General features: G+C 32.6%; 6 protein-coding genes across 6 annotated transcripts; 3 read left to right on the forward strand and 3 right to left on the reverse strand.

Moving 5' to 3' along the window:
• Positions 1–3,478: 3,478 nt before the first annotated feature.
• On the reverse strand, positions 3,479–4,743 carry LOC106779278 (histone-lysine N-methyltransferase SETD1B-like). Its single transcript, XM_022776537.1, has 2 exons — positions 4,587–4,743; positions 3,479–4,478 (listed from the first exon to the last, which is right to left on the reverse strand). The coding sequence occupies exons 1-2, from the start codon at positions 4,741–4,743 to the stop codon at positions 3,694–3,696; spliced, it is 942 nt and encodes a 313-aa protein (XP_022632258.1). The 3' UTR covers positions 3,479–3,693.
• A 12,384-nt stretch (positions 4,744–17,127) lies between these two features.
• On the forward strand, positions 17,128–18,407 carry LOC106779279 (wiskott-Aldrich syndrome protein family member 2-like). Its single transcript, XM_014667359.2, has 2 exons — positions 17,128–17,299; positions 17,408–18,407. The coding sequence occupies exons 1-2, from the start codon at positions 17,143–17,145 to the stop codon at positions 18,190–18,192; spliced, it is 942 nt and encodes a 313-aa protein (XP_014522845.1). The 5' UTR covers positions 17,128–17,142; the 3' UTR covers positions 18,193–18,407.
• Positions 18,408–22,142: 3,735 nt separating this feature from the next.
• On the reverse strand, positions 22,143–23,962 carry LOC111240796 (two-component response regulator ARR5-like). Its single transcript, XM_022776546.1, has 2 exons — positions 23,453–23,962; positions 22,143–22,915 (listed from the first exon to the last, which is right to left on the reverse strand). Exons 1-2 carry the CDS (start codon positions 23,604–23,606, stop codon positions 22,770–22,772), a joined length of 300 nt encoding a protein of 99 aa, XP_022632267.1. The 5' UTR covers positions 23,607–23,962; the 3' UTR covers positions 22,143–22,769.
• A 15,724-nt stretch (positions 23,963–39,686) lies between these two features.
• Positions 39,687–41,563, reverse strand: LOC106779303 (7-deoxyloganetin glucosyltransferase-like). The gene is made up of 2 exons (XM_014667391.1): positions 41,041–41,563; positions 39,687–40,752 (listed from the first exon to the last, which is right to left on the reverse strand). The coding sequence occupies exons 1-2, from the start codon at positions 41,561–41,563 to the stop codon at positions 39,821–39,823; spliced, it is 1,455 nt and encodes a 484-aa protein (XP_014522877.1). The 3' UTR covers positions 39,687–39,820.
• A 3,433-nt stretch (positions 41,564–44,996) lies between these two features.
• On the forward strand, positions 44,997–46,948 carry LOC111240794. Its single transcript, XM_022776538.1, has 8 exons — positions 44,997–45,637; positions 45,735–45,795; positions 45,873–45,962; positions 46,064–46,186; positions 46,281–46,409; positions 46,494–46,597; positions 46,681–46,771; positions 46,847–46,948. The coding sequence occupies exons 1-8, from the start codon at positions 44,997–44,999 to the stop codon at positions 46,946–46,948; spliced, it is 1,341 nt and encodes a 446-aa protein (XP_022632259.1).
• A 3,701-nt stretch (positions 46,949–50,649) lies between these two features.
• Positions 50,650–53,062, forward strand: LOC106779280 (protein FAR1-RELATED SEQUENCE 5-like). The gene is made up of 2 exons (XM_014667360.1): positions 50,650–52,833; positions 52,916–53,062. The coding sequence occupies exons 1-2, from the start codon at positions 50,650–50,652 to the stop codon at positions 53,060–53,062; spliced, it is 2,331 nt and encodes a 776-aa protein (XP_014522846.1).
• Positions 53,063–55,320: the final 2,258 nt, after the last annotated feature.

The raw sequence follows: 55,320 nt of genomic DNA on the forward strand, positions 1-55,320 counted from the left end.
ATAGAATGAACGAACCACATCACACACATCACTTTTATGTTTAAGCAAATATACCCAGGTTACCCGAGTACAATCATCAACAAAACTGATAAACCATTTTTTTCCATCATGTGTAGATTGCGGGGCAGGGCCCCAAACATCTATATGAATTAATGAAAAAGGAAAATCAATTTTGTTATTGCTTAAAGGAAACACAACACGATGATTTTTTGCCAAAACACAAGTTTCACAAAAAAAATCAGAAATATTGCATTTATGAAATAGTGATGGAAATAATTTTTTTAAATAACCAAATGAGGGATGTCCCAACCGTTTATGCCACAACCAAATTTCATTTTTGTTTTTATCTTGTATGTGATCATTCGCAAGACAAGTCAATCCTCTTTTATGGTTTTGTCGTGAGACATTTTCCAAATAATACAGTCCTTCACTCTCTCTACCACTGGCAATCTTCTCCTTGGAATGGATGTTCTGAAAAAGACAATGGGTTGGGCAAAACAAGGCAACACAAGAATGTGATTTGGTTAACTTGCTGACGGAGATAAGATTACAGTTTAATGTAGGAACAAATAAAACATCAGGAAGTGATAAGGAGGGTGAGAGGGATATAGTACCTATACCTTCAATAGGAGATGAGACCCCATTGGCATTAATAATAACACTTTTAGAACAATTAGAGGAAAAACTAGTAAATATATGAGGATCACAAGTCATATGATCAGTAGCACCTNAATCAATTATCCAATCACTACCCTTAGTAACAACAGAAAGATTAAGAGTAGAGTTAGATAGACCTGACTTGGTCACAAATCCGGCAGCAGTAGAAATATAACTCTTGGAAGCAGCGGAAGTTCCATAATTATGTTTCTCCGATTGATTGTCATCGGAAGAAGCCATCAGAAATATTGAATGAAAAAAAGCACTGATTCCTATATTGTAGAGAATATCAGTGTTTGGCTCTGATACCATAATAAAAGGTTTAAAGAATAATTCTGATGTATTATTTCAAAAAGTAGAGTACCATATATATACATATAAGGATCCTATAATTCTTCATCTATTAAAGAAATGACAGGTGCACAAATCTGCACAAATTAAAATAATATATAAATTATAGCTAACACAATATTTGATTGCCTAATATTCTTTAATAGAATATTTAGCATATCTTAACAGAAGGTATTTTTCAACAGAGGAATCGCAACACCGATAGCACAATGATGATCTCCTAACAATGCACCACAAGAATTCCATAAAACTTAACAAGTATTAGACGCCCGAAAAACTTCATAAGTGACATTATACCAAACTTTCTTCATCAAATGCAACCTAAACCCTTGGGTTTTTAACATACAAGACAAATCAAAAACACCAAAAGAAGAAATAGAGAAAATAAAAACAACCAACTTGATATTCGATGATAATTTGAGAAAACAAAGAAAGAATTTGAAGAAGCACATACCCTAGCCGGAGCAGCGCAGAAAACGAGCTTGATGCATTCCAATTCGAACAATATGCGTGCATCCTTAGTCTGTTGGGCAGAATCCTTCTCCTTGGCGGCCATAAAAAAATGGTCGTCAGAATTATCGAACTTGACCAAAATAGCTTTCTTGTCGAGGCGCAAGCAGTAGTTGCGATGGACGGGGATGAGATCGACAATGGCGAGATAGTTGTCATAGACAACGGTGAAGGCGTGCTCACCGGATGAATGGTATCGTTGTAGCTTCGAGACACAAAACAATGAAAACAGATACTTTTAGTTTTATTTTTTTATTAATTTTTAATAATTTATTATAAAAGTTCGTACGTAATATCAGTAGATAATACATTTTTGGATTATATACGAATTTTAAATAGTTATAATCGAATTATATCCTTAAGTAAAGTTTCCGTCTAAATATGTTAACATTACATACGAATTTTATATACAGAAATATCGATAGATAAAATCGTACGTAATACCTTTTTTATGATCCGTATATAAAATCCGTACGCGTAATACATTAATTACATACAAATTAAAATTTATATGTAAATATCGGTAAGTAATTCTCATTTTTCTTGTAATGTGTTTTCCTTTTTTTAATAAAATCTCCATGACAAATGAACTTATTTGGAAAATAAACTAAATATACAAATAAATAAAATCAATAAGTAGGAAATTTTATTTTTTTCTGAATAAATCGATTTTTGTTTCCATCAATATTTCAAAAGTTGATAAATTTTGTGGATACGTAAAAGATATTTTTTCTCTTCTATCACCTTGATATGTATGAAAATCAAATATGTAACTGAAAATTTATTAAATGAAAAAAAAAATAGTATGGAGGATCAATACTTAATTAAAAGTACATTAAATATCATAAATACAAATTAATAAAGAAGACTAGTATGTGATTAAAAATAAATTAAATATGAATAAATGATCAATATTATATATATATATATATATATATATATATATATATATATATATAAACTCAAGACATAGATATAAACTAATAAAGAATGTCAAAACCTAATTGAAAGTAGACTAGAGTATATAGAAATATAGAAAGAATAATTAAATCATAAAGATAATAAAGATATAAAAAGAAAGAAAAGGTTGATGTATTGGTATAATGAATTAAATACTAGAAAAAAATTTAAAGGAAGTAAAACAATGTGTTCAAAATAAGTAAAACATGTTAATAAAACACATAAGTTTATTAACACTAACATAAAAATGTTTGACCTCATGAGTCCTTCCTTACTAATTAATTAGAGCTAAAAGTTTTTTTAAAATGCTACAATTTCCTAAGTCTCACTTGCCTATTCTTTTTCTTATATCCTTCCTCTCTTTATCTTTTCCACCCATATCCAAATAGGTCAAACTTTATTTTATTTTACTTTTTGAAAGTTATAATTACGAAGAGATAACTCTTATCTCTTTTTGTTTTATCTCTCATATAAAAGAGAAAATAGAAAGATTATTTGAATTAAATTTTTTAATAATTAACACATACATAATATGTAACAATTTTTAATAAATTCATTTTTTATATTTTGTAATTTGTTTTTTTGTTATCTTTTATTGTTATTATTATTATATTTTTGAAAACTAGTTAATTTAATTTTTGATACTCAAACTTTATCTAAATAAATTATGAAATATTTATAATTACGAATTTAAACATTAGAGTTAACAAAAAAATATGTGTTAACTCATATATAATTATTTAAAACATGTTACTTTACTCCAATCATTTTAGTAATTTTGTCCTCAAAATTCATTTGTTTGTAAAATGATATGCACATAATTCTAAAGTTGCATATCAGTGTCTTCTCGATGACTATAAAATAGCTATTGCTGGATTTTCTTTTGTAATTATGATTGCAAAGTGTGTTATTTATCCATCGCCTTCTTTAAATTTCACATCATCATCAGAAAATATCACGACTAATAAGGAAAGTAACCAAGTTATGAACAGGTATAGCATCAACTTGTATAAATTCCTTTGACAAGTTAACATTAACTTACATATCTAAAATTTTCAAACACCTTACAACATGTAAGTTAATTTTAACTTAACATTTCAACCTTTCTACTTTTTTCCTAGAAGCTCATTTAAATTGCCCAGTTCTTCGTCAAGTGCTTTATTTAATCAAGGGGATGAAGCAGCATTGGGTAAATTGGCTGTGTGGGCATGGTGGTTAGAGTGTATAGTAGTTGACTGCTGGTGCACTACGTGATGGAGATGGACTTGGAGGTTCTTGCCATGAACTTGGAGATTCTGAAGTTGGAGGTTCTGGCAATGAACTTGGAGGTTCTGAAGTTGGAGGTTCTGGCAATGGACTTGGAGGTTCTGAAGCTGGAGGTTCTGGCAATGGAGTTGGACTTTCGGTAGGTGGTGAAGATGGACTTGGAGATGGAAGTGGAGTTGAAGGTGGTTGCACTGGACTTGGAGTTTGGGGTGGGCTTGGTGGGCTAGGAGGTAGGAATGGGTTTGGAGGTAGAAATGGATTGGGAGGGAGGAATGGGATTGGAGGAAGGAAAGGAATTGGAGGTAGGAATGGGATTGGAGGTAGGAAGGGAATTGGAGGTAGGAATGGGATTGGAGGTAGGAATGGGAGGGGAGGGAAAGCGGTATCTACTGCTGAATTTTCATGTAATGTAGAAGGGTTTGAAACACTTTGTTTTTGGTTGCAAAAGCTTGGTTTTTGAATAGGTTTGAATGAGAAGAAGCCAGCTGAGAAAATGTGTTCTTCTTGCTTTGTTGTAATGAGACTGACTGAAGAAGATGTGGAAACTGAGGGCACATCACAATTTGAGTCACTGCTATTAATGAGTTTGACAGTGCAGCCTTTGATTCTCTGTGCATGCTTCCACACTTTTAATGGTAGCTTCACTTTGAATTCACCATGTTTATCTGTCTCCACTTCTTCCTTGAAACTTGGTACTGAATACCCAAATTTGCATTCTACACCAACTTTGGCACCTGTTCATGACAGAACAAAACTTGAGTCAAAAGATCAAACACCTTAAGGGATATATGATATGGTATGTGAAACTGAAGCATGTTATCAATAAGAGAATCAAAATGAACCTGAAATGAAGGGCGTTTCCGGTGTGAAATCTTGCTGAGAACATGTGTCACAGTATACAGTACCAATTACAGCAGCAGAACGGTCATCTTTGTCTTGAACCTCTGAAACACTACCACATATGAAACTGAGGAACAAAATCCCAAGAAACCAACTCATTGTTCTAAGTTTGGTTTCTTCAGAAATTGTGTTTGTGAATGTAGACCTAATGGTGATGGTATATATAATGAAACTCTCATTCTGTGAAAGATGAAAAGACTATCTTTAGGAAAAAAACTTCTTTTAACAACACTTTTTTAACAACTTTTTTATAACGCATACGTGACAGTTTGTGATTGGTCCGTTTTAAATATTTTTTAAACATAAATTCAAATAGACCAATAAAATAATAACATGTGTCCTATTGCCAAAAAAGTTGTCAAAAAGTGTTGTTAAAATATCATTGAATTAATTTGAAACAACAAAAAGTCAATACTCTCTCCCATTTAAAGAAATAAACTCATTTGCTTTCAAATTTCCTTTCTCTAGAGAAAAGGGAATATATTCTTTTTAACCTTTTCACTAAAATGGTAATTTTGTTCAAGATATCAATCGATTTATAGCTATCATTAATTGTAAATCATAATTACATTAAATGATAAATTAATTAATGGAAATACTTATGAATGCAGCATCTTAAAAACAAATACGTTCTTAACATATTAACATATACAGTAAATAGACTATATTAAGTCATGAATCATATTTAATGTTTAGTAATATATAACATAGATGTACTAATTAACATATATATCATATTTTATATTTGCATGATAATTTAATTAATACAAGTATTTATTATTTATTAATTTCTATAAATTTTAAATATATTTTATACTCGTTTCTAAATCAAAATCATAACTATAGCCTTATAACCTCTAACGTATATTAATTATAGATTTATTAATACATAATAAATATGTTCATTAACCGTATAAAAAATTATAATTAACTCTAAAATTATAGCCATATAAATATATGGGTGGGTTTGTTAACATGCGTATGTCTGTTTTTTAATTCGTACATTTTAACAATGTGTACCGGATTATAGTAGACAAAAATACCCTCATATATCATGGATTCTAAGTGTTAAGGTCAAGGATATTTAAATAATTTTCATTCTCAAAACCTAAAAAAAAGAAGAGAAACCCCCAAACCCTTACTCACCTCCCTCATTCCTCTCAATCCTTTCACTTTCATCTCTCTCACTTCAACATTTTCTCTGTCATCCCTATTGTTGCCCCAATTGAAAAAAAAAATCAGAAATAGGTACATAAGGAAATTAAAGAAATAGGTATAGAAGAGCCCCTAGGAGTACAATTCTTTCAATTCTAGGTTATAATCTTACATCATGTATACCATACCAAAAGAGAAAGGAAAAAAAACACTTTGTGTAAAGGGAAAAGGACAGTAGAGGGAAATATCTTGTTCTTTAAAAATATAATGAAATGTGGTGTAGATGTGTAAATGACGCATGAAAATTTAATTGATTTATGAAGGTTTTATTTACATGATTTAATTTAAAAATGAAATTTAATAATAATAAGAAGGGAAAATATATAACACATCCTCCAAATGAACGAACAGAGCAAACACATTACGATGTTGCGGGTTGTTGTGTGTGACTGAGGAAGATTATGGAGACGAGAGAAACAAATTGGATAAGTGAGGAAGGTGGATTAGGGTTAGGCAAGAGTTTCTGATTTTTTTTTAATTACAGAGAAAATGTTAAGTGAGAGAGATGAAAGAGAAAGGCTTGAGAGGAATGAGGAAGGTGAGTAAGGGTTTGGGACGAGGAAGGTGAGTAAGGGTTTGGGGGGTTTCTTTTTTTTTTTTTTTTTGAGAATGAAAATTATTTAAATATTCTTAACCTTAAAACTTAGAATCCATGATATATGAGGATATTTTTGTCTACTATAATCCGGTACACATTATTAAAACGTACCAACTGAAAAACAGGCGTACGCGTATTAACAAACCCCTATATATATTCTATTAAAAATATAAGTTTGATACATTAATTTATTTATGTATGTGTATAAAAAATATTATTACTTAAAATATTAAAAAAATTTGTTCATACTAACACTAAAAAATATTTTAAATAATAACCAATTTTAAAAATAAAAAATCATTGATCACTATTATGACTGATTTAAATATTAATTTATAAACAAAAAATTATTAGTCTCTAAAATAATTATTATTATGAATAAAAAATATAAGTAATGATTAATTAGATTATGTATATTATTTATTGATCAATTTAGAAACTAATTTTTTTATAAGATAGTAGCCAGTTTAAAGTTTATTGAGTCACTTGTATTCTTAATTAATAATAACTATTTTAGAGACGAATTATTTTTCGTATATATATAACTTATTATAGTAATCAATTATTTTTGGTATTTAAAATTAGTTTTTATTGAAGGATTTTTTTATAAATTATCAAATTGTGTTTTTGGTTAAAAAAAAATTATTAACCTTTTTCACTCCAAATAAATATTTAAGTTGAATAAGGTTTTCCAACTCCAAAATTTCTTCATGTTGAGGTTAATGTTTATATTTTTATCCTAATAATTTAAGAAATATATTCGTTTGGTGTAGATAATGAACCTTTTGTTTTTAAATTAATAATATTTACCCCGACAAAATTATAATGTCAATACTATTAATTCAAAACTAAATTACTATTATCATAATCAATTAGTATTTGTTTTTTTTTTTGGTTAAATTTTAGGATTAAAAAAGACGTTTTTTTTTGTTTTGGAGGAATAATTTCAACAAACGTCAGTTTTGAAACTATGCAAAACTTATTCGATTTCAAAATTTTATTTTTTAAGAAAAAAAATACTATGTAAATTATTTTATTTAAGCATTGAAAGTCAAACGGTTCAATTACAAAAACAAAAGTAAACAAATTTTAAGAACAAAATAAGTTAAAAGTAACTATTAAAAGTAAAAGTCAGTAAAAATTAAAAATAAAAGTCTGATAGTTTCTAAATATACAACATAATGACAATACAGATAAAAAATAAGAAAGAAAAAATCATGGAAGGACTATATCAAAGTCTATGAAGCATAACACAGCCAAATATAAATTAAAAAAAAATTAAATTTTAGTAAACCGAGTCTCAAGAAGAAACCACAAAAAATTCAATTTGAAAGTCAATACCAATATTAGTCAATTTATCTAGACATACGTGTGTAATAATCATAACATATATCTCTCCTATTTGTCTCACAAAATCATTAAAAAAAACACATTATTGACTACAAAATAAAATAAAAAATTATAAAAATTACTTATATTTTATGTAGCGATTCGTCACAATACCCTTCTTTATCCTTATATTCATTTTCATTTTAAATTAATAAAACACCTATATTAGAAAAAAAAAAATCCAATATCTATAATTTAAAAAAAAAAAAAAAACGTAAAACGTGGTCATGCCTTATTTGTAAGATTAAGTATTTGTTCAACAATAAATCATTTAAGATGTAAGTGTTATGCCTATTAGATTATACAATACTATACAGTCTTATTTTACTTGTGATAAACAACGTATTTGTTTAGACAATATGTGTATAGTCTTAAGGTAATTTAGTATTTCACGGAAATTTGTATGCTTATCTTATATCGTTGGGAATGTCCATTTTCTACATGACCAAGATCTAATAAAGCATATGTCATTTCATCAATATCTTAGAAAGTGAGCTAAATTTGTTGTCTCAACAACTTTTGAAAGTGTTTGTTTTGCCAACTCTCAGAATATATCTTATTTATACGACTTTGTTTTTTACATCATGGATCTATGAAGCTTTTCATAAAGGAGTTACAATGACTCGTGCGGTGTCCGTTGAAGGTTGATGGTGGTGCGGTAGGGACTGGAATGTTTCTGGTGAGGTGTAAGGAATCCAATGTTACTACAATGCTAGTAGTGTTTTCGGTGAGTTGTAGGGAGGACCCATGCTGGTTGTGAGTGCTAGGATCATTCTTTGCTAGTAGTAATTATGCATGGGCATTCACTAAAAGTTAATGCAAGATGTGTTGTAATTATACATGGGCATTAATTAGCTTTAATGTATGATGTGTCGTAATTATGCAAAAACATTGGCCAACATGGATATAGGGTTGATGCAAACGTGTAGTGAAAGAAAATTCTTTGAATGTAATTCTAAGTGGTGTAGTCTTTATTGTGGAGAATGATTGTTGATATAGGCAATTGGGATGTGTTTATTTTAACTATGGTGTTGATTGTTGAGTTGATTAAAATAATACATTTTAGAAAGTTTCACATTACCTAAGATAAGCAAGGGAGTGAATGTTATTAACTATATAATGCACTCTAAGTTTACGGTTTTAGTCGTCCCAAGTCAAAGACATTTTAAGCTTATATTTGACTTTTTTTATACTTTTTTAGTAAAGTGTTGTGAGGTTTTGGTTAAATTCTTTCTTTGGAGAGTGTGAATATATTTGGGGGCAAAGGTTATAAGAAAGTTATCTATGTGTTGTAAAAATTTTCACATAATGTCATTCTTTGGTTGTCATTGGACAAAAGTCGTGGTTTTTCTTCGATTATTGGAGTTTATACATTATATTCTTGTGTTGATCTTATTTCTTATTTGGTAGGGTGATTCTCGAGGTAAACAAAAGTGACGTTCTTCATGATGACACGTTTTCCCATCAAAGTGGTATCAATTTATGTCTCGGTAGGATATTCTTAGTATACTCTATGGTTGAAACTTAGTTTGATGTTCCACTCCAGAAAAAAATGATTTTTTTGTTGTTGAAGAATCATCCCTAGTAGCTTAAGTTACAATTTTATTTGCAAGTGTTGACATAGAGAAACTTGATGGAAGGATCATTGTCAACAGAGATGTCGCCATGTTAATGTGGTGAATCTGCAACTAGATTCGTAGAGGTATAGTGAGATGCAAGCATGAAGCTTTCGAGCTTTTAGTAGTAGAGCTTGTAGTGACTTGCATAGTGTTTGGTGATGGTTGACAATGGAGGGATAAGGACTAGTATGTTTCTAGCAAGGCGTAAGGAAGTCTAATGCAACTCTGATGGTTATAGTGTTTTCAGTTATATACAAGAAGGATTAGTGTTGGCTGTGAGTGCTAGGATGAGTCTTTGCTAATAGTAATTATGTACGACTAATATTGATGCAATGTGTGTTATGATTATACACAGGAATTGGTTAACATTGATGCAGGGTATGATAATTATATATGGGCATTGTCTAATATTGATGCATTGTGTGTGGTATTATACATAGGAATTGATTAGCTTTGATGCAGGATGTGTAGTAATTGTGCAAGTGCATTGTGATAACACTGTTGTTGATGAGATCTAATTAAAACTACTAAACTATAGCAACTTCAGTAATGCTAAGATAGTAGTCAACAAAATAGAAAGGGTAAATTCAACCCTAAATCGTCTCCCAACCAACACGAAATTGATTCTTAACAAATTAGTTGCAACAAAAACTATACAAAAGGGTTAGTAAAACAAAAGCAATAAAGAAGATAAAGATCAACAAAAGATTAAAGAAAAAAATAACCAAAAGTTAGAAAGAAATAAAATTATAAAAAGATTTAAAAAGATAAAAATAATGATAAAAAAAACAGGTTGATTTAACTGCTTTTTCAAGATAGCATTCATCATTGGTTATTTAAAGGTTATTGTTCAATTAATTATTATCTTAGATTTTCAAATTAATCAATATAAATTCTCAATTAATTTGTCGGCGTTCTCCCTCTTAACTAGATTACATCTTAATTAAAAACAAGAATTTTGTAGATTAATCATAGTAAATTTAACCAAAGTACATCCTCAATTAAATATTACTATGACTAATCATGTTTATTCTTTTACCTCTTATATCAAGTAAAAAGCCAATTAACCAAAGTACATTCTTGGTTAATTCTTGTTAAAGTTTTTATCATTAATCAAAGTACATTCTTAATTATTGGAAAAAACTCATTTAATAACATGAAAGTTTTTAAATTTAATCAAAGTAAATTCTTAATTAAAATTAAAAATCCTTAGATTCATATGATTGATATGTTATGTAGATTTCGCATCATACTAACTTGCTATAATGTAAAAATCATTATTTTTACATGATTAAGAAGCAAAAGACATAAATAAAAATAAATCACAAGAATTAAAAGGAAAAACAAATTTATTCATCTAACCTCAGAATCCGGTTAAGAAATTATAGTGATGGAGGACCATCCAAACTCAACATAGGACCCTTAACTCGAGCCATGTCCAAAAGAATACAAGAAGAAGAGGGAGTCCTCACAACTTTACTCTTATGGAGTATTACATATTAAAATCCTTTCTTCTTCTTAAAACTAATTACTTCTACTATGTTTTGTAGGTTATTAATAAAGCTTGGCAAGATTAGGCAAACACTTAGATGAATAACAAAGCAAGGAGAAGCAAAGGAGCTTAGGTTGAATACCTTGCTGCTAGCGCTCAGCGGCAAGCTTCTACCGCTCAGCGGTGACGAGAGTCATCTTCTTCCTTGAGCACGTGTTTCAGATGGAGCACCTAGCCAGCTGGACAAGCTTCCTCCGCAAGCTACCTTGGTTTTCCATCACGTGCAATTATGATAGCTTCTACTGCAAGATTGATAGCTCTCCTTCTCCTATAAAAGAGAGCTTCATCTCATTGTAATGGAACTTTGAATTGATAATGAAATGCTGTTGAGATTTCTCCAGATATTTTTTTCAGAGTTCAAACACTTTGTGCCTATTCTGCACATTCTCCTCTAGCTTCCTTCCCTTTTGGAAGGCTTTCGGAGCTTGAGATTCATTGATTCACCTACACACCTTCATTGAGACATCCATCAAACACTTACCGTGCCTCATCTTCATCCATCTATCCTCTGCTTTCTCTGGTTTTGGAAGTGTTCGTGATTGAATTGCAAGGATGCTTCCATCATATAGAAAAATCAATCCTAGAGGATTAATACTCCATGTAATGTGGAAATAACATCAGTCTAATTGCATCATCTAACACTTGATGAATTTTCACAGTATTACAAATTTCCAAAAAGGTGGCTAGATGGGTGTAAGGATTCTCATGTGACAAACCATTAAATTGATTGCTTTGGACAAGATAAATCAAAGTCGGATTCTTTTCCATATTAGTAGCATTCACCACTAGACGGGCTATGCTATTAAAATTCATAGGTGTTGAGAATGAAGCATAGTCCTCCAAGATGCGACGACCTTTATCTTGTCCATCATCCTGATGTCTTGCCATTTCCTTATCCTCACATTCAAAAGAAGAAATAGTGTTCGAGGTAGAACTTAAACTAGCTTCCCTGCTTGTTTTTTTTTCTATTTTCTCTCCTACTTCTACTGTTATTCCTATGGGCTATTCTCTCAATTTCAGAATCAAACAAGTTGTCAGCTTTTGTTCTACTTCTCATGCAGAACAAGCAAGGCTAGACTTAACAACCCGAGGCTAACAAAATCAAAATACAACCTATCTACAAAAATTAAAAGACAATGGATATATACAGATAATGAAACAAAATTGAAATTGGTAATCAATCAAACAATCAAACTAACAATAACAATCAAATTTCCCAGCAATGACGCAAAAAACTCGATAAACTTTTGGCAAGTATACCAAATTGTTTCAAGTTGTAAAAGTAAGTACAAAGTATTGTTCTCCCAAAGAAATTGAGTTACGTAGTCTAATTGGAATTATTTAAAAAAAAATCAATTTAGTAAAGATAGCAATTTGATTCATGTAACTTAAACTGAATGAAATTAACAAGATATTAAAAATTACTATTGAAAGTTTTAAAGAAAGCTTCCTTGCAATTAAGTTCATGACTAACATTTTCTAAACAATATATTTTGCGTTCAAACATTCACATTAATGTATCTTGGTTTAATTCCTTAAAACAAGTTATATATATATATATATATATATATATATATATATTAAATTATTAACTCCTTAATTAATCCAACATGTCCTTTGTATTCAAACCTGATGTTAATAAATGACTAGAAAAATTAAAATTATTCCTAGCATCGTTCCTTTTGGTTGCTTTTCTTACATTCATATTCAAATTTACTTCTCAATACAAATGAATATCTAAATTATATTATACTTCCGTATAATAACAAGTAATTATAGAAATTAATAAATAATAAATGCTTTTGTTAATTAAATTATCATGTAAATATAAAATATGATATATATGTTAATTAATACATCTATCTTATATATTACTAAAGACTAAATATGATTTATAATCACTAACACAAAAATAGATTTTAACGTATGTTATTTTAGGTTTTTGATGTCGGTTAAACGCCCGACGTTATAGCGGGAGATATTAAATTGACGTTTGTTGTCTTTGAACAGACGTCAATTAGCGATTGTTGCATTTATAACAGAAGTTAATCGATGTCTATTGTTCTCACAACAGACATCAATTTATGAGTTGTTTTATAAAAAAAAATCGCCAATATTTTCTTCCACTGAAACTGTGAAAAATCAATATCGAACACAAAAATCAGAATTTTAGAAGTAGTAACAACTAATTAAAAGTGCAACAACCAATGAAAACACAACAACTAATATACATAAAAACCCAAAAATGAAACTAACCATAAAGGTGAGGGAGAAAGCAGGTGCCACTGTGAGGGTAAGGAGAAAAACACACACAATAACGGTTCGAAAATCGTCGTCGCAGTTGTCCTAGAACATGCCTAAGAAATGCACCAAAAGCCAATGAAAATGAATTTTAATCGATGCAAATGAAAGATAATGGTTCCAGACGTAATAAATCAGTGTAAAATGATTTTAAACGTTGCAAAATGGAAGAAAACTTACTTGAACATTAATGGCGAACGAGAGAAAGCAGATGAAGAAGTTGAAAGCAGTGAGAGAGAAAACATGTAACTTATGCTCGCATTCTGGAGTGGGTAAAAATGCAGAGTATTTGACGTCGGCCCCCTTTCCTAGCCGACGTCGAAGTGCTCTAAAACGCCGACTACCCTTCCCAGCCCACGTTTAAATGGTAAAAAAAATTAATTTTGACGCCTAAAATGAGGTAATTTCAAACCTTTTTGACATTTGTGGGGAGGAGGCCAACGTCTATGTGACAAAAAAATTAATATTGGCGCCCATATGAGATATTTTGGGATATTTTTTATGTCTGTGGAGGGGAAGCCGACGTCTAATTACAATTAGACGTCGGGGGACCTGTACCGACGTCTAAAGGTAATAAATATACCATGACTTTTCAATCCTTTATGCAGACCTTTTATGTCTGACCTCGTGAAAGCCGACGTCTATACCTTATTTGACGTCGTGGGCCCATTTAACTGGCTTTTATAATGTCGTTTTATTTACAAAACTGTCATCGATGTTGACTATTCTTTTATTAGACGTTAAATGCGTGACAATTAAATGTTATTTCTATACTAATGAATATAATATAGTGTATATATATATATATATATATATATATATATATATATATATATATATATATATATATATAGGGGTTTGTTAACTTGCGTACGCCTGTTTTTCAGTTGGTATATACCAGCTTTCAGCAGACAAAAATACCCTTATATATCATGATTTCTAAGTTTTAAGGTTAAGGGTATTTTAATAATTTTCATTCTAAAAATTAAAAACATAAAAAAAAACCTCAAACCCTTACCCACCTCTCTCATTCCTCTCAATCCTTTCTCTTTCATCTCTTTCATTCCAACCTTTTCTCTGTCATCCCTACTCTAGCCCCAATTGAAAAAAATCAGAAACACTTGCCTTATTTTAATCATTTTCATTCTCAAAACTAAAAAAAGAAACCTCAAACCCTTACTCACCTCCTTCATTCCTCTCAACCCTTTCTCCTTCATCTCTCTCACTGAAACATTTTCTCTATCATTTCTGCACTAACCCTAACTAGAAAAACACTCATTATTAAACAATTTACTTTTGTAAAGAGCTGAATCATTGACATATTCACCTTCCAAAAAATGTTCATTCAAAATCTCTTTAATTTCATTATCTTCACTAGATATACTACAACCGACCGACACAACTTGCACCAAGACTTATGAGCATCTTTCCTTTACATTCTGAGACTACTACGTAACTTTGCTCCGTAGCCATTTAATTTTTTTTGGTAGAAATTCATTAACTTGTTTTCCTTTACTAAAGAAAAAACAAATCAAAATACAATAAAATTCTCAACAATAAAATCAAACAATAAAAATTCTAAATCTTGAAATTTTATTTAAAATTATATAAAGAAAAAATTAGGTGCTTTAATTTTTTTATTTATCTAAGTATTTTTTTCTCTAACCATTTTATTTAATAATGAGAGTTTTTTTAGTTGGAGCAAGTACAGAGATGACAGAGAAAATGTTTGAGTGAGAGAGATGGAGAAGAAAGGGTTGAGAGGAATGAAGGAGGTGAGTAAGGGTTTGGGGTTTTGTTCTTAGTTTTGAGAATGAAAATTATTAAAATAAGGCAAATGTTTCTGATTTTTTCAATTGGGGCTAGAGTAGGGATGAGAGAGAAAAAGTTGGAGTGAAAGAGATTAAAGAGAAATGGTTGAGAGGAATGGGAGTAAGGGTTTGGGGGGTTTCTTTTGTTTTTTTTTTTTTAATTTTGAGAATGAAAATTATTAAAATACCCTTAATCTTAAACCTTAGAATTCATGATATAAGGGTATTTTTGTCTACTGAAACCCGGTACACATTGCTAAAATGTACCAACTAAAAAATATGCGTACGCAAGTTAGCAAACCCCTAAAAAAATAAAAAAAGAAACCCCAAACCCTTACCCACCTCTCTCATTCCTCTCAATCCTTTCTCTTTCATCTCTCTACTCCAACCTTTTCTCTGTCATCCCTACTCTAGCCCCAATTGAAAAAAATCAGAAACACTTGCCTTATTTTAATAATTTTCATTCTCAAAATTAACAAAAGAAACCCCAAACCCTTACTCACCCCCTGCATTCCTCTCAACCCTTTCTTCTTCATCTCTCTCACTCAAACATTTTCTTTGTCATCTCTGCACTAGCCCCAACTAAAAAAACACTCATTATTAAACAATTTACTTTTGTAAAGAGTTGAGTCATTGACATATTCACCTTCCGAAAAAAGTTCATTCATAATCTCTTTAATTTCATTATTTTCACTATATATATTAGGCACAACTTGCACAAAGACTTATGAGCATCCTTCCTTTACATTCTGAGACTACTACGTAACATTGCTCCGTGGCCATATAATTTTTTTTGGTAGAAATTTATTAATTTGTTTTCCTCTACTAAAGAAATAACAAATCAAAATACAATAAAATTCTCAACGATAAAATCAAACAATAAAAATTCTAAATCTTGAAATTTTATTGAAAATTATATAAAGAAAAAACTAGGTGCTTTAATATTTTTTATTTATGTAAGCAGTTTTTTTCTCTAACCATTTTATTTAATAATAAGTGTTTTTTTAGTTGGGACTAGTGCAGAAATGACAGAGAAGATGTTTGAGTGAGAGAGATGAAGGAGAAAGGGTTGAGAGGAATGAAGGAGTTGAGTAAGGGTTTGAGTTTTTTTTTTAGTTTTGAGAATGAAAATTATTAAAAATAAGGCAAGTGTTTCTGATTTTTTTCAAAGGTTGAGAGGAATGAGAGACGTGAATAAGGGATTGGGATTTTTTTTTTTTTTTAATTTTGAGAATGAAAATTATTAAAATATCCTATACTTTAAAACTTATTAGAATCCATGACATATAAGGGTATTTTTGTCTACTGAAACCCGGTACACATGGTTAAAATGTACCAACTGAAAAATGCAAATTAGGATATATATATATATATATATATATATATATATATATATATATATATATATATATATATATATATATATATATATATATATATATATATATATATTTTATATTATGAACGTATTTAATTTTAAGGCGATATATTAATAAGTATTTCCATTAATTAATTTATCATTTAATGTAATAATGATTTACGATTAATGGCTATAAATTGATTGATATATATCATGAATAAAATTACCGTTTTAGTATAAAAGTTAATTAAAAAGAATATCTTCTATTTTAGAGAAAGAAAAGTTGAAAGTAAATAAGTTTATTACTTTAAATTAGAGAAAGTATTGACTTTTATTTTCAAATTACTTCACATAATTATACTCTTTTGTTTTTATCTTTAATATATAATGAGAGTTTCATTATGAATAAAAATTATTTTGGCACATATTTTAGGAATTTTTTTAACATAATATTTTGATTCATTTTGATACATGTGTCTATTTTTTTACTGGTTAATTTTTATTTGTTATAATTTTGATTGTAAACTTAATAAAAATGAAAGTGTAGTAAAAAAAAAACTGTGTTAACCTATCCATTTTCTTTCATTATATATACCATCACCATTAGGTCTACATTCACAAACACAATTTCTGAAGAAACCAAACTTAGAAAAATGAGTTGGTTTCTTGGGATTTTGTTCCTCAGTTTCATATGTGGTAGTGTTTCAGAGGTTCAAAACAAAGATGACCGTTCTGCTGCTGTAATTGGTACTGTATACTGTGACACATGTTCTCAGCAAGATTTCACACCGGAAACGCCCTTCATTTCAGGTTCATTTTGATTCTCTTATTGATAACATGCTTCAGTTTCACATACCATATCATATATCCCTTAAGGTGTTTGATCTTTTGACTCAAGTTTTGTTCTGTCATGAACAGGTGCCAAAGTTGGTGTAGAATGCAAATTTGGGTATTCAGTACCAAGTTTCAAGGAAGAAGTGGAGACAGATAAACATGGTGAATTCAAAGTGAAGCTACCATTAAAAGTGTGGAAGCATGCACAGAGAATCAAAGGCTGCACTGTCAAACTCATTAATAGCAGTGACTCAAATTGTGATGTGCCCTCAGTTTCCACATCTTCTTCAGTCAGTCTCATTACAACAAAGCAAGAAGAACACATTTTCTCAGCTGGCTTCTTCTCATTCAAACCTATTCAAAAACCAAGCTTTTGCAACCAAAAACAAAGTGTTTCAAACCCTTCTACATTACATGAAAATTCAGCAGTAGATACCGCTTTCCCTCCCCTCCCATTCCTACCTCCAATCCCATTCCTACCTCCAATTCCCTTCCTACCTCCAATCCCATTCCTACCTCCAATTCCTTTCCTTCCTCCAATCCCATTCCTCCCTCCCAATCCATTTCTACCTCCAAACCCATTCCTACCTCCTAGCCCACCAAGCCCACCCCAAACTCCAAGTCCAGTGCAACCACCTTCAACTCCACTTCCATCTCCAAGTCCATCTTCACCACCTACCGAAAGTCCAACTCCATTGCCAGAACCTCCAGCTTCAGAACCTCCAAGTCCATTGCCAGAACCTCCAACTTCAGAACCTCCAAGTTCATTGCCAGAACCTCCAACTTCAGAATCTCCAAGTTCATGGCAAGAACCTCCAAGTCCATCTCCATCACGTAGTGCACCAGCAGTCAACTACTATACACTCTAACCACCATGCCCACACAGCCAATTTACCCAATGCTGCTTCATCCCCTTGATTAAATAAAGCACTTGACGAAGAACTGGGCAATTTAAATGAGCTTCTAGGAAAAAAGTAGAAAGGTTGAAATGTTAAGTTAAAATTAACTTACATGTTGTAAGGTGTTTGAAAATTTTAGATATGTAAGTTAATGTTAACTTGTCAAAGGAATTTATACAAGTTGATGCTATACCTGTTCATAACTTGGTTACTTTCCTTATTAGTCGTGATATTTTCTGATGATGATGTGAAATTTAAAGAAGGCGATGGATAAATAACACACTTTGCAATCATAATTACAAAAGAAAATCCAGCAATAGCTATTTTATAGTCATCGAGAAGACACTGATATGCAACTTTAGAATTATGTGCATATCATTTTACAAACAAATGAATTTTGAGGACAAAATTACTAAAATGATTGGAGTAAAGTAACATGTTTTAAATAATTATATATGAGTTAACACATATTTTTTTGTTAACTCTAATGTTTAAATTCGTAATTATAAATATTTCATATTTTATTTAGATAAAGTTTGAGTATCAAAAATTAAATTAACTAGTTTTCAAAAATATAATAATAATAACAATAAAAGATAACAAAAAAACAAATTACAAAATATAAAAAATGAATTTATTAAAAATTGTTACATATTATGTATCTGTTAATTATTAAAAAATTTAATTCAAATAATCTTTCTATTTTCTCTTTTATATGAGAGATAAAACAAAAAGAGATAAGAGTTATCTCGTCGTTTAATGTATGTAATTATAACTTTCAAAAAATAAAATAAAATAAAGTTTGACCTATTTGGATGTGGGTGGAAAAGATAAAGAGAGGTAGGATATAAGAAAAAGAATTGGCAAGTGAGATTTAGGAATTGTAGCATTTTAAAATTATTTTTAGCTCTAATTAATAAGTAAGGAAGGATTGTGGTCAAACATTTTTATGTTAGTGTTAATAAACTTATGTGTTTTATTAACATGTTTTACTTAATTTGAACACATTGTTTTACTTCCTTTAATTTTTTTTTTCTAGTATTTAATTCATTATACCAATACATCAACCTTTTCTTTCTTTTTATATCTTTATTATCTTTATTATTTATTTTAATTATTCTTTCTATATTTCTATATACTCTAGTCTACTTTCAATTAGGTTTTGACATTCTTTATTAGTTTATATCTATGTCTTGAGTTTATATATATATATATATATATATATATATATATATATATATATATATATATATATATATATATATATAATATTGATCATTTATTCATATTTAATTTATTTTTAATCACATACTAGTCTTCTTTATTAATTTGTATTTATGATATTTAATTTACTTTTAATTAAGTATTGATCCTCCACACTAATTTTTTTTTTTCATTTAATAAATTTTCAGTTACATATTTGATCTTATTGATTTTATTTATTTGTATGTTTAGTTTATTTTCCAAATAAGTCATATCATTGTCATGGAGATTTTATTAAAAAAGGAAAGAAAACATGGAGAGTCAAGTGATAAAATTAAAAGCGAAAACAACACTTATTAAAAAAAAAAAACTCATGATTTATTTTAAGAAAATACTTTCATACCTTAAACTTCATATACTAATAATATTTTAGAGACTTAATATTAACTTTTTTTTGGCCTAACCGTATTGGGTTTCCTTATAGTTTAAACCGAGTGATCATCCTCTTTAGTATTAGAATCTTCTATTCATCAAACATATTAATCTATTTAGAAGTTGTAAGAATTGTTAGGCCTTAATTCTCCAACCAAGAGGGGAGAGGGGGTGAAATGATTTTTATTGAAAATACTTTCTTTTACTATCTTTTGGAAAATCTTTAGAACTTTCTTTAATACTCAAGACAATAAAAAGTATAATGCAGTAATTAAGGATAGAAACAATCAACACATATTTTTATACTGGTTCGTCCAAGCCTACATCCAGTTTTCTTCAACAACCTTAGTTGAAGGGAACCACTATAATGATTGAGTTTACAAGTAAGAATATAGAGACTACCTCTCAATGCACTATCCTTCCCCACTCAATATCAATTACAGCAAACAAGAGATGAACAACCTCACACTCTCACAACCCAGAAAGTAATCCCAACTTTCTGTCACCTTAGAGCAATCCCAACTCTAAGAAAACCTTAAGAGCAATCCCAACTCTCAATGAAAGCAAACACAATTCTCTCCCTCTGGCACAATCGCATAGAAAATCAATCTACATATTGAAAAAGATAAACTGATCTTCACAGCAAACACTCCAATAGTGCATATATGATCAGCAACCTTTAAACCAAGTTCTTGACAGAATCTTGATGTATTAACCCAGATTTGATCTTAGATTCTTCAAGATGGTTCTTGGATGCTTTCTGTAATCAAAACTCAATCAAATTGTTAGTTATGAAAATGTATGTTCAGTATCTTGTTTTGAAACAACACGCAAGATAGTTATTTATAGAATTACATTGAAACAGATTTAACAGATTAAGCAATTAATGTAATCGATTGCACATATATTGTAAGTCAAAACATTTTAAAATATGACAATTAAGAATTAATATGAAAACAATTTTCAATATGTATAAAGTTTAACCGATTAAGAAAACAGTGTAATCGGTTAAGTATTACACTTAAGCAATTTTGAAAACTTTTTCTCCTTGAAACACATCACAACACTCAGCAAACAAGTGTTAGCAAAGGCACGAGTTTTAATCGATTATGCATATAATGTAATCGGTTAAAACTTGCAGTTTGCCACAGTTAAGCATCGATTGATATCTAATGAGTCTGATTGATTACATGAACATTGTCATCAATTACTTCATACATATATGCATTGTACAGATAAGCCACTGTGACGTAGCGACCATCGTCACCCAACAATAGGAACAACCACTAGCAGTTAGCCACCAACGTCTTACCACCACCATCGTCGGCCTAGTAGCCACCAGCGTCGTGCCACAGCCATCGCCACGCCACTAACGTTGTGCCTTCGCTGTCGCGCCACCACCAGATACTAGTGTCATGCCACCACCAGACAATAACGTCACGCCACCACCGTTGTGCCACCACACTGTCGAACCTTCATTGTTACCCCGCCACCGTTGCGCCTTCACTGTCGCGGCACTAGATAACAACGACGCGCCACCACCAGCGTGCCATCACACCGTTGTGCCACCAATGTCAAACCACCAGTATCGTGTTCAGATTCGACCGATGGAGGGGGGTTTCAGATTAGGGTAGGCTCGGGAAGGTTGGGGGATAGGGTTTGTGGAAAGCGAAAATGGGGGAGAGAGAAACCAATTTTTGATTTCATAAACTCGAAGGACTTATCGACAATCATCGCCTGTTGATAATGACTGATGACATTTACTGACGGTATTATCATCAGATATATCTATCGATATGTTATGATAATCATTACCAATAATATAACTCGTCGATAAGTATCCCTTCTCTACTCCATCAATAAATCTGTTGGTAAATGTAATACTCCGTCAGTAATTTTGATAATTATTGTTTAGGACTTCTCTTTCTCACATTATCTCACTTTAAGATTTTAATAAAATTAATCCAATTTTTACACCATGCTTTATTATTTGCTATCAACATTACTTATTCTTTTGATTAGTCGTAGTAAGATCAAATACATGTAAACTTGTTAATAACTAGTTTTGTCAGAAAATTTACTAGGTTTTCATTAATGTGAATTTTTTCATATCCATACTCCCCACATTTATTATTTCTCGCACAAACGAATAATGCATATCTACGTGTTTTCTCCTTAATAAAAGACTGTCAACACCCAATTTCGTCCGGATGACTAAATAATATAGGTTTCTTTTATTTTAATTTTATTCTTTTTTATGTTAGTTTATTTTGCTATATCTTATTTAGTCTTTAAAAAAAAACAGAAAAGAAAAAAAAAAGAAAAAAAAAGAAAAAAAAGAGAATAAAAAAAAACGTGTTGAGCTTTTACATTTTGGGCTCCTCCATCAGGCCTAATCCACAAGGTAGAAACCTCTCATCCAATGTCCTAACTCAAAAACCGTAAGGGAACCCTAATTGGAGAACTCTCTCGGCTATGCCCATCACATCCTGATAACGGTCTAATTGATATCAAAGCACACCCTTTTTGGCTTAGAAGGAGCTTAGAATCACGTAAAAACACTTAGTTGAGTCACATGAGAGTCAAAAGTTTTTTTTAGAGATATTATGCTTGTTTTGCAGGGTTTTGATGAGAATTGAAGATGGAAGTGAAGTAGGAAGGACTTAGACTCAAGAAAGAAGGAGAAAAAGGAAGAAAAGAAGAAAAAAATGCACCGCTCAGCATCAAAATCCAACGTTGAGCGCCAGACTCGAGGGTGTAGTCTCTGCCTCTAGCTGAAGCGGTGATGCTTAGCGTCCAAGCGATTAAGAGACAAATCGCTGAGCGGTGAGATTGACCGCTGAGCGGTGGCGCGATTAGAGCGAAACCGTTGAGCGATTATCTGCTGGGCTTGAACTGAAATTCTGTTACTTTTATGCATTATAAATAGCCCTAGTGCGATCTCCACGAGTTGTCCACGAGGCCATCATCATAGCCTTCGTCTTGTTTCTCTTAGCCTGGGCAGCCATTCTCCTCAACAACCACTCCGTCTGACCCACACCATCATCCTCAACCTGCACTGCACAAAGCCACAAAAATAGAAAACAACCACCAAGAACAAAAACCAATTTCCAGCAACCTTCACAATTTACATCATCCTGGTTAAACTCATTCGAAGGTCCCTGTTTTCGCGTTTTTTTTCCCAATTTCGTCCTCGTCTTAAATTTTTTACTAATTTAGTCCCAAAGATTGCAAAATTAAAAGAAATTAACCTCTGCCGTTAAATCAAGTTAACGTGGTTAACTTCAAGCTTAGCTGTGAGGGTGAGTTGTATTTTACTTGTTATGTGGCGTGCATAGAAGCTTTGAAGTGTCTTTTATTATGCAAGTGGTTTTTATTAGTGAAGTTAATCACAAAATTAAGAAATTGGGGATTTTTTTTAGTTTGACATAAAAAATGTTTGATTTTTAAATTAAAAAAAATATCATCTTCCACACCTCTTCTTCCAATCTCATCCTCTATATCAGACAAATGTATCTTCATCATCAGATAAAGATTGAGATTTGCTTTGATTTCGAAAACAAAATCACAAACAACTATTCGCAACGTCGGGTACCTTTGCAGGAAGAAACCTTGAGCAAACGTTCGATGACATGGCGATCAACGAGGTTGTCATCAACGACAAGAACGTGAAGCTCTGGCGAACGAGATGGAGACTCCTCGAGCAATTCCTTTAACTTTTGCCGAAAAATCTCACCAGTGATGGCCATGAAAGTGAAAAGTTGAACAAAGGTGGGTGGTGTGAGAAGAGAAAGTAGAGAGAAAAATGGGTGGATTTTATTTATTTATATATTGTTAGAAGGGAAAGGGGGAGAATAAATATAGAAAAGAAAAAGAATGAAAAGTAAAAGAAAATAATTAAGGCGAAAGATTCGGATAATCGAAATCTGAGAGATCTTTAGAAATCCATGAGAAGCGATTATGGTAGCTCCACTTGTCCTTTCTCTTTTGAGGTCAAAATCAAAATCTTACTTTTATTATTACCTATTTCTTTTCCATCAATAGGTGCTTCATTTGATGTTGTGATATGTCCCTGACACCATTGCGTTTGTAATTTCTAGCAGCATTAAACCTTCCTGACCCAAATTCATTAGCCAAGTTTGTTCCTTCAGTTTGCACCTACAGATTTATTTTTATCAGGGTGCAGAGTAAGAGACAGTTTCCTATATCATCTTCGAATTGTTTCTTCATCAGCCAAGGGTTGCACACCAAGGATCCGGTACCAGTCAACTTCTCCATTAACCATTTTATCAGCTGAGATATACACCTCAATAGTTGCCAGAAATCGAGGAAGGCCATCAGAAATTGATGCCATCACAAAAGAGGTAGCACAAAATTTTTGAAAACAGAAAACAAAATTGAATTTAGGGACCTCTGAATGGGTTTAACCCATCATCCTCATTGCTTCCAAAATATGTACATGGTCCAAGGCAAAAGAAGAAAATAGAGAATAAGGCAAAATTTGTTGTTCTTGCTCACACCATTATAGAGTACATCGCCAACCAAAGTCTGGCTAGCATGCACTTTGGACGAAAACGACGCAATCGCAATGGCTAGCTTTCGATTTTGATTCGCGCATTGAGGAAGAGAAAGAACGACTCGCGTGAGGGTTTCGATGAAGGACAGTGTCACCGGTGAGGATACGACGACGAGCCTCGACGATGTTGGGAGTTGCTGCAACGTCAGCGCGACTAGGTCGAGCAATGGAGGCACCACCGGCGGCGGAGGCGTGGCGCAAGGGAGAAAGAAACTTGGGACCATGGCCGACAACGATCCTTCAGGTGGTGAGTAGCGGTTTGTGACGCCTTGAGCCGCGGTTCATGTCGGCCGGTCGACGGTGCGGTGGCTCGCGGCCACCGGCGAGGTGGGAGCCTCTGGGTGGGTTGGAGAGAATCTAGACATCTTGAGATGTTGTTGGGCAGAATGAGGAAAAATAATTGAACCCCTAGGAAGTTTCTGAAGAAAGGGGTTGGGCTTTTTTTAATATCTATTTTTATTTATTTTTTCTTTTAGGTTTTTGTTTTTGTTGTTTGCACCCCCGTTTTTTCCATCTATGCACCCTTGCGGTAGTAAATTGGGCCCATATGGGGCCAAACAAAATACTTTCCTCTTCACACCCCCGTTTTCCCTTTCACCACTCCCTTTCCACTTGGGCTTAGGCCCGATCCATCATTAGAACTAAAATTAGTTTAAACACCCCTCTTCTTATCTAAGCACCACCACACACCTTATTTCTTGTTATTTTGATTTAAATTTTAGTTTATTTTATGTCTGCTTTTTATTTTATTTAGTTTTTTACCTATTTATTTTACTTTATCTACTTTTAAATAAATATTAAAAACAACAAAAATATTTTTAAAGGGGTCCAGCACACGTGTGACTGCACGCGTCGTCCTTGTGTTGAAAAACTTTTCTTCTTCTTTCAAAAAACCAACAAAAATTTATTTTGAAAGGTTTAAGCATACGTGCAACCATTCACGTAGGCCTTGTGCTGAAAACCTTTTCTTCTTCTTTCAAAAAACCAGCAAAAATTTATTTTGAAAGATTTAAGCACACCTGCGACCATTCGCGTAGGCCTTGTGCTGAAAACCTTTTCTTCTTCTTTCAAAAAATCAACAAATATGTTTTAAAAGGTTAAAACACACGTGTGACCATTCGCGTAGGCCTTGTGCTAAAACCTTTCCCCTTTTCTTTTTATATATAAAAAAAATACCAAAAATATAAAACATCATGTTTTCAAACAACAAACAATTCTTCCCTAGTGGAGTCGCCATCTGTCGCAACCGGTGTCGCGACGGGTCGACGATCCAAAAAGGAATGAGTTTTGAAAAGAGATTTGGAGTCGCCACCATAGTTTATTATGGGAAACTACGGAAAAACCATAAAATGATAAAACACGATCCACAAAAACCAAAGATTGGGTTCGGGAGTCAGTTACGTGTAGGGAAGGTATTAGCACCCTACAACGCCTGCCCGAAGACAGTACCTTTAATTAAATATGCGACTTTGATGTGGTTTTCAAAATGTTTAACTATCCCCAAAAAAGACATTATAAAGAAACAAAATATATTTTTTTGTTTTTTTTTTGTGCTTTTTTTTCTTGAGTCACTCACCTTACTTGCAATCATCCAACTGGTCTTTATTTTCAATATCTTGTGAAAGTGAGGAACGTCATACATTTCGAGGTCTCATGTCAGATATGATTATACGTTTGACTTTCTCTTTCTCGACATCAGTGTACACGTGCTTGAATTTAGGCAAGGAAAAATATAAGAATTTGGAAGGGAATGGGATAGTCATGTGGGCACATCATTCCTCGACGAAGATGTAATATCTAAGTGTCAAGGTGGAACACGAGATACCAAAAGGGTGCTCCAGCTTGGTGTTAAGGAAAATGGGCATGGGGTATGGATCCGTGAATATAAGGGTGAAAAAAATCAAGTGAAACTTGCAAAGCTTCCTTAGCCTTGGGACTATGGATTGATGAAAAACTCGTGTGAGACTTACAAAGTTGCCCCGGTTTTTTCTTCCATCTCTTTTTATTTTTTGTTGGTATGGGTTGATGAAAAACTTGTGTGGGACTCACAAAGTTGCCCCAGTTTTTCTTTGGCAAGGGGTTCTGTTTGGAAGAGGTAGTGAGCATGAAAATGATAGGCTAAAAGGATGGCCGCTAATCGGTTTGATTTTCTTTTTGCATTCTTTCGGCTTATTGGCAGGGAGATCCCCTCTTCCTGAGACATTACTTCTTTCTTCTTCTTTTTTTCGTTTTCAATCATTCATTTTTAACCTTTTTTTTTACGACACATTGAAAGTCATTTTGTCTTTTCGCAAAATTAAGCTTTATGAAAATTTGAGCAATCATTATCCAATCTGTGTGGACTTTATTAGGCTTGTTATTGAGGGCAGTAACAGTGTTTGTTTGGGGAATATCCTTTATTTAGAAAAAATGAAGGGTGAGGGTTTTCAAGCAACATGTGCACAAGCATATCGAGACAAACGTCAAATTGTTATTTTTGATTAAACATTGGACCTCGAAAAAGTCTGACACTGCAACTTTTGTTTTTGATTTATCATTTTTTTTCTCTTTTTTTTTGTTATTTTCGAAAAACAAAAGTTTGACGATTTGCAAGAAAGACAAGTGACTCAAGATTGCCTTCGTCTTATTTTTGTTTTTCAATTTTGTTTTCTTTTTTTCCGCAATACCCTTTCAGGACTCGATTTCTAGCACTACTTGGAGAAACCCTGTAGTGAATGTTCGCATTGCAAGTCATGGATGACATCGCGATATCAATGAGCATACTTCCCTGGTAGCAAGACACTTCATAACATTAAATTCGTTCATACGATGACTTATGCTTTCCTATGTGGTCCTAAAGCTCACTTCATTTCATCATGGCATCTGCAAAGGCATTCTCAAGCTTTGCCTCAGTGTTAGGTTGACTTTCTTCAAACTTTAACCATCCTGAATCAATCAAAGTTTGCCTTTGCGCTTGAACATCCAACACTTTTTGTGGGATGACCGATTGCCCATTTGTGGTAACCACATTTCGTATATGATGCATCATGTGTCTTGGGGTATTGAGGCTTTAAAGGCTTCATGTAACAAGTAGAGGCCAAGCCTTTCATGTAGGAGGCTCTGGAGAAACATTGCTTAAGTCATAGGGATAGCCATGAAATTCACAAGCTTTTTTTTTTCAGCGACTTGGTGAGAAGTTGAGTTTATGTCAAGTCTTCAATTTATCTTGCAATTGTTTCAAATGGACGGTAGGCCAACAAGATTTGAGCTGTAAGAAATGATTAAGCTTTTTCCTTTCTTCTTTTCCCTTGCTTAGACCCAAACTCATTCACATTTGTTGTCATGGTAGGACCTTGTGCAATCTTCCCCGTCCTCACACCAATTTCAATTCTTTATCTGATTATCACCAAGTTTGCAATGTTTAAAGAAACACTACGCACCATATGCTCGTAGAAGGGTGATTGTAGAGTATTGATGAATATGGCAACCATCTCCTTGTCACTCATAGGAGGCTCTACTTGAGTAGCAATCTCTTTCAACCTTTGGACATGTCCTTTGAACAATTTTGACTCATTTTCTACCATACTCTGTAGTTGTAATTTATCAGTTGTGACATCCATGTTATGTTTGAAATGCTTATATCTCTCATATGATGCATTATCATCTCTTCATAAATCATATGAGAGATATGATCAAGCATGTGTTCATTTAAGATTTCAGGGTGAAGATTTTAGTGTTCATTCCAGCTTTTGGGGTAAAATGATTCATATGGAGCTGGTCGATATGAGTTGTTAGTTTATTGTAGTGGAGTTGGTTTTTCGTGTATTGTAGCTAAATAGGCTTCAAATTGTTTGTGAATTTGTGTCTGAATCCTTTCTTTTATCTAATGTAGGTTCCACTCTTGGTTCGGATGCATTCCAATGAGATGGATGGAGGTTTGTTGAATGCTCCTGGAAAAAGTTTAGTTTTATTTCTTTTAATCAAACATAAACTGCTGAGGTTTTTGTCTTTGGCTATATACCTTCTATCTGATAGGTTTGATACAATTTATAAAATAAGGAAAAAGGAAGTACATTTGTAATCACATAACTGTAACAGACTATTATAAATAGTCGTTTTAGGAGGTGAGCAAGGAGTTTTTGGAGTGTTGTTTTGAAAAGGGAAAAAGTTAGGATAGACAGGTCCTCTCGTAAGACCTTGAGTGTTGTACCTGATTGTTCATGTTCTTACCACATTGGTTGAACTGTTCTGTTCTCTTCTGTTTCTAATAAGACATCCAAGAATTTGTCTTCGAATTCTCGAGTAAATTCTGGATACCTATCATGATTAAATCTACTGACTCTTCTGTTCAAAATCTAATTATGTTCATACTATTGATGCAATTAATTCATTCTGTAATTTCTTACTTAGCTCTGTTCCATTTTTTGGAAGCCACAGCTGTTCATGGATGCAAAATGCTTTGGTGTGAATTAATTTTAGGGTACTGATTATTTGGAATCAAAACATTAAACAGCTTTAGACCTTTATAGGAAAATGGTTTGAATCCCATAAAAACCCACTTAGTCCTAAATTCTTATACAGCGTAGTATAGATAATTTTATGTTTTAAATATTATAAATTCTTTCTATTGGAAGTGCTTATTTGTTCTTATGGAAGTGGCTCATGAATTTTCTTTAAGCTCTGTTTAACTTTTTTCAATAAGTTTCATGGAAAAGCTTATCAAGATAAGCTCTTTTTTTGCTTAAGGATAAACACTTCGACAAAAGCTTATTGAAAAAAGTGCTTAATTAAGTTGTTTACCTAAATGTATCTCAAACCTTTACATATGACATGAGACTGATGATAAATGACTGCTCCTTTTGAACATTGCTTTCATTTACTTTGATTATTTTATATTCTCTTAACTGGTCGCTGGAATCATTAAGTCTTATTAGAAAAGACCCTTTTCCTGCTTTTTTGCCTTGTTTAACTTTCTCAGGTTTCAAGCAGAGCCACCAACAATAGTTGTTGCAACAATTGGGAGTTTATGCCAAATGCTTGAAAGACATACTTTTTCGCTTGAAACTATGCGTGTGCTGATTGTTGATGAGGCAAGAGTTTTGAATTTCAAATTTAAATCACCTAGTCTGTATACATTTTTTTAGTAAAATGTAAAAGCAAATTTCTAGATCTATTTTGTTTTTGTTATAATTTGGCATGAAAAACACAAGTTCTCAAAATACATTTAATGTAAATTATATTTAGATGAGACATTTGTTGGGTTCTGATAATGATGTCTCTGCTAACCTTTTTTTATCTTTTTGTTTATTAAGTGTACTCAGTACCATTTTTTATTTGAAATTATGCAGGGGAGTGGGTTATTTGCATGAAAATATGCCATCACCCATTGTTCACCGTGATCTTGAACCTTCGTAAGTTTCTTTTGTTTTGTTCTTGTTTTTTCCGTAATTGTATATTCTTTTATGTGACTGATTCATCATTGTCTATGCAGTTTGATTCTCCTTTAGAAGTTTCCAATTTTGTTTCTGTGATGCGTCAAAAGTTTATAAATTTCTTGTGATTATAGCTTAACTATCATGGTTTTGGATTTGAAATACTTGCACCAATATAATTAATATATACAGAATCCTAAATTAACATTTAGTGACAATGTGAACTTAAGAGTTGCCAATAATAAGCTTTCTTTACTACGTGTTGTCGTTGGTCTCTCGGTTAGTTCGTCATTTTCTTATTTCTGAGTTTCATATAACATTTTTAATTTGTTGGATTGTAATATTTTTAAATCTTAATGATATTTTGTATTAATTTAATACAAGAATGATATTTTGTATTAACTTAATGATATTGCTACTATAGTTTCAAGGTAAAAAAAAAGAAGCTTTATTGGAAATGATATATTTGAGGTCTGGTTGAGCCTTTTTGCGTAGGACACTTTCTAGCAAGATGAAGTTGCATTTAGTAAACAATCACTTGTAATGACCATTTTCTGTCACTGAACAGGTTGAAGAAAACTAGTGTATCTTCATTTAGTAAACAATCACTTTTGACTAGCATGTTAGTTTGTACTTTGTATTTTTTATAGTACTTACTTTCATATTCATGTTCTATTCAACAGCATTGCAGATTTTTTCAAAGAACTTCCACAGTTTGTTGTTAAGGCTGGTCCAACTTTAAGTATGGAACATATTGGGAAAACAGGCTGGAGGTATTGACTAAGTAGAGACTCATGGTTGCAAAGTTTATGGCCTTGCTTTTCTTTTTTAATTAATCCCTAGAATAGTTTTCTATTAAACCATTGTTTATGTTGGTATGTATACTAGGCGAAGGAGATACATGCCAATGTTATTCACTTAAAGATTCTTAGCAAACCTTTTGCATACATTTCTTTGATTTATATCTAAGGTGCTCATTGTTATTCATTAATTTATGGTATTAGTGAAACTCTATACCCTTGGAATACTTTCTTTATTATATATAAGGTACTGGACTTCACGACAGCAAAGTAAATCAGCTTCTGACTAAGGTCAGTAAAGTTTTTGAATGCTTTTATTGATACAAGAGATATTGTTTCTATAGTAGTCATCAATATTATTTAGTTTAAAATAAGCAACCACTTCCAAGTGTTTATTTGTTTTTTTCATCATCATTACTACTCCAATTGTCCAATAATTCCTAATCTAGATCACTCCCCCTTCACCTGTGTGTCCTTGTTAAATAAAATTAAAAATCCCAAGCCAAAGGAACTTGGCATGCTATCTGCCCTATTTTCTAGCACCTAAGTGAGATGATGAAATATTAGGAAGGATAAATATCTTGATGATTTATTTCGACTTTAACTTATTAAAATGTCAAGACTTGGGAATTCAAGTTTCCTATTGGCTATCCAGATTACTCATCTCATTGGATATACAATATGTTTTACTTGTTTTTATTTGCAGGGCAGTACTGTGATATTGTTTGTAAATTTTGGAATATTGTTTTCATTTCTTATCATAAACTAGAACTGTAAGATTAAGTGTAAAGTTAACATGTTAAAATACAAGTACTTTTTTTTTCTTAAGTATAGTGTCTTTCTCAAATCTACACGGATATGAGAAAAGCTCTTATAAGTAGATTTCTTTTCTTTCTATGCATGTTTTTTCTTTCTGCTATATCCTTGAATTGATGTTTGGTAAAATCATCAATGGTTATAAAATAGGTTTTTCTATTAAAAGTTATCCCCATCGATCATGCTTCAAATGGTAGTATGTTCAAAGACATTTGAAGAGATTATGTTAGACGATTTACAGTCTAACAAGTTTTTATGATAGTCGAACAATGCATGTAATAAAAGCTTATTTCTGAAAAGTATATATATTATGATAGGTGAACAATTACTTGTCATAATATGTTCTACATATTATGATAGGTGAAAGAATCATCGTCATAAAACGTTACATATTATGATAGGTAAAGTCGCTATATTATGACGGATAAGTGAAAATTTGTCATAATACACTGGACCTATTATGATAGGTGACAGAAAGTCCGTCATAATACACTGGATCTATTATGATGGACTTTTCTATCCGTCATAAAATGCACAGGACCTATTATGATGCCCAGAACTATGATGTCAAGTTATCCGTCATAATAGGTCACTTTTACCCGTCATAAAAAGCAATTTTTCTACTAGTGTATAATAGCTAACTTTAGTTCTTATTGATATAATATAATTATTATTAGAGTTATTTTGTTTTAGATAATTGTTATAATAATATATTTAAGAATTGTTTTATCAATTTTACAATATCTTATTTTATTAATAGTAAGATGCTAAAAATTAGAATGTTGCATTAAAATATGTTTTATTAGTTTAAAATTAATCAATTATATATATATATATATATATATATATATATATATATATATATATAAGAAATCATTCTTAATTGCAAACAAATTTTTTTATCCGTAACAATTTTTATTATTTGTTTATTATGTCGTTGTTCTAACCTTATCTTACAACGTGATTTTTGCGTGTTTTTATGGAAACAAAAGTTTTAAGTAACCAAAACACACTTAAAATATATATACGTATGAGAAATTTCACGTACATTTATAAAAAATGAATTAAACTTTTTATGTAAGTGAAAATTAATTTAAACATAATTTTAAAAATAAAAATTTGGATAAATTATATGAAATAAGTTTTTACAAATTAGTTTTATCTATTAATTAATTTTAATTTATAAAATAATTTTATTTCAACTTTTTCTTCCATTAACATTTATGTACAATTTTGGATAATAACTTTTAGGTTTAATACCCAACTTTGTCCCTAGTTTGATTGGCAAATCTCAATTTAGTCTCTAGAAAAGTGTTTGAAATTAGTCCTTACTTTTAAATTTGAGTCAAAATAGTCCCTTCCGTTAAATAATGACAAACAATATTAAATTTTTTTTTCTCTCTTTTCATTTTCTGTGCATTGCAGGTTTTTGTCAACATTTGCAGTATTTAATGATTATTGTACTTTTCCCAATAAAATTTAATATCCTTCATTGAGTAATGAAGTCAGAAAAATTTAGTTATGAATAAAGATTATGTTCACTTGTTACCTCTACTACCAAATGCAATACCTTTAAGTTTCTTTATAAGTATGATTCTCTTTAAAAAATACTTTTATTTAGTTATTACTTTTACAGTACTTTTTTAAAATTTTGAAAATTTGATTAAAAATAAATCTAAATATATATCTTTAATTCCGGTAAAATAAGTGAGTTTATAATTTTTTTAAAAGTTATTTATTTCTTAATTACTCTAAAATTAAAAATAAAAAATTTAATTTTTTAATGTTTTTTTTGTTTTTGTTTAATTATTTTACAGGAATTAAAAATATATATTTATATTTATTTTTAATCAATTTTTCAAAATTTAAAAAAATGTACTGTAAAAGTAATAATTAAATAAAAGTATTTTTTTAGAGAGAATCACACAACTATTGTGTTGGGTCTATCAAGGAGGAGGTTTACCGGAGAGATACAAACACCAATGAGATATGAGCCCAACCATATAAGGAATTGAGATACAAACTAGCAACAAAGTTGGGTATTAAACCTAACGTATTTAAAGTTAAGCTTGGAGGTATTTCTTTTATCACCTTCATATTTTTCACTGTAGAAAAATACTTAATTATTTATGAGTTAAAAACATTTTGAATTATGTAATTCAAACGTATATTACATAATCCAAATATAAATTTTAAATTATATTATTTAAAAATCTAAAATTATATTTTAAATTGTGTAATCTAAAAATATATTTTATATTTTTGAATTATACAACCTAAAAATTTCGAACACCCCATAGAGGTGCAGGGGAAACCACAGGTTGCAAAAAGAGTCAGCAGATAGAAGAAGCAAATTTAAATAATTAGGGTTTTTAATATTATTTAATTGAGGGGTAGAATGGATATTAAAAGTTTATGGTGGTACAGGGAGAAACAATTGGAGTGCAGGAAGTAACAGGTTTTTTCACTGGGTCCAGTTAGAATTGTTATTCAAAAAGTTAAATTGGGCCGAGAAAAAGATTCCAACAAGTTACGGACATTTTTTTCCACTTGTCTTTTCAGAAAATATATTTGACGAAAATAAATTTTATATTGTCAAAAATACTTAAAAATATATGTGTTGTATTATAGGATGTGAATTTACATATGTTTCTATTATAAATTTGTTTACAGTACAAAAATCAAATATGTTTTCCTTGTGTAATTAATTTTGTGTACGAGTTTTTTTTTTTTTAAATTATATTCCAAGATCAATACATTTAATTATGATATTTTTTAATTGAAATTAAAATGAAAAAAATTATCCTTTAATAGAAATGGAGTTAACTATTATACAAATTATAATAAAATTATGCTTTTAGTTTTACTTTTCTTATTCAATTTAGCCATTTATGATTCTTTTATCTATTTTTTATAATTTTAAAATGTTCCAATTTTGTTCCTTTAAACAATATTTATAAAAGGAAGTAAAATTGTTATAACATTATAGAGAGAGTAACTTTAAATGAACCAAATGCATATCTTACCCAACAAATTATCATTTTTAATTGAAAATAAAATTATTTAAAAGTATCATTTTTATTTGTAATCTAATTTATTATAAAAAATTATATTTTTCATTAGTAATTGAGCAATCATGATACGGATTATTTTTCAAACTTCCAATAATTACAGATAAAAGGGTATCTTAATTTAGTTTTAATTAAACAAATTTACTATGGTTAATTTGATCGATATAATCAGTTATTGTAATTGAAAATATAAATTTGTATAAATATTAATTTATTTTAAGTTCAATTATAACCATAACAATTAAAGTACTTTTTAATTTTAAAATAATCTAAAGTAACAGGGTTTTGTGAGTATATTTTATGTGCAGTTATGTTTTCTAAAGTGACTAATAGGATGGTATCGTGTCATTATTATAAATAAATGAGAAATAAAGAGATATACTTTTGTAGAAACTTTGGTGTTCATAATGTAGGTTGATCTTTCCCACTATCATCAATTGATCTGAGCAGTTGATGTATTTATTGGAAGGGGTCCATAAGCATTCTATTTAAGCATAGAATTATCAAATTAAATGCAAAATAAATTATGATGGAATACACACAAGAGACATATGAAAAACAAATGATTTCTATATTATCATAGAAGCTTGTTTTGTAATCACACAAATTTTAGCTTTTCACAAATGAATCTCAATAATTACTTTTGTAGACCTGCAAAATTATGTTTTTACATGACTAAAAAGTAGTAATTATAGCAAATAATCACATTTACTAATTAAAATCTAATATGGTAGGATAACAAAGAGTAAATTATATATCTCCTTGCATTATTTGTGAGAAGCAACCAATTCTTATTAAATAAATAAAAGAATCATTAGATGACAACTCATAAAATGATAACTTTTTCAAAATATAGTCAAACTTAATTAATTCATATATTTCCTATCCACATTGAAACCTTGATGGACACCACTCAATATTTTGTCATCTTTGAATATTAATGTTAGGATGTTTATTCTATTTATCATGATTATATTGTGTCTAGGTTACTCTAATTATCATGATTATATTGTGTCTAGGTTACTCTAATTATCATGATTATATTGTGTCTAGGTTACTCTAATTATCATACACTCTTGTATCAATTTATTATTATAAATAGAAGATTATGAGAGGGATCAATCAAGCCCTCTAGAATTATTTAAAAAAAAATGTCCGATCACAAAATAAAGCATGATGATTCGTCGGGGGATGAGCACAGAGAGAGAAAGAAAATGAGGATTGGTTCTCCCGAGTCTCCAAATCCATCGACCGAATAATCACTTCGATATAGTGTGAGAAGAGTCAGAGTTATTTCAAGTTCTTCCGGCGGAGAGACCTCCGCTACTATTGCTTTAGATGCGATGACATTGATGAAGAACTTAATTCCATTTCAGAGGATTTATCACGAGTAATGGACAGATTCAAGAATAATTTCACACTAAGGATGGGAGAGAATTATGCGAAAGTGGAAATCAATGAAGACCGGATAAAGATTACTTGCATTTGTGACAAAATTCATCAGGTCGTGTTATCTTATGGTACATTGAGTTACCACTCTCTGAGACAATGAAGAACTAGTTGATTGACTAGTTACCTGTTGCTTTTGCTAGGTAATAAACACAATATAAATTAAATATAATATCTCTAACAATTAAATTCAATATTTTCAATAAAAAATTAATATAGTGGTAATTTACTCTATATATATATATATATATATATATATATATATATATATATATATTAATATAAATATGGTTCATTTCTACGAAAATAAAAAGTAACTTATAATGTAAAATAAAATTATTGGACAGGAGAATAAAATATCTAACATTAAACCATTTCAATCTTAGCATTCCTTGTCCAGGAAAAAAGTTCTTCCAAATTTGATTTATCAACATATAATTAACAACTTTTCCCTTGAAAGGATCTCATTCATTTCCACCGATGCTGACTCAAAGTCCATAATTATTTATTCGTCTTTTACTCTATATATATATATATATATATTCAACGCAATATTGTAAAATTAAAATTTAGAAATTAACTGTTTGCAGATATTTATTTTCATTTATCAATATTGTTTTCACCTGCATCAAACTACCAACGACCTTTGTGTCCCATATTGACTTGATTATGCATAATAAGTGCCCATCTACACCGACATCTCATCATAATTATACAAAAATATATTAAATATTAAATTAAATTGACGTAGCTGAACCCACATATATATATATATATATAACTATTGAATTTGAATTTTATGTTGGGTATTGCTAATTTTCAAAACATACTAATCTACACTCATTTTCATATTTTAAAATACATTAAAAAAATTCTTAATATATAATATAGAAGAGGAATAACATTAACCATCCCACACATAATTTGAAACTATTTAAAATAAAAGTAAAATATATAACTTGGTGACAATAGAACGCTTTATTAATAAACGCCTTATATAAGGCACACAGTACAGAACATACTAAATATATTCAAATCTATTTTTTAAAACGGTGATACAATTATTTTACACTTTTGTTTATTAGTAAATTATTAGAAAAATATATATTATTGACAGACGTAATTTGTCTATAATAACAAAATTTCAATATAAATTCATTAATAAATTATATTAACTAATATATAATATCGCCACCTCTAGGTTATTTTTATATTTTAGAGTTTTAAGTTCTCCATTTGTAGTATTCTTTTTTTTTTCTTCCTTGACATCCTCCTCTTCCAATTTTTTCTATCTTTAACAACTACCATCACTAGCAAGCGTCACTCACGAGTCTCCACATTACCACTTAGTCATCTCTTCCTCCTCATCTTCCTACTCTTCCCCTTCTTCTATTTTCTTTTTATCCATCTTCCTTTAATAAATAAATAAAAATACATTAAATTTAACGAGAAATTTGTAATCCAAATTTTCGAAGAATTTATAGACAAAATAAAATATAAAATTGTCAATAATTATGATGATAAGATGCTGATAAAAAAATATATTAATAATAAGAATTTAATTTATTTTCTCACGACTTAAATTATTAATGGTTATATTTGTCTATAATAATAATTATAATTTAACGACAAAATTATTTGCTAATAAATTGAAATGTGAAATCGTCAAAAATCATCTATAGATAAGTTTGAGATTATCAACAAATTTGTTTTGATTAATAATATTCTATCATGGAGCAACAAAATTATTTTAGTGGATATTTTTCACGTTGTAACATCTCAATAAATATATTTTGGAAGACCATAAATATATCAAGGAGTTATTAATAATAATATGTTAAAACAGTGGATTAACTAATTTACAGAGTAGGAATATATAAAATATTCCAGAAATATAAACGAATACAAGTTGAAAGTTAAATGATATACTATAAGTCTTAGTCGAACGGTTCTAGCTAGAACACAGACCGAATGACTGTAAAAAAGGAAGCATACCGACCGGTCATCACTACAAGAAAAATCATCATTATCTACGGCCAAAATCCTTATATAAGGCCCAAAATTCGTATATAAAATTTGGTTATATACGGATTACATATGGGAAATCCGTATATAATACTGTCGTAGGTACTGTTATATACGGATAATCCGTATATAAGTTATATACGGATAATCATTGCAGTGAAAAGAATGACAGAACGGTAGACAAAACAGACAACAGAAAGAGCAGGGTAAGCTTATGTAATTTAATTAATCAAATTATACATATCAATTATCACAATCAAATGCCGAACGTATAAAATATAATAAACAAGTACTTTAGACACTGTCCGGACGGTATGAACCATGTAGCTCGTCGTTTCTAGCACCCGGCGTGGTGTAGTATATGAGATACACTCAACAGCTGCCACCCGAGGTTAGTCCTAAAACGACCATCTCAACTTATGGTCGCGGACCTCCTGCCATTCCTACGCATGAATTACCCTCTTCTATATGATGAGGAGTAATCACGGAATATCAGGATAAAAAACGAAGCCAGAGTCTGACCATGTTCATACCTTACAAATCATCACCACTCATGAGATATCCCTCCTAGGATTTCTCTTACATCTTCCATAATTCCATTCATATGCATCTTTACAATTATTCAACTATATATACGGACCCGACCAAATGATAAAACACCTTTCTTTCAAAAATGACCGAACGCTTTATCAAAGGATGAGGTTTTCTTCGAAAGATAGAGTGTTAGACAACACCGAACGGTCAAAACAACAAGAAACTCATAAATGAAAACTGAACGAAAATCAATAATAAACTCATCAATGAAAACCAAACGGACTAACCAACGAAACCCGAATACTTAGAACTTTGACCGAACATTTAAATCTTTGACTGAACGTTTAATAATGGAATGAAGCTCTCTTCACAAGACAAAGTGTTAGCACAAGCCGAACACTCTTCAAGAGAGCGAGTGTCAGTACAAGACCGAACACTCATTTAAAGTAACATTTTCAATATATAACTGAATAATTCACAAACCGAGTGCTTAGTCTATGACCGAGCACTTTACAAACCGAGTGCTTATTCTATGACCGAACACTTTAAAGATTAAATGCTAGTCTATGATCGAGCACTTTACAGACTGAGTGGTTAGTCTATAACCGAACACTTTTAAAGATTTAATGCTAGTCTATGACCGAGCACTTTAAAGATCGAGTGCTTTAAAGACCGAGTGCTTTAAAGACCGACCGAACACTCTAGAGACCGAGTGCTGTAAAGACCGAGTGCTTTAAAGACCGAGTGCTCTGTCTATGACCGAGCACTTTAAATTGTTTCAAGTATGTAATTAAGACAGACAATAATACCGAACGTTCTGAGATAAAACCAAACGGTTACAATCAACTCTAAACAAGAAACACCAAATTCTGCGAAATGTCACAGAGTTAAACCCATTCCTAATTCTACTTAGTTTTTCATGTCATATTTCAAACATCAATACACAAACTCAACATCAAACCAAAGCATCAAACATTAAAACATACAATCAAACATGCAATATTTTAATATAACCAAATCATCAACATACCATCATTCAAGTATATATATAAATGTTATTTTATTTTTGAATATTTGCAACATAATCTAAGCTGCAAATGAAAAGCATTAAGCCAAAGGAAGCACTATAGTAATGATATAAGTAAAAGTAGCAGTACAAGTAGCCTTCACCTGATTTACATTTTAACATTGCATCTTTACCATAGTTTATGCAACAAATTCAAGAGAAGATCAATGACTCATCACAGTACAGATTTGGAAGAAAAAGAGAAGTTGTTTAATCTAAGTTTGTTTGACCAAGACTTCACTGATCACTTTGTCCAAGTTCATGTATGAAAGACCACCAGATCTAGTCTCCTCTTCCACCTTCTTCTTCAACTGCATGACCTTTTGCCTCATCTCCTTTCCTTTCTCTCCTAACATCAATTCATTCACATTTTTCTCCACTTCTTTTCTCTTCACTTTAGTGTCAATTTCAATTCCAATGCCCCATTCACTGCAAATACTTCTGCAGTTTGTTGGCTGATCAGCAAAAAACGGCCAACACAACATGGGCACACCAGCACAAATGCTTTCAATTGTTGAGTTCCATCCACAATGAGTCAAAAATCCACCAATTGAAGGGTGATTCAGCACTTGCTCTTGTGGACACCAGCTTGCAATTAGGCCTCTATTTGATATTTCATTCACAAACTCAGATGACAAAATCATTGAGCCACCAATAACAAGATCAGGCCTAATGATCCATAAAAAGGGTCTCTTGCTGTTGGCCAAACCCCAAGCAAACTCCAAAAGTTGCTCCGGTGTCATAATCGTGATGCTACCAAAATTCACATAAACAACAGAATTAGATTCCTTGGATTTAAGCCATTCAAGGCACTCAGTATCTTCCTTCCAAAGATTGGAACCTGAAGATTCCAAGTGACTCTGTGGACTTTGATTCAAAAATGAAGGGAAAGGGCCAATGGGGTAAACAGAAGGGAGCATAGAAGAGAGAGCCTTCAATGCTTCACTCTCAAGTTCATCAGAAGTATTTATAACAATAGCAGAAGCTTTGGGCACATTATCTGCCATATCAATCAAATTATTTAACATAAAGTTATTTGGATTTGTTGTCCTTATGAAGTCAAGGAGGTCCTTCAGTCTGAAGTTTTTCAAACCTGGAATCCAGTCTACCTTGGTGTCCAAATACCCATTTGTCAAATAACTCTCATCTGCAATCATGATTACAAAGCCCATAGTTACAAGCTCCACATTACAGATGAACATTTTCTTCGTTAGCATGTATTCATCAATTAAAAATAGTAAAGAAAGGCTAAAATTGGAGTGTCAGCAGCCAAAATGTAAAAGTTCACAATTCTCATCAATTATTTGTTAGGCATATATACAAAACATCAACTGTTAATTCTCATCAATTATTGATATTACTTCGTTTAGAGGAACCAGAGCAGAATTACTGGTGTTGTTCATGCACTTTCAAAAGAAAGAGCTTCAATGCATACCTTTGAGTGGTATTAGACCTTTATCAGAAAGAGCACGTAAGTTCATAATAGACACGAAGCAGGTGGCACTGGAAGGTGAAAATAGAAGAAGAGGGAGTGCTAGTTCTTGAGCAGCTTGTATAGTAAAAGTCAAGCTAAAATCAGAAACCAAGCCTGTAACTGGAGGTATAAGGCCAGCAATGGCAGAATCATTGAGTTTAGCAAGAAGTTCACGAAAGGGTTGGAGAAAGTTCTCTCTCACAGATTTACCAAGGGACACTATGTCCTGAGTGACATTAGCAACATCATGTGTGAGAGGAAGACCATCTGGGATTGTCTGAAATTGAAAATCTGGAAGAACATGAAGGGCCTTAAGAGCCCTTGAATTGAGCAAGCGTTTGTAGTTGTATTCAGTGTGGACAAAGGTAATGTGAAAGCCTCTGAGATGAAGTAACTTTGCTAGTCTGAACAAAGGGTTGATATGGCCTTGAACTGGAAATGGTATCAACACTGCGTGTGGCTTTCTCTCTGAAGGGTTACTCATTTGCAATTTTTTTTTCCTTGTATTGTGAAGAGTGTTTTGGAGAATGAGATACAAAGCTTGGAGTTTTATAACGAGGAGTAACCAATCTTTAAAAATAATAAATCATTAAAAAAATATATATGCTGTGTAAAAATATTTAAGAAAATCTATATCAAAATATTTTTTTCTAAAAAGATCGTATTATGAAGCTATTTTGCTAACTTAAAGCCGTGCAACCTCACGTAATGCTGCCAAAATTCACATAAGAGGAGCATCGAACTACTTTTTTCTTTCTAACGTGTTCTCTTTCCCTTATGCCACGTGGATCAAAAAACCACTGAAACATAAGGAAAAACTTCTTTTAACAATATTTTTTTAACAATTTTTTGACAACGCATACGTGACAGTTTATGATTGATCTGTTTTAAATATTTTTTAAATATAAATTCAAATAGACCAATAAAATGATGACACGTATTCCATTGTAAAAAAAATTGTCAAAAAGTGTTGTCAAAATATCATTGTCCGAAACATAAAACCTGGTTGTTGCATGGATTTTTTTCTGATCTGCAAGTCAAAGTCATTTTCGTAGCATGTGTTTTGTTATTGGTCGGAGAGAATCCACGTATATTAAACAAATGGACTATGATATACTATCATTCTTTAATCATTTAACGATCATAATTATTATTATTTTAATTTTAAAATTTCGTTTGTATTTTTTTCAGTTAAATATAATAGTTTCCTATTAAAATGAATTATAAAATAGAAATGAAATAAAAGAAAAAGTTATTGTCAAATAATAATTTTTCATAAATAAATATAAGGTAAATAGTCAGTTCAAAAATTTGTTATATTTTTCTTTTAGAATAATAAGAAAAAAAATTAGAGCTTTTAAAAAATCTTTTCATTTGTTAGTTTTGTCAGAATTTCTTTAATAAGTAATATAATTGAGTGCAGTAGACGAGTCTTGCACAAGCAAGCACAATAGACTATAAGTGTAAAATGTATTAATCTGATGCTAAATGTGTTTTCCATAGTATAGACAATATATGTAAAATACATAAAGCAGAAGATAGGTGAAGTTACGCTTATCAGACTATACCTCTGGTTGAGAGGGGTTGGCGATATGCACATTGGTAACATGCACTCGTAGAGGATGTTGCATGTTTGCACCCAATGGACGACACCCTTCTTGCCTTGCTAGACTAAGTGCACCTTAGAGTGATAAGTGGTTCTTTTGCTAAGGTTGTGGAGTGGAGGTATAGGGAGCAAGGAGAGACATGTGAAAAAGAGAGGAAACATGGTAGGGAACATGAAACATTAACACCTTAATACGCTATTGTCCTTTAGGAGGAAAAAAGCAAGCACAGACTGTCATTTACACATTTTGAAGGGTACATGACGTTGAAATTTTCTCTTTTTCGATATCATAACTATGTAAATTCAGTTTTGTAATCATTTATTACTTTTTTTCTCTCTCTAATGAGCAAAGTGAAATCGAAATAATTCCTTTTTTATGTCAATTTAGTCATTAGATAGAGTAAAAGGTAATAAATTCTTACAAGTGCTCCATACATGTTGTATATGACGTCAGAAAATGGAGAATTACATCCTCGACTTTATCATTGGACATCAAAAGTCTTTTCTGATCACTGGTGGAAAGGATTTGTACAAACATATAATGTCTTTAAGTGTATTCTCAGACGTCTAATACGGAAAATGTTTCTTTGACACTCTCCATTAACACAATTTTGACACACTTCCACGTGTCAAAATTCCATTGCATGGCTGGACATTTTAATTAAAAACCTTTTAAAACATTGCAGAAGGGTATTTTTGGAAGGAAATTTGAATGAAATTTGGAATTGGCGGTTCTACATTTTCATCTTCTTCATTTTGCGAAACCAAGTCTCGCGTCTTCAGGAGTTCATCTCTGCGATTGTCTCATGCATTGGGTTTTTGTGTTGATTTCTGTCACACCCAATCGAAACCAAATAACGAGCGTGTTCATCCGTCTCTGTTGGTAAGCAGTTTCGCGTTTCGCCTTTTGGTTTTGGTTTTGGGTGTTTTTTGCTTCTTGCAGTATATCCCATTGGTTGGGTTGGGGAGGGTTTTTGTGTTTTGGGTTTGGGTTGGGGAGGGTTTATCTGTCTTGTATTGTGCGTTTTTATGCGTTTCGCGTTTTGGTTTTGGTTTTGGGTGTGTTTTGTTTTTTGCAGTATATCCCATTGTTTGGGTTGGGGAGGGTTTTTGTGTTCTGGGTTTGGGTTGGGGAGGGTTTATCTGTCTTGTATTGTGCGTATTTTTGTTTTTATGAACCCTAATAAACCATTGCTGTGTTTTTCTGAAATTTGGGCAGTNGCAATGGACTTTACGAACCCAAAGGTAAGTAACAAATTTTGTTTGGTTACTATTCATATGTTTGTATATAGTTTATTTATATATAGTTTATTTATTTTTTGGTAAGCAATAAAATTTTTTGTTTATAATGTTGTGTAGTGGCGTGTTCGAGTCTCTCTTGATTCATCAATAATTGTTGCTATGAATGGTTTACTGAGAGAAGTGCATGTAGAACGAATTACAATGACACCATTTCGTTGGTGTTTGCGGCTTCGTAAGGCTGTGGAGATTAACTGTGAATTATTGAAGGTCATGTTATGTCGCTGGGCTGGGCATGATATAAGCTTTAGGGTGAGTCATCAATTGGTACCCTTTAGTGTTTTGGATGTTTTCATGACGACCGGTTTAGACATAGGTGGCTTAGAAGTTCCATTTGATGAATATATAGTTGGTTTGGTTGGAGAAATGTTTAATTCAAATAGCACAACTTTATTAGATGTGGTTGAGAAGTTTAATGTGATTGTATTGGACGACAACATTGAGGTTGATGTTGTGTGTAGGCTGTATATATTTGTTTGTTTTTTTCTTTCCTAGGAAGTCGAAGGTTATTGCTAACATGCCTTCAAAAGTGTTAGACGACATAGATAGTTTGTGTTTATACGATTGGGCGACCGGTGTTCATAAATACCTTGTAGATAACTTGAATAAATGTATGAAAAAGATAATGTCCGGAAAGATCGCCAGCGCAGTCGGTCTTAGTGGGAATGTGGCTGTTTTGCAGGTAAGATGGTTGNTTCGTAGTTTTTTAAACACCTTTGTATTGTAATGTAAAATATGGTTCACTGTAAGTTATTTTNTTATTGTAGGCTTGGGCTGTTGAGAGGCTTTCTTTGGACGGTAATCCAAGTCATAGGAGGTTTCCTCGCATGTTGCGTTGGTTCTCCTATAAAACAAGATATTATGAAAAAATTGAAGAATTGTTTATGACTGCAGATGTAAGTATTCGATGCATATCCTTTTATGTTTTATTTAAATTGTTGATGGTTTTAATGTACAAATAAATGTGTAATAGGTAAACTTGGAGTGGTATATTCGGCTTCGTGATCGTCAAATGCCTGAAATTATTGCGGCTTTTGATATGTTTGAAGGAGGAACAGATTTAGGAACACAGCCGAAACGAGCGAGACCTGACGAGTTAGATGACGATACCTCGGATGACGGCACGTTTGAAGGAAATTTGGATGAGAGATTGAAGAAAAATACTAAAGAATTGATAGCCTTGAATTCAAGGCTTGCTTCTTTGACGAAGGAGTTATTTGAAATACGTCAAAGGCAAANTTGTAAGGAAGATGTTTGTAATGAAGAATTTGTTGGTGGATGTGATGAAGAAGCAGTGGGTGGAGTTCCTGAAGAAGTCTTTGATGAAGAAGTTNTTGGTGGAGGTGATGAAGAACGAATGGGTGGAGTTGCCGAAGAAGTCTTAAATGAAGAAGGGGTTGTTGGAGGTAATGATGAAGTTTTTGGTGGCGGATTGCAAGGAGACCTCACAGCTGCCTTTGATGAAGAAGTTGTACGGGATGTAGGAGGTGGAAATCATGTTCTTGACCTTATTGAAATTAATGATGATGGAGAAGCGGAGGCACCAAAAGCATTGGTTGTCGCCCCTCTGCGTAGTATTGTTGGTGATCCTAGGTCTACCATCAATATTGACCAACTGTACGTCGCTGTCAGCGTTAGAGATAGAGCGTATAGGTTAGTAAATTTTATTTTGGTTTTATATAGTTTTATGGCCATATCATACAATTAATAAGTACATTTTTATATTAAGGATCGTCTGTGAGATAATTAGGCAGACACTGAGCACAACATCTATTAACACCTTAGGTCCTTATAAATACGTTGATAACATGGTAAGTATTTTTTTGGATTAGTTGATTTATATTGTGCTGTATTCATTTGAAATCATTGATGAACTATGTATGTGTAGTTGGTTCTATTTGCAACCACCATATTTATGCACTACGAGAAAAGGAGGACCGGGATTGTGAAGAGGATCCTTTTCAGTTCTTTATATGCGGTAAGTTGTTGTTTATAGAAATTTGTCATGGTGGTGTCATTTTACAAATAAAGTGTTAGTCGTTAGGCATTGATGATGGCTGTATTTGAACCTATTTGTAGGACCTTATAATCAGTGATTATTTGAAAAAGGATAAAAATCGACGTGTTTTCAGTCTTCACAATTACAGCAGCTGTTTGCGTGCCGAATACTTTGGCCTTCAAGACATTGCAACAGCTGACTTTGTGAGTCAGGTTTAATTTCAGTTGTGTATGTGGTTGTATTTCACATTTAGCAGGTCATGATGTTTTCAGTTTTCCTTTGTTTCTTTAATAGTAGTTGTTTCTTCCATTTTGCCATGACAATCATTGGTGGTGCTACGTAGTCAAACTAAGCACATTAGAGATATATGTTCTGGACTCTCTGCTGAAGGCTGTAAGAAACCGGAAAAAGATAGACAGTCATGTGGTATGTGTAATAAAATTGAATAATGTTATTGACTTTGTTTAAATAATGTATTGTCAACGTCTTACTGTTATTTGTACATTGTAGGGTGAAAACCTTGCTCGATTTTTTTGCTTGTTGTACAACAGACCGGAAGGCAGTATTGGACCTCTGTCTGTTGTACAAGCAAACATCTCTTCCCAACCAAACCTGTAAGCTTTAAATTCAATGATTTGTTGTTGTAAGTAATGAAGTTTTCAGAATTGGTCGTTGAGTACTTATTTATTCCTTTCAGGCATGACTGTGGAGTTATAATGTTGCAAGCAATGCAAATTTGGGATGGTTCGAATAAATTCAATGGGAAAAGCATCCCCAATTACTCTAATGTAAGGAGTAGATAACATTTTCATTATTTTTTGATGATTTCATTTCAACTGACTAGTTCAATAATTTTCTTTCAGGAGGAATTGCTTGCAATAAGAAAGCAATACGTTTATGATTGGATCTTGGATAACGACAACATAAGAATACTTGATGCGCTGGAGGTGTACGGATTGTTGTAGGACATTTGTTGTTTTATAAAAATGTAGGCCAATTTCTTTTTGTATAGTTTGTTAGATACACAAACGTATATGAATACATTGTGGAAATTACTATTGTAATAATATTATTGACTTGAAGGTTTTTATGTCAGAATATATAGATGAATTTTCATTCATGATTGATGTCGACCTTTATATATGTCGAAATTATAAAACAAGTGTAATTTTCATTACGAGAAGCTTTAGCTTTATAAAAGACCATTGTAATCGTTTTGCGGGCTTTGTAAAGGATTGCAAGAATTATGTGGCACATTTGCACGTCCTTGTGGCTGATTGGGGGAGCACCTATGCTTCAAAAAGGACCTAAGTCTTAGTTGGTGCTGATTTAGCTGTTTAAAGCAGCCTGATAATCGTTTACAGATCCCTGTAAACGATTACCCGTATCAACTTCCACATTTGCACGTCCCAATGTACTGAAGGAACCACCAAATTACACCTGAGGGACCACTGGGTGAAATGTGGGTTTTGAAGTCCAGAAACACTTGGTTTTTGCTCCTAACAATGATTTTTTGGGACACTTATGTTGATGTTGATGTGTATGGAACCCAATGATTCATTTGGAGAGCACCCATGCTTCAAAGACCACCTAATTGTCACTTGGTGAAGTTTTAGCTGTTTAAAGCAGCCTGGTAATCGTTTACAGATCCCTGTAAACGATTACCCGTATCAACTTCCACATTTGCACGTCCCAATGTACTGAAGGAACCACCAAATTACACTTGAGGGACCACTGGGTGAAATTTGGGTTTTAAAGTCCAGAAACACTTGGTTTTTGCTCCTAACAATGATTTTCTGTGACACTTATGTTGATGTTGATGTGTATGGAACCCAATGATTCATTTGGAGAGCACCCATGCTTCAAAGACCACTTAATTGTGACTTGGGGAAGTTTTACCTGTTTAAACCAGCCTGGTAATCGTTTACAGAGCCTGGTAAACGATTACCCGTATGAACTTGGACATTTGCACGTCCCAATGTACTGAAGGAACCACCAAATTACACCTGAAGGACCATTGGGTGAAATCTGGGTTTTGAAGTCCAGAAACACTTGGTTGTTGCTCCAAACAATGATTATCTGTGACACTTATGTTGAAGTTCATGTGTATGCCACCCAATGGATTCATTTGGGGAGCACCCATGCTTCAAAGACCACCTAATTGTGACTTGGTGAAGTTTTACCTGTTTAAACCAGCCTGGTAATCGTTTACAGAGCCTTGTAAACGATTACCCGTATCAACTTGCACATTTGCACATCCCAATGTACTGAAGGAACCACCAAATTACACCTGAAGGACCACTGGGTGAAATCTGGGTTTTGAAGTCCAGAAACACTTGCTGTTTGCTCCAAACAATGACTAAGTGCCAGAGTTATCTTCTATGTTAGTTGGGTGATAATGTTTCATATTAAATAAATCAATCACATTGGCTTCTTAAGTGACAAAATAAAACCACGGGATTCGAACAAAATTAAATAATTTCCAACATAACATGAACGAAAATATTACATTCAGGACATAACATTAGTCAATCACAAAAGACAATAACATTGNGTTTACAAACACAAATGCATTACAAAAGACAACACTTAACAACAGTAATCCACTAANGACTATAACATTGTCACCTACAGATAACTTTAATGCATAACAACAATTTGAACAGTAATCCTTAAACTTCTGGTTGTTTGGATGATGATGTTGATGCTTGGTCAGTTGGTGGAACAAATTTTCTGAGGATGGCTGCGACATCGACATTGTTTTCTGCCCACATCGGAAGTCGAATAACAGGTTTTGGCGTTGCCTCGACCAAGGCAAGTGTTGGAGGACCAATATCTGGTGCAAAAACCTTGACTATGTTGCGGTGAGTGATATTCAAGTACTTGTTTGTCCCAATTGCACAGAAGGAATTAACCTATTTGAAGGGAACCATAATTTATTTACTATATAAATATCACATGAAATAATTGCACGACAATAAAGGTTATGTTTTTTTAAAAGTGTAAATGAAGTAAGCAATATTTGGTTTACAAGATTTAGTATGATGACTGAGCCAACTTTAATATTGTCTCCAAATTGGGGATCCTGAAGAACTTTATGGTGCAATGAAGCCTTCATCACAGCGGATGGGTCCTGCTGACATTCAATGAATCATAATTTTATTGTGGGTCAAAAGTACCAATTTGTCATATTTAATACCTTAACAGTCAAAAACATGTCTCCCAGGCCATTGGGAGTGCACTCCTTNACTAAGCAAGCAACACATGGAAGGGTCTGCATTTTTTTAGCCTCTTTCAGTAGGTTGACGTTCTCCATTTTTCCATCAGCAACAAGTCCTACAATACTCATAATAATGTCAATAACCAAACATGTATAAAAAAACAACCACCTACTAAACTTATTTAATTTCAAAACATAACGTACCATGGTGTTCAATATACATTTGGGCCCACTTCCAACCATTGGTGTTGAAATCTCTTTCGTATGTAGCTTGAGCAACCTCATTGGCGAATTCTTGAGTNGATTTTGGTTGTTCAGTATTTTGCCTATTCAGAATGGCAGCTTGAACATTCCCAGCAGGTCCAGGTATAAGTGACTTGGAAGAATCACATTTCTTAAGAAATGATTCCAGAACATCATCATCGTANACAAGATCCTCCCATGCATCCATGATAGTTACTTTCACTGTCTGCAAGAGTTTGAAACGGATGGAAGAAAGAGAACGAGATTAGTAATTTGGTTTATGAAATTTTAAATTAAACATAATATTTACCTAGAGAGGCCCTTCAGTAGATGGAATAAGCAAGTGGGTTTGAGTGACATATATAGACACTTGTGGACCAAATGGATGACAGAAAATTTGAATAAAAAAATTATTTTATTTAATCAGTTATCCCGTTTTGGTGATGGCATTAATGATGATACATAGTTTGCTTTAGAAAGTTTCTTTCATCATTGCACAAAAAGATGAAAGTCAAAGTGAATATGCAAGACAAATTGTGATACCTGAATTGGTAGTAAAGAAAGTTTAAAGCAAAAAGTTAGTCCCCTTTCAGCTAAGAATGACATTGCATTAAATGTGGGTAAAGTAAAGTTACGTGCATTAAATGTGGGGAACGAGAAAAGACAACTTTTTTATGACGAAATTAAATGCAAGGATCCTTAGTGAAATCAAATCAAATCCAATTTTGCTTCTTCAAGTTAACTTTGATTGTACTCTGTGCCTTCCAACATACGCTTCTTCCCTCCAAAATAACCTGCTTTTGTCTCCCGTAAGGTCTCCTCTCTCTTTCTCATTACTTCCTTCAACCACCTTTCGTCGTTCAAGCACAACGGATTAATGGGCAGCTCTGGAGTTTGGTGAAGAGCACTTCAAAATCAATTAAGGAGGTCGAGGTGAGTGCATTTAGAAGGTTGGTGAGGTTCAACATAACATCATTTAAGGCACCTACTATGAATGAATGTCAATCTTTTCACTTAAAACCACAGTTAATATTATTCTTAAGGTCAACATGTTAGCCATCTACATATTTTGTACTTGTTAAGGTTTTACGATGTTCACTATTATTTCCTATGTATAATATTTTGTTCACTTAACTTGTTTGGAAACTTGTACACAATATGTAATGTTTCAGACTTTGATCACAGTTGGCTGAGTTGTTTCTCATGGATATATCCCCAAATGAGGTGTACGACAGAACACAGTCCAATGGTGATCGTGGTGAAAGCTATGACACTTGTCAGGGCGAGGAGCCTAGGATTAATATGTGTTTTGATACAATGCAAGATGCAAAGAAATTTTACACCAATTACGCAATTAGTTGTGGATTTGCTGTGAGAACCAGAACTTCAAAAAAAGATGAGGATAATAATCTGAACTACTTGAGATTAGTTTGTTCAAGGGAAGGGAAATATGTATCTGNCATCAAACCTGAGGTGAAAACACTCCCAAGTCAGACTAATCAATGTCCAGCTGGCATTACCATCACAAGAAAGGGTGATAAATGTTTAATANAAACGGTCTTCTTAGAACACAGCCACGAGTTATGCCCGAATACGTCTAAGCTAATCCCAGGGAATAGGAAATTGAGCATGCAAGCCAAGCACACGCTGCAGGTAAATGACGATGCGGGAGTTCGGATAAATAAGAGTTACCTTAGCATCGTTACCGATGCAGGGGGATTTGAAAACATGGACTTTATTGAACGAGATGCACGCAACTACATTGTGCAACACAGACGATCTTTATGTAAAGACGGTGACGGTCAAGCGCTACTAAGACACTTTTCTTCAATGAAGGATTTGAACAACGACTTCTTCTACGACATAGCATTGAACGAAGGAAATAAAATATGTAGTGTGTTTTGGGCAGATGCAAGAAGTAGAGCTGCATGTGCGGAATTTGGTGATGTGGTGTCCTTCGACACCACTTACTTGACAAATAAGTACGACATGCCCTTTGCACCGTTTGTTGGACTTAACCACCATGGTCACTCCATCTTACTTGGATGTGGATTGCTTTCTTCCGAAGATACCATGTCATTTGTTTGGTTGTTTGAGTGTTGGTTGAGATGCATGGGAAATAAGCCACCTGATGGCATAATAACTGATCAATGCAGGGCAATGGCTAATGCCATTGAACAGGTTTTCCCTCAAACAAGACACAGGTGGTGTTTATGGCACATAATGAAGAAGTTGCCAGAGAAATTTGCAGGATACAAAAATTATGTCGCCATCAAAACAGATATACACGCGCTTGTATATGACTGTGGGTCGCAGATAGACTTTGAAAATGGATGGGAAGAACTACTGATAAAGCATTCATTGGAGGGTAATGATTGGTTATGTCATCTTTATGATGAAAGACGGAAATGGGTACCTTGTTACTTAAGGAATGATTTCTGGGCGGGTATGTCAACAACACAAAGAAGTGAGGGCATGAATGCTTTCTTTGATGGATTCATCAATTCAAGCACCACACTTCAACAATTCGTGGTACAATTTGACAATGCCCTTAGAGTTAAGGCACAAAAANAAATACAGGCTGACTTCTGCTCCCTGAACACCACGGTTGGTTGTGGCTCGCAGTCACCAATTGAGAGACAATTTCAGTTGGAGTACACACATGAAAAGTTTGAGGAAGTCCAAACAGAGTTTCGCTCTCGCATGAATTGTTTTATCAAGAACACTNTTAAGAACAATTTACTTAATACGTACACAGTCAAAGAGGAACGCATGTTTGAGGGGAAATGTGCCGATAAATATTATATAGTTGAATTTGATCCACTAACTAAAAGTAACACATGTTCTTGCCTCTTATTTGAGTTCAAAGGCATCATTTGTCGGCATTCGTTGTTAGTATTTGGTCAGGAAGATGTCTNCAATGTGCCATCCAAATACATTCTTCGACGATGGAGTAAAAATATCCGTAGAAGGCACACACTCATTAGAGCAGTGTACGCTACCTCAAACCATCAACCTACAATGGAAAGATACCAACATTTGTGCAAAAAATTCTATGACATAGCGGAGGTCGCTTGTGAGTCCGAGGTTCTTTCAAATGACTTAGAAAAAGATCTTCAATCGCTTGCTAAAAAATTTGGTTGTAGTTCATCCATGTGTACTAAGATTATTACTGACGGCGATGAATTGAGATATGGATATCCACTACCCAATCCGCGTCCAGAAAATGCAGGGGAAAATGATGATGTACTTGTCCACAGCCCTTTAGCAGTGAAGCGAAAAGGACGACCTCGGACAAACAGGTTGAAGTCCAGCGTGGAAAAGAGAACAAGAAAAGGAAGAACTCCTTCAGCAAAAAAGTCTTCACCACCACTTCCACAGTACAATGTGAGTCATTATATTTTTATATATTACCTTTTTAAGAACTTCGTTTTGCAAATGGTATGCAAATGAACTTTTTTTAATTCAGGAAACAACATTCGATGACGTTACACAAAGTGCCGAGGTCGTTCCATTTACATACCAATTATCAGAGCAATCCGGCGTGGTTCCATCAGGATTTATGTCGTTGTTATCATCTGTACATAACACTATCGACAATACTCTAGGTGGTTGAATTTAACTGTATTGTTGGTTTTGGACCTACCAAGGTGAGGTTAAGGTGTAATATTTTAATGGTAAATGAAAATTTTTTGCATACACAAACTCAATGGTGCTTAATTGCTCTTTTATTTGCATGAAAAATGCAGTTGTAATCGATTACCATATATATGTAAACGATTACATCATGCCCTGCATCTTTTAAATAGCAGCAGTTTTAATTTTGTTCACCACGTACCACTAATTAGGGTTAACCGCCCACTACTCCTGTTTTTAAACTACCCATCCGCTACTTTTGTTCAACTTTCAAAATTGTTTGCCCTACCATGGCTGATCGCGCAAAAAAGAAACAAAAGGGAAGTACATCCCGTGGAGGTCGTCGTCGTCGTAGTCCGACACCATCCCCCCCAAGGTCTCCAACGCCACCACCTCCATCACTCAACAATCAACTGTTCTCCTCTGCTGCACAATATGAAAANTTTGTTAATCATTTTGTCAATCGAGGGATTTTGGAAAGCAAATACCTCGAAGAGGAATTTTTTGAGGTACGTAATTTTGATTTCTATGTCCTTTTACGAGAGGCGGGACTCACCAAATTTGTATGTTTAAGCAAACCATTCTACCACCCACAATTAGTGAGAGTCTTTTACAACAACTTGGATATTTCGAGCACGGGTGTTATTAGAAGCGAAGTGAAAGGGGTGAAAATCAGGGTCAGCCCAACTCTTTTTGAACAACTGACTTATCTTCCATGTAATGGAGTTCTTTTTGAACGGGGCGTTGTTGATGAGTGGAAGGATGACTACAACTACCTTACTGCAAGAGATGAAATTTGTAAGGACGATGCTGTCATCAATAACAGAGTGCTTGCTGGGAGGTTGAAGGTACAACCAAGAATACNNCATTACGTGTTAACAAAAATTTTAATTCCTCGTTTCACGAATATAGGTCAGGCTTCGCATGATGACATTAGACTGATATGGGCCCTTATGCAATCAAAGGAAATTAACTGGGGACATGTAATCCGCTATAGAATGAAGAAGGCATTACCTGACAACCAACTGCTGCCTTACCCTCATTTGATATCCATATTCATGGAACACTTTCATGTCCCTGTTGATGGTGATCCAACTGTCGAGGTCGAAGACAAACAAAGGATAGGATATGAAACTGTGACCTCCTTTGGCTNTGTGCAGAATGAAGAGGGAGTATGGGTTCCAAAAGACAACACACCCAATGAACAACATCACCCCCCAAGGGATCGACAAAATGAACAACCAACTTCTTCCACAACACTTAACGATGTCATAGAACGCATTGAACAACTGCAGACGTACGTTGGTTCAAGAATGGATGCCCTAGATTCCAGACTTGCTAACATTGAGAGTCGTCAACAGCAGTCTGCACCAGCCCCCTTTCATCATTTTACTTCTTAGTTATAGTTTCCTGTTTTGATGTATTTGCTTTCATTGACAACAGTTGTGTCTTTGATCAGTATTGTACTCTTTAATTTATGTGAACTTGGTTTGGCAATTTCAGTGTTTAATGAGTAATTGTGTTGTTTAATTTGTCTTCTTACATGTTACAATGACATGTTACAATTTCTTAATTAAGAATATATTTTTCATAGGTAAAAAACGCTTAAACAATACGCAAAACATCCCAAAAAGAATTAAAACACAACAAATTCTGTCAATTCACCCTTCATTCAGGACGTGGTCCTCTGTGTGATTTTTGGTGGCTCCTACAGATGGTCAGGACGTGCAAAAACCTCAGCAGGCTCGCGTAATCGTTTACACTGCAATGTAAACGATTACAATGCAGTTTTTCACACAGAACTTTGCATAACTTCAATTTTCCCAATGTTATGATCAAGTCTCCAACCCCCACCTGCATTGGGAGTCCAAAAAAACTAATTTTAAACCAGAACTAAGTCAATAAGATCCCAAAAAGAATTAAAACACAAGAAATTCTGTCACTTCACTCTTCATTCAGCACGTGGTCCCCTGTGTGATTTTTGGTGGCTCCTACAGATGGTCAGGACGTGCAAAAACCTCAGCAGGCTCGCGTAATCGTTTACAATGGATTGTAAACGGTTACAATGCAGTTTTTCACACAGAACTTTGCATAACTTCTATTTTCCCAATGTTATGATGAATTCTCCAACCCCCACCTGCAATGGGGTTCCAAAAACACTAATTTTAAACCAGAACTAAGTCAATAAGATCCCAAAAAGGACTTAAAACACAAGAAATTCTGTCAATTCACTCTTCA

The sequence above is a fragment of the Vigna radiata genome, unplaced genomic scaffold (genome assembly GCF_000741045.1).
Source record: "Vigna radiata var. radiata cultivar VC1973A unplaced genomic scaffold, Vradiata_ver6 scaffold_190, whole genome shotgun sequence".
Taxonomy (NCBI): domain Eukaryota; kingdom Viridiplantae; phylum Streptophyta; class Magnoliopsida; order Fabales; family Fabaceae; genus Vigna; species Vigna radiata.

Coding starts and splice junctions, on each gene's coding strand:
- LOC106779278 (XM_022776537.1), bottom strand. CDS start 4,743: ATGAGTTGGTTTCTTGGGATTTTGTTCCTCAGTTTCATATGTGGTAGT. Junction 4,479..4,586: donor GGAAACGCCCTTCATTTCAG/GTTCATTTTGAT, acceptor TGTCATGAACAG/GTGCCAAAGTTGGTGTAGAA.
- LOC106779279 (XM_014667359.2), top strand. CDS start 17,143: ATGAGTTGGTTTCTTGGGATTTTGTTCCTCAGTTTCATATGTGGTAGT. Junction 17,300..17,407: donor GGAAACGCCCTTCATTTCAG/GTTCATTTTGAT, acceptor TGTCATGAACAG/GTGCCAAAGTTGGTGTAGAA.
- LOC111240796 (XM_022776546.1), bottom strand. CDS start 23,606: ATGGCCATCACTGGTGAGATTTTTCGGCAAAAGTTAAAGGAATTGCTC. Junction 22,916..23,452: donor CAAGGTTTCTTCCTGCAAAG/GTACCCGACGTT, acceptor GGCTTTGTGCAG/TGCAGGTTGAGGATGATGGT.
- LOC106779303 (XM_014667391.1), bottom strand. CDS start 41,563: ATGAGTAACCCTTCAGAGAGAAAGCCACACGCAGTGTTGATACCATTT. Junction 40,753..41,040: donor AGGTCTAATACCACTCAAAG/GTATGCATTGAA, acceptor TCATGATTGCAG/ATGAGAGTTATTTGACAAAT.